At 47.6% G+C, this 60,948-nt stretch overlaps 1 protein-coding gene across 2 annotated transcripts; it reads right to left on the reverse strand.

The window, feature by feature from the left end:
- Positions 1-19,096: 19,096 nt before the first annotated feature.
- LOC144105699 (uncharacterized) lies at positions 19,097-60,666 on the reverse strand. 2 transcript variants are annotated; one of them, XM_077638804.1, is made up of 6 exons: positions 59,978-60,666; positions 39,527-39,542; positions 37,505-37,825; positions 33,191-33,502; positions 28,407-28,697; positions 19,097-20,972 (listed from the first exon to the last, which is right to left on the reverse strand). In XM_077638804.1, exons 1-6 carry the CDS (start codon positions 60,206-60,208, stop codon positions 20,812-20,814), a joined length of 1,332 nt encoding a protein of 443 aa, XP_077494930.1. In that variant the 5' UTR covers positions 60,209-60,666; the 3' UTR covers positions 19,097-20,811. The 2 variants fall into 2 exon arrangements, with proteins under 2 accessions (XP_077494930.1, XP_077494929.1); XM_077638803.1 differs by lacking the exon at positions 59,978-60,666 and adding an exon at positions 47,684-48,614.
- Between the last annotated feature and the right edge of the window lie 282 nt (positions 60,667-60,948).

Genomic DNA, 60,948 nt, shown 5'->3' on the forward strand with positions numbered 1-60,948 from the left:
TCTGCTTTTGCTAGTTTAACTCTCTGTATATGTATGTTGTAAAATTATGCTCTGCTGTCATCATCTACAAGCTCGCCTCCTGTTCATCTTCCAAGCCGAACGACACTAGAGGAAGGGTTTGGGAACCATCCTCGAAGAAACGGACGACTATTGAAATTCTACTGCATACACGCTCAGGACGACATCATTCGCCAAGAGGGCCTTCAGCGCCGAAGCCCGACGGCGTGCAGCTTCTGCCAGCAACCGCTCGAGCCCAACTCCGGAGCCACTCCATCGCCCCCATGAAGTCGTCGGCACGTAAGCTCGGACGCCCCAGCCTCTGATGTATAATCTTCATCATGTGTAATTATTGAATATACCTGTTTGTTTAAACTGAGCCATACGGTGTCTCTTTGCCTCTCCGTCCCGTGTGGACCTGCGCATTATGGGGGTCATCACACTGGTGTCAAAAGTGGGGTCTCAAAAGCAAATGTCCTCTGAATGCGGTGACATTCATGACTTCAAAATTGTAATCAAAAGGGAATCACGGGACTGATTGTGGGACTTTTACCCCCATTTGAGAGGCTTGAGGCACTGGAGGGCTTGAAAAAAAAAATGACTGTATCTGAGGGAGCTCCCACTTCACAGCCGTCGCTCGGAGCAAGCATGCTGGCATTAGGAAGCGTCATTCCGACGTTTACGGGAGATAAGACAGGGGTTCCAATCTGCGATTTCTTTTCCATGCTAGAAGAGATTGGGAAAATGGGGGGATGGTCCGATGCTCAAATGCTGGGAATGGCGAGGTGTAAGATGGCAGGAGCTGCTCATGATTTTGCATGGCGAGACGAAAAAGTAAAATCCACAAAATCATTTGCGGAATTTAAGAAGCTCGCGTTTGAGCATTTTGACACTGAACCACGTCACGTGCGAGTACAGAGGTTCCGTGACGCCGGACAGATGGTAGGGGAGGACGTGCGAACGTTTGCGTCGCGGCTTCAGCGCTTAGCGCGCGATACGTTAAGCAGGGAGGAGGAAGGAGACCAGCTTAAGAAGAAATACGCGGAGGATATACTTAAAGAGGAAATGGCCGCTTTGTTCGTGGCTGGTCTGCAAGACCCCGTGCGCCGGTTCGTGCTCTCGCGCAAGCCGAGCAATTTCGACCAAGCCGTGGAGGCCGCATTGGATGAGGAACAAAATGAGGCGTTAACGACAGCCGCAGCGAGAGTACGCGTCATAGAGAGAGCGGTGCTCAACCCTGAGGTTGCTCTCTTGACAGAGCGGTTAGATCGCTTAGAACAGCTGCTATCTCAGCAGGTAGAACGCCAGGTTGAAGCGCGCGCTCAACAGCGCCCATTCGCTGGAAACCGGAGACCGCCACAAAGCTACAGGCGCGGTATGTCAGATTTTGAAGAAATCGTATGCTTCGCTTGCCAGGGTCGCGGACACATCGCCAGGTTCTGCCAAAACGTGCGCCGTGGGGAGCCACAAAGAGAAGCAGGCGAGACACGCCCTAAGCAAGCCTACAGCGGGGCTCCAGATACCGAGACAAAAAACTAGTTAGTCCTCCCCAGCCTGAGGAGCGTGGGGAGGGAGCAGTAGATGATGAGGTGGTGGTAGTTTGTGCGGCCGACGAGGCATGCCCTGTTGTGCGTTGCAAGTTAAATGGTTGTTGTATGGAATTGTTGATAGATACGGGGTCAAAGGTGACATTGCTTAAGGAGAGCAGTTTTAACACGCTTCGAAGGAAGGGGGACCGCGAGGTGTTGGAAGCGTCTGGTTGTATGGCAACCAAATTTGTAGGCATAACGGGGGATCCTCTTGGCATAAGTGGACTCTACCGGTTACACTTCTCTCTCGGCGGAATTGCATTGGAGCACCCCTGCTACGTATGCTCGGACACGGTGTCTCTGCCAAACGGAGTGTCAGGTATATTAGGGCAGGATTTTTTGAGAAAAGGGAAGGTAGTAGTTTCATTCTCTGAGGAAGAGGTTAATGCGGGCGGATCAAAAGTTCCGTTTTTGAACAGGAGAGGGGCTGAGATTCGCATTACCGATATTGACACCCGTCAAACAGTGGGATCATTGGAGAAGGTATATTCGCGGGTTGCCGTCCGGCTGGTCGAGGAGGCGGTCGTCCTTCCTTGGTCGGAGCACATTTTGTACGCGTTTGTGCCTTCAGATGTAGAGAGCGGCGCCGTGGGAGTGCTTGAGCCGGTCGACTCTGTCAGCAATGGCCTGAAGGCAGCCGCGTGCCTCGTGACAGTTAATGACGCCCACAGAGTGCCCCTACGGGTGGTTAACTGTAGCCAGCAGCCACTGAGCCTTCCCAAGAACAAAACATTGGCTTTCTTCACCTCTGCGATAGAGCAACGTGAGCCCACCGATACGGTACTCGCAACTGTAGAGCATGCTAGTCCTTCGGCTGCTCCAAAGGTGTCGTTCGATCTTTCTCACGTAAAATCCAGGGAGAGGGAGGCTCTGGCTGGTTTGCTGAACGACTACTCGGAAGTATTCGCCGCGTCCAACCTGGATTTGGGCTGCTGTGGCGTTATAAAGCACAGGATAGAAACCGGCACTTCATCGCCCGTTTACCAGCGTGCGTACAGGATTCCTTACTCCCAACGTGAGGAGATGGAGCGGCAGGTGCAGGACCTGATTGATCGCGGCATTGTCGAACAGTCAAAGTCACCCTGGGGAGCACCAGCACTATTGGTGGAAAAGCCAGATGGCTCATATCGATTGGTAGTGGACTACCGCAAACTAAATGCCGTAACTCGCATCGATCCATACCCCATCCCCAATATACAGGAGACGCTTTCTCAGCTGGGCTCTGCCAGGTACTTCACGGTAGTGGACATGGCGGCGGGATTCTGGCAGATAGCAATGGATCCGGCAGATGCCGAGAAAACGGCATTCAACACGCCCTCAGGGCACTTTGAATGGAAAAGAATGCCGATGGGTCTGGCCAACAGCCCTGCTGTCTGGCAGAGAACCGCTGATGTTATCCTGGCAGGTCTTCTGGGGAGGCTGTGCTTCGTGTATATGGATGACATTATCATATACAGTGACAGTTTTGATAACCATTTGCGCGATATTGAGCAGGTTTTGGTGCGACTAAGAGCAGCGGGTCTCAAGCTGAAGCCCTCTAAGTGCCAATTCCTCAAAAACGAGGTGAAATACCTCGGGCACGTTGTTTCAGCTGACGGCGTGCGACCGGACCCTGAGAAACTAAGGTGTGTCTCGGATTTTCCATCCCCGACTAGCGTCCGCCAGGTCCGGCAGTTTCTCGGCCTGATCGGTTACTACCGAAGGCACATAGAGGAGTTCGCCAAGCTCGCTAAGCCGCTCACCGCCTTAACAGCCAAAAATGTCGCCTTTCGCTGGGACGAAAACGCGGAGAATGCTTTTGGGGCCCTGAAAGGGAAGCTAATGAGTGCACCGCTGTTGCGCCACCCGGATTTTAATTTGCCCTTCGTTATGGCCACAGATGCGTCAAAGTTCGCAGTTGGTGCCGTGCTATCTCAGATTATCGAGGGCAAAGAACATCCCGTTGCTTTTGCTAGCCGACAGCTGAGCCCCACAGAGCAAAAGTACGGAGCTACGGAAAGGGAGTGCCTCGCCGTTGTCTGGGCAGTAAAGCACTTTAGATGCTACCTTTACGGCCGCAAATTCAAGCTAGTCACAGACTGCCATCCTCTGAAATGGGTGATGAGTGTCAGGGACCCTAGCTCGCGACTCGCTAGATGGAATCTACACCTGCAGGAATACTGCTTTGAAGTTGAGCACAAGTCAGGAAAGACACATCTGAATGCTGATGCACTCAGCCGCACAGCTGCCGTGGCAGCTATAGAAGAGTTTGTCCCCGTAGTCGACCCCGCCGAATTACGCACAGAGCAGTGCAAAGATCCTGACCTGAAGCGAATAATCGAAAGCTTAGAGGGCGCACCGTCTCACCCCGAACAGCTAGGTTATTTCATTGACAAAGACGGCACCCTGTGTCGGCGCACGAGGCCAACCAGGAAAGGGAGACCAGAGAAAACCGCTTGGGAGAGAGTCGTCATACCTCGGTCGTGGACAGAAAGGGTTCTTCGCGCGTTTCACGATGCGCCATGCGCCGGTCATTTTGGCGTAGCGAAGACACGCAGGCGTGTGGAGCGTTTGTACTTTTGGAGTGGCATGCGACAGGATGTTAGAGACTACTGTGCGAAGTGTCATTCCTGTCTCGAAAGAAAAACACCCAAGGGACGAAGACCAGCTCCAATTCAGCCGTTCCCTGAGGTTTCGGCTCCCTTCGAGCGGACAGGTATGGACATAATGGGCCCATTGCCCACGACCACTTCCGGAAACAAGTACATTTTAGTATTTGTCGATCACCTTTCAAAATACGCGGAAGCGGTAGCACTCCCAGATCAGAAGGCAGACACGGTTGCAAGAGCATTTGTCGAACAGATCGTGCTCCGACATGGACCCCCGAGGCAACTCTTGACAGATCGGGGAACGAACTTCGTGTCGCAGCTAATGAGGAGAGTTTGCGAGCTGCTTAAGATCGCTAAGAAGCAGACAACACCGTACCATCCGGCTTGCAACGGCGCGGTGGAGCGACTGAACCAAACCGTGGCCGGGTTCCTGTCGCATTTTGTTTCGCGCGACCAGCGGGACTGGGACTTGTGGCTCCCGTATGCAATGTTTGCCTACAATTCCGCAGCACACGAGAGCACGGGCGAATCGCCATTCTTTCTTCTCTACGGCCGAGACCCGGACCAGCCTAGTGAAGTGCCAGAGGGCCCCCGTCGTGTCCCATACGCTTCACTGGACGACTATAAGGTTGAGCTAGAATCGCGCTTGCAAGTGGCGAGGGACATCGCAAAGGAGTCCTTAAAGAAAGCGGCGAAGCGCAGGAAGGAGGTGCACGATCGCAGTGCTAGAGACGCGCCGTTTGATGTGGGGGACAGCGTGTACATTGAAAACTGCCAAAGGCAGATTGGGCTAGCTCGTAAGTTCCAGACGAAGTGGAGAGGACCGTGCGAGGTTGTCGAGAAGCTTTCTCCGGTAAACTTCAGAGTCCGAGACGTGAACCGGCGTTTGATAAGGATACACGCAAATCGCCTCAAGTCGGCACCGGTTCAGTATTCACGAAATGAGGAAAGGGAAAGCGCGAATTTTGATGGGGACAGAAGTGAAGCGGAGCGCGCAGATAGTTCGCAAGAAACGCCCTCTCCTGCATTTGTTCGGCAGGCGCCAGAGGTGACGGCCGGAATGCCACCGGATTTACTTCATGCATTGCTAGAAGAAGAAGCGCGCGAGGTTGCCGCGCAGATAACGCCAGGAGAGGCTCCTGCCACGAGCCCTCGCGAGTCCCAAAGCAGACAAAGGGGCACAGACTTACTTAGTATGACTCATGAAGGCCGATATCCGCTGCGAAATCGGAAAGCTAAGTCGGACTAATGGCGTAAACAGAGCGGAGTTGTGAACTGGTTAGAATTGTGTAATGCCGCAGCTCATAACATTGCTATATGCGTATGTGTTAAGTTATCGGAGTTGGTAGTTAAACCTTTCTGTCTTTAAGTAACACCTTCACAGGAGAGCATGCGGAGCGCATGCAGAACCTGCCCTACTTCCTTTCGTTATCTATATTTTTGTCTGTGCCGTGATCGTGCTAGAAGTGGGAGCTCCTTTGTAACTGTGGTAAATTTATTTCGTCCAGTTTGGACTAGAAAGGAGAGGCTTGGGTGCTGAGTTTCATGTTTATCTGTAAAAGAAGATCAGTGCTGCCCCTGGAGACGCCAGTATTGACAGCGGAGGCATATGGTGTTGTGCAGTGGTGTTGAGTGCAGCGAAAAGTGTTTTGTCGGACGCACTGTGCGAGGCGATTCAGAAAGACAAGGGGAGCTGCGTGGACTCAAATGTTCGGAGAACATTCTTCTGGAGGGTGAGCGAATGTGACATTCCGTGTGTGCTACGAGGATCCACGTTCGACGGCGCGGCGTAGACGGAGACCCGTGACAGCGGCATCATCAATTACCCAGCCATGCTCTTTGAGTGACGACCAGAACAACCGGACCCGCCGCCGCCCCGGGGAAACAGGCTTTATCCTCCCCAATTTCCGGGCACATTCCAGGACAAGGGAGCTGTCAGCGGGCCAGAGCGCGCCGTACCACAGCCGACGCTATGCGCTACCGCGAAGACAACATTCTTTCCCTCCTTCCCCTTTCGACGTGGGCTATCGCCGGGAAGGCACCCACAGCTTCCCGCCGTGCCTCGTGAACAAAAGCGCATTCCCAGAAGGGCCGTGACGGACACCTGTCATGGCGGACAGGCAGTACTCGCCAAGAATGTGGAAAGACAGGCGCTAGTGAATTAGCTCCGAAGAGAGAGCCTGTGTATACTCTCACTTGAGAGAGAGTGGTGGCGTTTTTGTTGTTTATTTAGTTTGTATTGTTAACAGACTCTGGGTTCGAGGCTAAGCCCAACCCAAGGGGTGGTCCCCATCTCGCATGTTATTTTGGATTGGAGAATTGATGCTTTGGGCGGGCCACTGGAAATGACCGCCCTTAGTCCTTTGTTAATCAAGTGCTTAAAAGCACATGTAAACGGATGCAGTCCAGTCTGAGCTGGGGCTCCATGCTTAGCATGTAATGTGATGCTACTTAGGCACTAACCTGCCCGGTCGATGAGTAAAGTAGTGCAAAGTTTGTTCTTTTGTAAATTCAGTTCTGCTTTTTCTAGTTTAACTCTCTGTATATGTATGTTGTAAAATTATGCTCTGCTGTCATCATCTACAAGCTCGCCTCCTGTTCATCTTCCAAGCCGAACGACACTAGAGGAAGGGTTTGGGAACCATCCTCGAAGAAACGGACGACTATTGAAATTCTACTGCATACACGCTCAGGACGACATCATTCGCCAAGAGGGCCTTCAGCGCCGAAGCCCGACGGCGTGCAGCTTCTGCCAGCAACCGCTCGAGCCCAACTCCGGAGCCACTCCATCGCCCCCATGAAGTCGTCGGCACGTAAGCTCTGACGCCCCAGCCTCTGATGTATAATCTTCATCATGTGTAATTATTGAATATACCTGTTTGTTTAAACTGAGCCATACGGTGTCTCTTTGCCTCTCCGTCCCGTGTTGACCTGCGCATTATGGGGGTCATCACACTGTTCCTACTTATCCCGCCACAGCGCCTTTATTACAGTCAGCAGGTACTCGACACGTGCGCACATAAGTAAATGGAGCACGCTAATGTGTTTGCAGTGCAACCAGGATTTCATGAGAAAGCTCACATGTGTCCTGTTGCAGCATGCTAATAACTTCATTATCATTAACATCATCATCATCATCATCAACCTGACTACGCCCACTTCAGGGCAAATGCCTCACCCACGTATCTTCAATTAACACTGTCCTTTGCCACCTGCGGCCACCGTAACCACACAAATTCTTAATCTCATCCGCCAACCTAACCTTCTGCCGCCCCCTGCTACGTTTGCCTCCTCTTGGAATCCATTTAGTTACCCTTAAGGACCAGCGGTTATCTTGCCTTCGCATTACATGCCCTGTCCAAGCCCTATTCTTCCTCTTGATTTCGAATAGGATGTCATTAACCCGCGTTTGTCCCCTCACCCACTCTGCCCCCTTCCGGTCTCTTCAAGTTATACTTATCATTTTTATTGGTGTCCTTAACTTGAGCTGAACCCTTTTCGTTAGAAGCCAAGTTTCTGCCCCCATAGGTGAGTACCGATAGGATACAGCTGTTGTACACTGTTCTCTTGAGGGATATTGGTAAACTACCATTCATGATCTAAAAGAACCTGGCATGTGCGCTCCCCCACATTCTTATCCTTCTAGTTATTTCCCTCTCATGATCCGGATCAGTGGCCACTACCTGCCCGGAGTAGACGTATTCCCTTACTACTTTAAGCACCTCGCAACCAATTGTTAACTAACTGCTGTTGCCTTGCGAGACTGTTGAACATTACTTTGGCTTTCTGCGTGTTAATTTTAAGACCTACTCTTCTGGTCTGCCTGTCTAACTGATTGATCATGCTTTGCCGCTCACCTCTTAAGTGACGTAGCAAGGATATGTCATCAGCGACTCGCAAATTACTTAAATATTCTCCATTAACTCTTATCACCAACTGTTCGCTATCCAGGCCTCAGGACACCTGCAAACAGGCGGTGAATAGCATTGGCGAGATCTTGTCTCCTTGCCTGACACCCTTCCTTAATGAAATTTTAATGCTGACATTATGAAGGACTGTGGTGGCTGTGCAGTCGTGATGTATATCTTAGAGTACTTTCACATAACACTGTTCTACACCTTGATTCCGCAATGCCTGCACTACTGCTGAGGTTTCCACTGAGTCAAAAGCTTAATCATAATCAATGAGCGGCATAATATATATATATATATATATATATATATATATATAAGCGCGAACAGACGAGAGACGAGAAGTGAAAGACACAGACAAGCGATGACTGGCAACTAATTTTTTATTAGAACACACATTTTATGCCCATAAAACACGTAACATATCAGTAACATAGCAATTGCGCTGGCACTTTCAATGGTTACATCGCTACGCACACTTATCAGCCGGAAGGTACACTCGCATCAACAATGAGCCTCCCGCGCCCGCTTATTTTCAGTTCATGAATTATCTAAAAACGAAACCTCCTTCATGAACTGAGTTTAAGGGGGGGGGGGGGGGGGGAGGGAGGCTCGTTGTTGATGAGAGTGTACCTTCCGGCTGATAAGTGTGTGTAGCGATGTAATCATTGAAAGTGCCAGCGCAATTGCTTCTTCTTCTGTTGTTGCCAGGAAAAATGAAAAGGAAAGTGCACAGGCCTGCCCACTGGCTCAAGCTGAGCCACAATCGCTACCACGTGCAGAAGGTAGGAGAGTTTATTATGTTACTATGCTATCTTACTCATATGTCACGTGTTTTTGTTTATAAAATGTATGTTATTCTCAATAAAAAAATTGTTGCGAGTCAGCGCTTGTCTGTGTCTTTCTCTTCTCGTCTCTCGTCTGTTCGCGTGGTCTTCAACACCTGGCAGGGACATATATATCGACAATAAACTTATTTCTCCTCCTCATCTGTAGTTGCTGTTCATGTAAAATCACTTATGCAACGCCGCCCAGTAAGACAGTCTATTTCTCTTTGACGTTCTAATTCTGCAACAAAGCCGCCACCAACTCACAAAAGCACCGTGACTCTAGGCCAGATGAAATGGGTCGCGAATGCAATGCTCGAATAACGTAAAGAGCGAACTGACAGTTGCATTAAATGGCAGCATGGAACTAATGCGCCATTATGGACTAAGTAAAGAAACGTAAATGATATTATTTGAGCCTATATCTTTTGTTCGTCGCTCTACAAAAAGCTATACTAGTTACTGATAATAAACACCTTTATTCGCCTACACTTGCATTGAATGTACAGCCGCTTTCTTATCACAAAAATAATTGTCGTTTTGTTAGCGCCCCCCCCCCCACCCACACACACACACACATGCGGCACTTAGGCCGCTAGCTGCCAGCCTTGGCTAGCTAGCCGACATATCGTGACAACTGTGTCTGGCCACTCACCCTGTATCAGCATAAATTTTAAATTCTTGCCCCGTTTTTGCCTTTGGGCAGCGATTTCGTACGCTACGCACGCGCGCTTGCTTTCTGCCGTACCTGCAGAGTTTCAGTCGTAGATTTGGCACTGCTGCCCTGGAAAGACTTGGCTTGGCTCCAGACGAAAAGCGCACAGCGCGCGAAGAACTGGTGCGATGTTATAGAATAAGGCAAAGTGAGAACTCCCTCAGGGCACCTCACCGCTACTATACGGTGTTAAATTCCCTTAGGGCCGTTCAGTATTGGTAGTGGCATGTCGCTGTCTCAGGGTGTCTACCGCAGCCGAATTGACGTATTAAAACGCTTGTGTGAGAGGTATAGTCACTTCGCAGTTTTTTACGAAAGCGCGTGTTTCATAGTGATCTGTGTTCGTTAGCAGGAGCCCGCGATAGGGCTTAATTATTATAGGTTGTGTTTACTGCAGTGAGTGACATAATGCATGAGAATTATTGGTGTCCTAAGCGAAGAACGCCACGAGCAACGTGCAGGCGGCATTGCTTTCACGCTACAGCGTTCAAGAGCTCGTTGTCCAGAAAATCCGGTGTCGGCTTTGTAAGCGAATACTCACGGCCATAGCTCTAGCAGCTGGTGGACCCCAGAGAGCAACCTAGGTGGCAGGTGGGCCACTTTGGTCGCGTTACCTTGCGGCGTCATCACAACCTGCAAACGGGATGGTGAAGGAAATGCCCACCGTGGCAGGTGGTAATTAATTTAATGACTTGTAGCTCGGGAAGAGCAACCTGGGACGACAAGGCCCTTCGCTTGGAGCACCTGCCATCGAAGGGTAGCGGCGCATCGCTTAACCGGTGCGCCACAGCACCAGGAGCACTATGAGGACTCCCAGGGATCTATATATGTAGAGAATGACCTTCTGCATATACGGGAATTAACCCCGTTACGCTATCGCGTCCTACCCTTAAAGCGAAGCTTCAGTGTCCTCTCAAATGTTTGCCCTAAATATGATTCACGCGTCTTCCGTAGCGTATCATTTAGGAGATCTGAAGTACACACATGCTTTATATCTCACTATATATTGAGCAACGCTTTTGGTATGTGCAGAAATCCATAACCCTATCTCTCGCCAATCGTAAGTGAACGCTGCCTTGAACGCCTCCGCCACAAACATATTACGGCTGGAAATAGCGCAAGGAAAGATTATGGTACACAACATTGAGTTATCTAAATATTTTGTTTTCATGATACGGCTCTGTTATCGTAGATCACAGAAAGGTTTGTCAACATTCCTGTCAAGGTGTGCTTCTTTTCCAGAATTTCTATGCTCAGATCGAAGCTATTTCCGTTTTTACGTTACACACTTAGCAGTAATAAATGATGTGAGTCGTTGAATTCAAACTTTCCTGGGTATTATTTAGGAGCAAGTGGTTGCTTAAACCGTTGCCGTGACTGCAAGCTCATTACTCCTGTTTGCTCATTATTCCGCACCTTATTGGCTACCTCATTATTTCTACCTTAACTGTGTGTTTGGTTTGGTGTGCGCAGCTTAAGATCGTATTAGAGGAGATGTCTGCCTTCCATATGTTCTGGGAGGGAGCCCCATTTGCCCTGGGAACATTAAACACTTTACCAAAGCTTTCCGCCGTTTATATATGCGCAGCCTACAATTCTCTGCGCGCGCAGATTCCTATACATGCTTAGCGGGCTTGCTCAGAAAGCCCTTTTTGCGCCACTGTTCTCAGTCTGAGTTGTGTGCCATGTTGGATTCAAATTATAAATCATCACTAAACAAAGTTCGCACCACTGCCTGTTGTTTAGTAACGAAAACTGGATAGACACACTTCTGACACAGACCCCGCTAGAAAACTCAGGTGCTCTAAAATAGCTCCCCATAATGTGGATCAGTCTCCTAGAACTTTACCTCTCTAGTGTTAAGAGAAACAGCTGGGCTTAATCGTATGCTAGCACGTTGAAATTCGGTGAGACACATTAGTCGCGTATGAAGGAAGACATGACGAGCGTTGAATACCGAAAATTGTGTGGGTATGAGCCCTCATTTCGCATTCCTTCTTTGCACTCGTCTCTTGCGCACTAACGAGTATGCCATTTCACGCTCACATGCGTTCGCTCACATTCACGTGCACTTACACTAATGTGAACTGAAAGCAGTCAGGAGTAAGTGTGCAGACTTAAGCTCCTGTGTCGCTCTGATCCTAGAGACGCTACAGCATTTCTTTATCCCGCGAAAGAATACGTAGGCAGTGACGTCCATTTTTTGTATTCAATTATGACGTTACTGATTAGCTGTTTGCCCGCTTTTGAGATGGCTCTGTCTGCGCCCCGCAAGCCGGCGTGTCTTCAACATACCTGGACTACGCTACCGCTGTTCACCTACCTCGAGTCATGCGGCGCCCATCATTCAATTCTGCCTGTCTGCTCCTTTCCTTGTTACTGCGCGCTTCTTATCTGCCATGAAGCGGTCGTTTTCCGGCGCTCATCGTAGACAAATGTGCTTTGCAAGTGAATGTGTCTCCCGCATATGAGCGCAGATATATCGCGGCGATAGCCTATGTGGCTTCTTACTAGGCAGTTGAATCTCCTTTCAAGCCTAGGCCGCGAGCTCCGAGCTCCTGGTAGTGATACCACGTGCGGCCATTCTTACGGCGACACCACGGCTATGCGAATAAGGACGCAACACAGAAGAGGCCACTTTGCCCGGGGCAGGTTGTTTATTTGGGGCCATCCCAAAAAATGGCTCGGCTGCAGCGATAGTCTAAGAACATAGCCGTTTGGCTTAGTCTGGCGGCTCACGGGACAAGATGGTGAATACAAATGAGCGACGCAGAGGTATTTACCTGGCATCTTCTCGCTGCCGTAGCCCGCTGTCGTCTCCTCCGGCGACGATCATTCTTTTCCGGTTTTCTGTGCGATATCCCGTTTTCCGGCGCCCGGTTTAGAGAAGAGAGAGGGGAGGATGGCAGCGCTTTCGAGCTTACCGTTTGCTTACTCGCCCGTGCAGGGGGACACAAGTGTCTGCTCTCTTCGTCTCGTCTCCACGACGCGATTCCCCGGTGAGGGAAAAACAGCACATTGCGCAGCTCCTACAACCGAACTGTTTAGAACGCTATGTACGTTTCTGGTTGCTCACACATAAGGGCATTCAACCCAGACGAGAGCAAAAAGTTTTTGGGATATATTTTAAGCCGAAAGAATTATATGTCTCACTGGCTAAGAAACCCGGCGTCGGCGTTAGCCAGCGGCAGTGGTGCGAAAGAAGCAAAAATGCTAGGTGAAGTAACTGCAGCATCAGAGAAATTAAAATCTCTTCCTAAGGTGCGGGCAATTGAGGCCGCTACTTTCAGATTGCTAGGCGTGCACGCAACCCATAGGCTACAAAATCGCGTTGCTTTTTGGCGGACAAAGCTGAGCCTAGTCTACGGGTAGCCTTACGACAGTGTGGTAATGAGTGTGTCCTTAAAAAAGGCGACAAAAATAAATGAAAATAAGAAGGAAAATAAATAACAACTATACTTTCGCATTCAAAGCGCTTAAGTAGTCGTAAGATCCCTCCGTTATTCTTTCAGGGCTTGTCTATGGAGTGGCTGGACGGATGGCCAAAATACAGTGTTCATGGTGAGGCAGAAATGTAGATGTTTATAGCAAGCGTGATTAATTATCATTCCTTCCGAATTGTCAATGACTTGCGCAATTTTCATTAAGTGAAAGCCCTAGAAGTTTGTCTCACTGCACGTTTCTAACCTCTTTCTAGGCAATGGCGCCCCGGAAATTTCACTCTTGTGTCCGGTTGCTAAAACCTGAAAATTTATGAATTCCCTAGGAGGTATATTTGTATCTGTTCGGAGGTGAACAATTATGCAAAATCTGCACTCTCCTTAGCTGATACTAGTTGGCGGCAGGTGAATATTCACTAATGGCCAACCTCATTTTAGATGATTGTTCGCGAACTGCTCGTAAAAGAGTAACTGCTACCGCTATGTGTTCCTGATTTGCCCTCAACTATGCCACTTCTATTCCGTTTCGACAAATCTCCAGGCTGCGAGTCTTTGCCAGGCGTAGGAAACTTCCATGGACACCATCGTTTACCTAATCCAGATGTCAGCGCCAATTCTTCGCATAGTGGCCGGAGTAAAGCCAACTGAAGCGTCGTATCGTTGTCATGGCAACGGTATCCAGCAGAAAAAATTCTTCATGCCCGAGTGGGATTCTAACCATTGCCGCCGAAGACAATGCAACTTCGTTTTCCGTTGCCTGAGAAAATTCGGCCACCTCTGCAGTAGGTAAAGCTGCAAATGTGCCTAGTTCGTTCATATTTAACTGCTTCATATTTGTCATCGATTTGCGCCATGTATGTGTGTGTGTGGTTCTTGCGTCCAGTGTTGTTCGAACCTACGAGTAGCGGATTAATGAAGTTGAACCTCTGCAGTCTCAGAAGTTGCTTGCGTGCCCCGGAACTATTCATATTTTAGCTGTCAGTCCCCTTCAGTCATCAGGGTGCGCTGAAGTATTTCAAACCGAAACTAGCTGGAGTTCCGTACCCTTGCCGTTGCTTCGTAAGCCTAGCAGCGGCATTCTCGTTTTGCGTCGAACCCAAGAACAAACATATTAGATGCAGATAACTACGATTAAACAATGTCGCGAAAGGTTGGATTAGTTTTCTTAAACAGCAGCCTGAAATTATTAAGCGTCGCAGTTTTCGGAGGCAACGCTGTGAAAATCTTGCCGTGAAGGACTTACGAGTCGAGCGTGAGGTAGCATTTTTCGACCTTCTGGCCAACGTCAATCCAGCGTTTCCGGGTCTGTCTCCTCTTTTCCGAATCACCGTTGACAAGGAAGCGACCTAGTTACGAGCTGACTTTTCAATGCCCGTGTTTGCGCGAACGAGGACATGCGAGAAAATAACAGCTGCTCCTGTTAAACATTGCAAAACACACAACTAAGGAACTTTTCGCAAAAGGAAGGAAGCACACAGACTCAGGCGAACTCTGCTGCTTTCACGTATGTTTATCGCCATGCTGATCAGAAGCGCATCGCTTTAACCTAGGCCCCTCAAGAACAAACCACGCTCGGACTGAAAAGTGATACGGAAACGAAATGTTAGGGGACCATGCTCGAGAAAGGTGTTGAAGCTTTGCAAGCACCAGCCTTCTGGTTTCTTGAGAACCCTAGCAGAGTGTAAATCATGAAACCATTCATTCAACAGTCAGTGGCCACCATTGTGAGTTTCTAAACGCTCTCCCTAGAGTAAAACCAAAAGTTCGTTGACCACGTGGCATTGCGAAGGTTCAAGGGAGGTTGGAATTTTGGTTGTTAATAACACATATCATTTTGGTGCCTTATGACTAAGTTAGTGATGCTTCGCAAGCGAAATACCTCTTGCTGAGAAGATTGGATATAGCGTGGTACATTTTATTCCCGACACTAAACTTATGCTAGCGAACGCAAAACCAAAAGAGTCTCCGTGATCACTGTTCAAAATTAATGGCGGTGCAGCCTGGCCTCGCAGATTCATGGCTTTGAAATATAAAGAAAGGTGTTGATATCATCGCAATTTGCTTTTGGCAGCGGCCAATGGCCGCGATACATGTGTTTTATGGTATGACCTTTTCACGCCCATAAAAACTCTATTTCCAATTAATGCAGCATTTTTGTCTTAGATTAAGGTGGTCTCTTGGTACGAAACGGTATAAATTTCGCCCGGGTGTCGCTTTATCGTACACTCTGCCCAAAACTTTCAGCGTATAGCGGAGCTATTTTTGTTTCGGGAGCATTAAGGCCAACTTGTTTGAGCATAAGTTCTTTTGATAAATAGGCGCACACATCCAGCGCCTATGCCTTGCATGTCTACGCTGGTGTACTGCCCTTTCAGTGACCGGGGCTACAAGGCCGACTGGCTTCCATCGCGGAAGCAGCAACGGGGCCAAGCAGGGAGCGCGCAGCCATAGTCGGCCACTCGGAACCGACTGTCGTGCTTCGCGACGAACAAAGGGACACTAAGAAGACGACCCCCTTGCTGGCGGCTTGGCATGAGAAGGCCGGTAACGCAGCCTCATCACAATGCTGTGATGGCCCAATGGGCTTCCGGGGACTACCATGGATTGTGAACGGATCCATTTCAGTTGACACTTCGCGTACTCCACAGCGGCCGAAAGTGTTATAGTGAGTGGGAGAAGGAGAGTACATAAATCCTGGCAACGTTACGAGAGGTTGTTGAAGTTGTTTGTACCAGAAAATGTTGCGGCGTAAATAAGAGCAGTGAAGACCACGCCAGATGCAGCAGTGAGATGGAGTATTAGCAGCAGCTTCAAGGGAAAAGTCGGTGCTGCACATTGTGGGCGACACAGGAGATACTCACAGAATTCAGCGAAGCTGTTGAGCTTGCTACGTCCGAGAAGTCACGAAAGTCAGCAGCTCAATCCGAAGCTCAAGAGAACGCGGACTTACTACTGCTGACAAAATTTTCCGGGACGTGAGTTCTAGGACGAACGTTTATTGCAGCTCCAGCTCGCGCCAGATATTGTGAAGAGCGGAAGGAGCATTTAGGCCTATAATGCCTTCATGCAATATCAGGCGACTGGGTAGCGAGGTGGAGCTACAAGAAACGTTTGTCCTAAAACCCGTGTCCTGCAACCTTTTATCCCCAGTATACATAATACGCACAGTCCAAAAACCAACGCCAAGAGGTGCGGCCGTATTTTATAACGCTCCATTTTATATTCGCCTCATTCGTTCCGCAGCCATTGGCGGCGCTGCTTCCACTGACTGAGGTGGTGGGAGATGACGTCACTGGTAGTGGCTGCGCGAACGTGGCTGCTCTTGCTTGCATCAACGCACCGCATTTCTATTGCACATTCGCCTACTGACGGATCACAGAACACGACGAAGAGTTAGGCATGCATGACGAGCTTTACGAAAGCTGATCCTATAGTCAATTTGACATGACACAATCACATAAGCGCTGGTTGGCAAGATAGCAGCAGCGCCGCGTCCAGACCGGCTGCGCTCGTAAATGCTCGTTTGCTACCCAGCCTACTAATGGTTTCATGACAACTGACGTCACGACCAGTTCAAACGCAAATGAACTGTTGCAGAGTAAAGCCCAGGTCATGTTTTCCACTGAGAGCACTGAAACCTTACAGAACCTAATATGAAACATGTCATTTGCTTACGCTCTGCTGTGCAACGCGCCGAATTCAGCGGAAGCTATTGTCGTTCTGCTGACTCTTTTGATACTCCCTTAGAATTGGTGTAACACATAAGAACTGCAGATATTATGGTAACCTGACTTATCAAAACGATCGCAGCAAACGCACGATCACGCAACTGGATTTTGTCGTGTGACCGAATGTTGTCAGCCTACGTTGGTTTGGTTTGAGTTATGGGGCTTAACGTCCCAAAGCGACTCCGGTTATGAGAGACGCCGCAGTGGAAGGCTGCAGATAAATTCGACCATGCTGGCGTTCTTTAACGTGCACCGACATTGCACAGTACACGGGCCTCTAGCATTTCCCTCCATCGAAGTGCAAGCGCCGTGGCTGGGATCGAACCCGCGTCTTTCGGGTCAGCAGCCGAGCAACATAACCACTCCGCCACAGCGGCGGCTCCGTACGACGGATAGTGTGCGCTCTCAGACCGCCGAGGACAGCTCCTTGCAATACTTTTCGGTGTAAATAATTTTTATATGAAGTTTTTTCTGCTCCGATTCCAAGTTTCAACAGCTGGAGTCGGCGGACAGATTTATTAGCAAAAGAAAAAGAGAACAATTTAGAAAAGATGCCGCCATGTACTTAGCGTCTTCTTTTTACAGGGAGCACGCTTGGATCCGCAACTATGTTACCTGTAATAACGTTCGCAGAAGTCAAGACTTGCACCACGTATCACAGATAGGAAGATGAGGCTTAGAGACGGCCTCCCCGAACCACTACTGTGTCCAAAGAAAAAGATGAAGTAATTTAATATAGTTAAAATGAAACCGGTAGAGTACTGGAAATTTGGTAGGGAATGAATTGAAAGGTAGAAAGGAAATTGTAACGTGGGAATAAATAAAAGGAGGAAAAAAAGAAAATTGGCACAAGTACCACTTGTAGCACGATTCGAGATTTTAAACAGAGCATTAGTACCAGAAATGACACTACGCCATCTGCAACAGAAATAGATAGCGCCATTAAAAAGGCGTGATGAGCGTTGGTCTTTCTTTTCTTTTGTACTGTAATTGAACACAGCCAGAGGTAGCATTGTCCCTCAGCCGAGAAGTGCAGCCTGGTGGAACAAGCAGTGCGAAAAGAAGCAAAGGAAACAGCTTAATTAACCACAACAGAAGTTGCCCTAACGTATCCGCGGCTTATACAGCGGGCTTCACTCTCCGGACAACTACCACGGATGCAGTGAAGCTTGATGCGCACTGGCGTGCAATATGATACGCGCTTGCACGCCTTTGCTGCAAGCTATTGTTATGTCGCGGTGTCAGCGCGTGACTGCATGCATGCTGCGCGACACAATAGGCCGGAGAAATTGAAGCAACGCATTCCGAGCATAGCCTGCAGTTATATGTGGCGGGATCCATGCTGAGCTCTTTCGCTGCGGCTACGCTCTACGCATCAGCACATAGTAGCTTTCCAGTACATTAATGGCACGACAGGTAAGCTGTACAACATGAACTGGTCGGCGAGTTGGTCAGACATGGCTCTTGTAAACCAAATCAGCGCTGTGTTTTGTGTTTTGTCCCTTGCTTGTTTGGCTTCGAGCCGTTGCGCTGGCTTACAAGGACCACAGAGAAGGCCCTAGTATACCTCACGTCGTTTGTGTGTGCGTGTTTGTGTACGGGCGTGTGTGTGTAATTTGGCCATATGTTCTTTTTAGTTTCTTTGAAGGGTAATTCAACGAACGCCTTTATTTTCAGCGAATTAACCAACACGGAGGTGTCTTATTTACTTTATCCTAGGAGGCGTGACTAAATTTTTCTCGCCGGCTTGGTACTGAGGAATTCGCGCTCATTTAGGACAAATACCGAAAAAATCCTGGGAAGCCCTGAATCTTTCGACAAAACATGACTACTCTCAATGCAGACAATATGGAGCATTCGGTCAATATTCTGAGGTCGATATGCACCGAGAATCACCACATTTCTTGAATTATGACAATGTTCCCATTATACTGCTGGCGTTGTCAAGACATGGACCTAAACAGTAGAAGACAACAATTCGGCGCCTGCTGTAGCCGCGAACAATACGCTTATCCAGTTGTTGCTGGCCCCTTGTTTAAGCGTCTCAAGGAGTGAGCTGTTTAGTTACAAGCAGACATGCATGTCAGCCTGCTTGTGAAATCTACAGAACAAAAAACGCAGCTATAGAAGATGTAGCTGATGCTAGCAAATGTGTTAACCAATTATTTCTTTTTGCAAAAAATTTACACAATTCTCAGCTAGCGCCTCTTATAAGCACCAGACATAGTAAACTGATAAGTCCGTATTTTCTTTTTGTGAGGAAAGACTATGCGATATGAAAAAAAATGACGCAAAAGCAAAAAGATATGAGATGGTATTTATTACAAAAATCATACTTCACGATCTTCAGCACTCATATACAGCGGAGATACAAGCCAAACCGCAGTCTACTGCCAAATCCTGCCTTGAGTAAGATTGATGTGCACGGCCCTTGTCACACATTACACGGCCCCTTTGTCAAACGGCCTTTGTCACACGGCCCTTGTCCTTGTCATGTGTTGTGGCTCGCATATACGCTCACTAACGTTCCTTACGTTTCGACAGTAGAAAGGAGTATCGGCGTCACATGTTCAAGTTTAAAGAGCTCAAGGGCAGCTCGAATTTCCTATGTAATATGCCCGGTACTAGCCCCATTGGGGTTCTTTATGTTTGACTCAAGATCCAAAATAATGGCTGTTACATGAGCGCGGAACACTAGTAACAATTTCAACCTGAAAGGAAAAGTGTTCCCATTTTCACTTCCTGTCCTGTCCTTGCATTGATCTTCCTGTCCACATCTTTACATGACAGAAAGACTCTAAGTATCACTCCAATCTCTTCGCATAGGCACGCATCTCTCGGTCAATATAGAGCACATTTTAGAGCAAAATTCCAAGCCCATATAATTCGTATAATATACTCATGTCTACAAAAAGAAATTAAAAATGCATGACCATGAAAGCTGTAAGTGATTTATCATAGCAAGTTAAAAGCTATAGTAAAATTCAGTACAGCTGCAGAGTTTTAGTACTCGTGAGTGCTGTCCATAAAATCACGAATCAGCAAAGTCTTTTCACAGCACCTGAAGAAATCAATTTAAAGTTACATCGTTTTAAGTAAAATACTGCAATATAACAGCAACGATTGCATCAACGCGACATCGACGTATGTCGCGTGACGCATGTCATACATACGCGCTCGCGAATAGACAACATAAAGATTCGCGCGCCACAAAAGGACTCATACAAGGCTCACATGTTCGACATGCAATGATATCTGCAAGACACATTATATAATGCGGACCTTTGCCGGCAGACAGAAAGCGAGGAAGCGATCAAGATCTTGTCGGTACCGTAAGACCACCGTCGCCTTTACCGCCGCAGTGGCTAGCACCCTGTTACCAAAGATGATTAAAAAAAATTAACCTTAAGCTTTCTTGCATGTTTAATATAGACAGGAGTCTCACATCAACCAGTGGACGGTGTTTCAGCGAGCGAGACAGGCGAGGGGAGAACTAGGCTTTGTGACTGACCCGCAGTCTAGAAAAGTTGTCAGTGTCGCTTCTGTTCCACTGCCTCACTTTCTGTAAGCGACTTGTGAGAGCAGTCATCAGCCCTACAAGTAAAAAAAAAACAGCAGTGGCTGCCCTGGTTGCTCCCAAACTAGAACTTGTTCATGACTGGAATGCTATCATAATCCACACAGACGAACACCAATGACAGACACCGGGGACAGCAGTGAATTCAGCTGCCTGCCTGTGGTTTAGTAGAGAAGTACGCTTTGTTGTCTTCGGCAGCCTAAGATCTCTTTACAGTTTTTTTCAGAACCACACTTGCGGGATGAGCTGTGTGCCCAATGTAACACAAGCGCCACAGCAATGAACACCACTTCATCTTGTAGCCTGATCGCTGTATGTCACACAAGGCAAATTATACACGACTAGTGGATTATCAGTCTCAGATTCATACAAAAGTCTTCACTACTGATCATAGATCGTCCTGCTTATTGCATGCCTTCTTTCTTCTACACACACAAATTCACTTTTCCACCCAATGCAGCCGCCAAAGAGCTAAGACCGTCGCCGCCCAAAGAATAAGCACCGCTGGAGCCGGGAGGGTAGCCACGCCAGCAGCGGAGTACGGGCGGTCATGCGAGAGTGGCTGCCACTTGTCACGGCTCCAATCTTGTTCCACAGGTTCTACGAAAAAGTAGACAGAGGCTTATTAATGCGAAGCAAAAGGTAGGTTAATTCATGGCGTTTAATGCACGAAGCGCAGGAATTGACCAGTTCAGTCGGCGTAAGAGTGAAAAGTGACTGAACAGCAAACTCGCACAGCACAGGTGGTTAGCGACGAAAATGCAGAGCGCACTGCAAAATTTTAAAGGACCATATACACCAAAATTTTACTTTCGTGTTCTCTTCTTCCAAACGAATTAGACATTAATATTGTTACCAGTCGACAAAAAAGTGACTATCGGTGCTCTTGAAGACGACGACGGTGAGAGTGGGTGTGCGTGAGCTTTCTCCAAGCCCCAGGTCGTGAGTGCGTTATGCATTTCCATTTTTATTTTGCTGTTTCTTCTTTTTGTTCACTTCTTTCTTCCCAAGCATTCATTTTATTTTCGTCCATAAAAAATTCATCTGAAAAGCTCTCCGTGCATCCCAATTCCTCGTTGACTCCCTGTGTGGGCTAGTGCCATTGTACCAAGACCACAACACCAAGTACCTTTCAGTGCGGCACAGTTATTTGTGGAGACCTCCCAGCAACATTTGATGTCAGCTCGGGGTATCATCATCACCCGCCGCGCGCCCACAAGCTGGATCTACGCATTGGCCGTTACCTTGGTACCGTCGCGATGACTACGAAGCGGCCATGTGCGATAACAGCACCGGCTGTCGTCGTGCCCCCCCCCCCCCCCCCCCGCCTTCTGCGGTAGTGGCGACGAGGATATGAAGGAGTGGCTCTCGCTACATGAGCGTGTCAGGAAGCATAAATGGAGGGACGCTACGCTCATGCTTGCGAACGTGATAGTTTACCTTGCCAAAACCGCACGCGCATGCTTCGAATCCCACGGAGATCTAAATCCTAAGACGCACGCAAACAGAAGTTCTGAGACTTGTTCGGAAAGCCTGTTGGCCGGCAGCTTGCCGCTAAGAAGGAACTTGCTGCTCGCGTCCAAGCGTCTCCGGAATTCTATATTGCCTAATTCCGGACGTCTTGGCACTGCAGAAAAGTTGATAAGTAAATGTCCGAGGCATAAAATATTGGGAACATACTAAAAGGCACCGGTGACGACACCTTCAACCTTCTACTCTGTAAAGAGTGCTCCACAGCTGATTCCTTTCTACCGGTGTGCCGGCACTTCGAACAGGCCAAACAGCGTAGAATTGCGCGCAGTTTTGACCGTCTACCAACTACAGCTGCCAGCTCCTCGTGCGAAGATCTGGCTACCCTGCGGCAGCCTTCGAACTCTGAAATCTTGACTCGGATCATGCGCTCGGAACTAGAGGCCCTGACAACCACTGCTTCTACTCCGGCTTTGCCGGATAACTGGCTGGCCACTACAATTAAGGTGTTCCTGGTAAGACTTTAAATATTAAAAAAAGGCATTTTTGGGTAAAAATATGTCTTTTCCGGCATAGTATTACCAGTGTTGGTCGGCATCGGAAAGCCGGCGATTTGTCATAACTAGTAAGCTGGTTAACTAATTTTTTAACTATCACAGGTAGGCAACTGGTGGAATTAGAGATTTGCAGCCGGTAGTTATTAAGAGGTATACCAGTTCTTAGAATTTAGAAAACGCGATTATCCTCGGCGCTATAGCTCGACAAAATCAACCTACATCGTGCCAGAATACATGCGCTTTCGAAAAGCATGCAGGCAAGGCGACCTTTCCAGTGCTCGTAACTTATAAAAAAAAAAAAAACTTTTGTCCAGCCACAACGTGAAAAGTAATCACGTTTTCAAAGTTCTAAAAATTGATATCGCTATTATTAACGACTGGCTACAACTCTCTAATTGCAAGTAGACACCTATCTCTACCAGTTAAAAAGCTATTTCATAAAGATTAGTTAACCAGCTTACTACTTGAGACGGTTCGCCGGTTTTCTGGTATCCGCCAATACCGGCAGTACTATGCCGAAAATCCCGGATTTTACCTTAAAAAACCTATTTTTGAGAAACACTTAGTCTTGCCCGAAACTCCTGGTATATTCTATTCAGGCCGTTGTTCGACAGGAGGTTGCAAAGATGGGCATGCCCTGTCCTGCCGCACACTGCAAAATCTGAGTTCGAGCCCGTTCCCTCCAGTGGTCGCTACCGCTACTTACACTACTATCTTCACGACACGTTACCTGTACCGCAATCCTGCAGAGCGGCGTAGCCCTGACGATCGGCCCAAATGTTTCGCATACTCGCGTGCCGGTCACATTTGTCGGCACGGCCGCATGCAGCCGCTGGTCTTCTCCTCCCTGCCCCTTTTCCTGCGTTGATCATCGCGCCGACAACGGACTACGCAGTTTCTCGCCTAGCTATGAGCCACATCGTTCAAATACTTCTCCGCCTGCTACCGTGTCCGCCGCTCAATTTACCCACAAACTCGCTGTTTTCGTTTCCCTCTCTTCCTCGCCGCAGGTCCAACCAACCTTCTCCTGTCTGCTTCTCGGTAAACTAGCCGATATAGCTCCCAGAGGTGAAGCTGCATTGATGTCCCGGACTGCAAATCCTTTGCTGACAACTGTTCGTCCCTGTAATCTCTTCGACGTCCCCGTGGATCGCGCTCGTGTCCTTGCCCTCATCAACACTGACTCCCAAGTATAGTTACTCAGCTCATCTTTTCACCGCCGCCTCAAGAAAGTGATGACCCCTGCCGCTTCGTCCACAGTTCGCGTCGCCGATGGCAGTAATGCTGCGCGTTACTAGAATGTGCACTGCTCCAATCACTGTTGCCGGTCATGACATCACTTTTCCACAGTTCGCGTCGCCGATGGCAGTAATGCTGCGCGTTACTAGAATGTGCACTGCTCCAATCACTGTTGCCGGTCATGACATCACTTTTCTGTTCACCTTCCATGACCAGTGCCCTCAGGACGTGATCCTGGTATGGACTTTTTAACAGCCCACTCAGCCCTAATCCACTGCTCCAACGGCCTTCTTCGACTGCACTTGTCCCTATTCTCTGATGCCACCCCGTCCCCGCCCCCCTTCGCTCCAAGGAGTTCGCACGCCTCTCTCTGCCACATTTTTCGCCTTTCTTGACGGTGACTATGCCGCGTGCCCCATTACTGATGTTACTGTTGTTCTCCTACACTTAGTCGTGCGCGTCTTCCAGAATAGCACCTCCCTTCATCTCCTGAACTTCAGCCTGTTGTCCCAAGTTCTTCGCGAAGGCATTTCGTTCGCTGATTTGTCACCTCTGACCGACTGTTCCACTTCTGCCCTAACACCTTTTCCTCCTGCTCACGTACTACCTCGATGGAAAGAAACGCGAACAACCCGGCGCCAACACGCTCCGCTGTTTCAATTTCTTTTCGCCGCGCTTTCACTTCGGTGATAGCAAAAAGACCCTAGACTCGTCCGTGAGACATTTTAGGGCGACTCTAAGGTCTTTTTCTTGCCACCCAGGTAAAAGTGCGATGAAAATAAATTCCATGAGCGCGGCGTGTTGGCGCCGGGTTGTTCGCGTTTCGTTCCATCGAGGAAGTATCTCAAGTACCTCCGTCAACCATCTCCGACCCAAATCATATCTCCGGGATTATTGCGCATGGTCTGAGCCCTGAGTATGTACAGGGTCTTCGCCACCTTTCGGCGTACTACAGCGACATTTCTGGCTACTCACCGACCTTGTCCTCACACTGTCATTGCTTTCTTCTCCGATCTTTCTGTCTTGAGCCACTTCGACGCCTCCGCCCCAACGTAACTTCGCACAGAAGCCAGTGGCCACGTGAATGGCGCCACCCTGCCTCAGCGGCAGCGTGGTCACCACAGCGTGATTGCCTATGCAAGCCGCGTTTTTTCTTAAGCGGAGAAGAATGATTCCATCATAGAGCGGGAGTGCCTGCCCCTCTGGTCTGGGCCATTGTGCGATTCCGCCCTTATTTTTCTGGTCCACCGTTCACTGGTGTTGCCGACTGCAAAGCTTTACACTGGCCCTCTTCCCTCAAGGACCATAGTGGCCGCCTTCGGCGCTGGACGTTGCGCTTTTCCGTCGTACACAAATCCGGCCGGCTCCATCAATATGCAAACTGCATGTCCCGTCATCCCGTCGATCGTCCTTCATCTACAGACTGTGATTCTGACGCGTGTGTCTCGCCTATCTAGGACTTAAAGAACATTGCCGACGAGCAGCGCATGAATCCAAACTCCCCCCCCCCCCCCCCTCCCACCTCGACCGTCTCATTTCCAGCTGCCTTGAGTTTTCCGTTGCATTGTTCGTAATCAACGGGAGCACAATATATCGCCGCAATATGCGACCTGATGACGCTGAGCTCTTGCTTGCCGTTACCCAACACCTGCGCTGTACCATACTTGAAATAATTCCATGATGCTCCGACGGCTGGTCATCTTGGTGTCGCTCGCACGTACGCCCGCGCTGGCTGGAGTTTCTTCCGGCCTGGCATCTATCGCTCTTTAAAACGCTATGTGGCCGCTTGCGAGCGCTGTCAATGCCTTCGGTTCTACAACCCGGACACTTGCATCCGATTGCTATCCCAGCCGAGTCGCTCTCTTGTGTTGGCTTGATTTGCTTGGGCCCTTTCCGGTGACCACCTCGGGGAAGAATGGACCTCCGGCGCCACGCGGTACGCAATCACGCGCGGCCTCCCGACCAGCTGTGCTATTGACGTGGCTGACATCCTCCTGCACAGCGTCCTACTCCACCATGGCGCCCCCCCCCCCCCCCTTAAGTTTCTCGCCGATCGTGGCCGCTGCTTCTTATCGCGAGTGGCTGACGAAATTCTTCGTTCGTGCTCCGTTCGGCACAAATTCACCTCTGCTTATCACCCTTAGCCGAACGCCCTTAAGGAACGTCTAGACCGCACGCGCACTGACATGCTCTCTACATATGACTCTGATGATCACCGGGGTTGCGTTGTTAGCATACCCCTTGTGACTTTCCTTATAACATTTCTAGCCATGACACCCGCTGGGTACCCGCCCTTCTATATTCTCTTTGGTCGGGACCCATTACTACCGTTACATACATTATTGGTCACCTCCGACATCGTCACTGCTTATGATCGTGATGTCATCGCCCAGGCCGACGCCACCCGCCAGGGTGCTCGCCACCGACTGTGTGCCTCCTAAGGTGCTCAAAAACGTCGCTACAACAGACACCGCCGAGATGTGCACCATTCACCAGGCTCCCTCGCCCTATACTGGCTATTATCCTGTCGTGTGGACTTGTGCGAAAAACAGCTGCCTCGTTACACGTGCCCTTACCGTGTTTTACGCAGTGACCGACGTGACCTACGAGATCGCACCACTACATCCCGGGACCCCGTCCGCTACACCGCTTTTCAAATAGTGCATGTTATCCTCCTCGAGCCCTACCATTCCCACTCCATCTCGGCGACCTAGTACTCACCGGTGCGGTGACTTCGCCGCGGTGGCTACTGTAACCAGTCGACAACGAAGTGACTATAGGTGATCTTGAAAACGACAGCGCTGAGATTGGGCGTGCGTGAGCGTTCTTCAAGTCTCAGGTCGTAGAGTACCTCTCAGTGCTGCACAGTTTGAAAGTACAGACTAGCTAGCCGTAACATTATACATGGATCACTGAGTGATATTCGTCACCGACTGCAAAAGAGTTCCCAACTTAATTTTTTTCTATTTCTGTTTCGGTTTCATCAGCTGAACGATGGCTGTGACGTGTGGTTGCCCTTTAGGTCACGTGAGGCGCCAAAAAACGGCTATATCACTGCTGATATGTCCTTTGTTGCCATTCCAGCTCTTGAAGCAGGCTGGTTTAAGTTTTTTAGTGAATTCAAACAACGCATCAGCGTTTATATTGCTGGCTTTTTGTGGCGGACGTGACGTAAATGTATACTATACGTCGCAGTCATAGTTCCCTTGATGAAATCGAAACCAAAACAATATAATAAAAGAAGTGCAACTATATATTATTTAGCGGTTGTAGGCGAATGTCACACGGTGATCCATATGCTGTAGTGCCTAACGCGTAGTTTTAAAAGAAAGGACGCAAGTAAAATTGCCAGCTTATAGTCCTTTAAATGTGTGCATTTCCGTGCCATCGTTATGTTCAGTGATATTTTCAAAAGAGAGCCTAAATGCTGCCGCCAAACGCGGATGCAAATCTAGTTGAATAGTCAGATGTCGGAATTTTATATTACTAAATATTTTTCATGGCACCGGATATCGTGAAGTGTATACAGTACGCTTTCTGTTCAAAGTAGCTTGGTCGGAGCGTTCTGTTATTTGAAATGCCGCCCTTGCCAGCCCCTGCCTGCAATAATACCACTGTGGTGCTGCTGGTACTCGTAACAACAGCAACAAAAGAAACTCACACGCCAGTTGCGACTATGTAACGCGAGGTTCAGCGACAGCTGTTTAGGCGTTTAGTTTTCGGGATATTTTTAGGTAGCGAAAATACAGTGACCTCATATAGCACTCGTGTAGTGATCAAGTGATGCAGCCCTGCACTGGCAGGCGGCTGTTTCAAACATAGCGACCCGTAGGCTTATGCGACCTAGGCTGACCGTGATATAATATGTGTGCGTTAATGACCGGTCGATGCGTTAATAACATCCACCCGGTGGATGGATGTAATTAACAAACCCATCAGTTACGACGAGGGCGACGACGCCGGACGACTACGACGCGAAATCCAGGGACGGGCGCCTAACCGCTATCGCTGTAAAATGAGTAAATAAATTAATATGGGAGGACAGTACTACACCTCATTAATGTATTTTTATTACATAGCCCATTCTCAGCACCTAATAATACAAGTAGCGAGGACGGAAACGTGCAATATTTTTGATATCGGGCGCACTCTTTATAACTACGGCATTCGATCTGGGAATTCAATGCTGAATCAACATTTTTAAGGGGCAAAAAAGACTGTAACCGGCAGATATTTTTCAGCCAAGTATTAGGAACTGCAAACCTTTGTAAGCGCACTATTACTCTAGAAGTTAGATATTAAAGAGCCCCTTAATGCATGGCAAAACAATGAGAACCTGCAAACATGCGACCAATTTTATTGTTTCAGCTCAATATAGCAAAGGCCATGGAAGGAGAAACGTCTTAATGCTCTACCTGGAGGATTCTAAGGAGAAATCATTTACAAAGGCTCTAGCTCACGAAAAACTTAAAAGGAGCTATATAGAGCCACCTGCAGAACGCTTATTATAAAAAGAGGCTAAAATAGCTGTCTTTCCCGTATCCACACTGTGTTACATCTATTCATATACATCAGGAATTATCTGTCATTTTAATAAAGCCGCAATGTGAAAAACCAGCTAATCTCTGGTGCGGAACTTCTCATGCCTTTCGTATGCTTCAATCAAGTACTGCTGATATTTAGCACTCATCCTAACCAGACATTTTCCAACGTCGTCGTCATTCTGTGCTATTACTGTTACAAATAGGAAACCTGAAGGCACACTCACCATTCGGTGTTTTGACGGAGATCGATTTCGAAGTGGCCATTTCTCGACCGTCGAACACATTGGCGAAAGTGACGGTGCACTCGTACTTTGTTCCCGGAAGCAGTCGTGCAATCGTGATTATCGACGACTTCCCGCCATGGTCGTCGCATGTGAACTTTCGCTCTATTCCGGCACCACGAAGTGTTCCGTAGCAGCGGTCCAGAGCGCCGTTCTTGATTTCCGGCACAGAGGCCACTATTTCCACCGACCTGGGCCCAGTTGCTGTGCCCCATAGTTCAAAGTCTCCTGGAGCTATGTGACAGAGCAAAAAAAAAAAGAGGGAATGAGCGCTGGCTAAATATCATTCAGCAAAACAGTATAAACGCTCGCTTCCTAGCAAAAACATGGCCTCTGCCAAATTATAAAGCTGAAGGGGTTCGCTTCTAAGACGTGTTGTCGTGCTCCTGAGGCGCGGAACTACTAAGTTCCACAGAGGTGAAGACGTGTGCTCCACTCATTTAAGAGATTTGGGGCACAGATGATACAAAACAGGCCTCAGTCGACAGTCGGGGAGAAAACACGTAGGACATAACATTTTTGACAAAGCCTGCCGTTGCTTATTATGCAGCAGAGTTGTAGTAACTCTATAGTACACTTCACAGCCCTTGGCTTAAAGTACATCATGTTTATGAGTATGACCACCCATCAAGCACGAGCATATTAGGTTTTGTAATACTTTGAGTTGGGCGAGTTGGTAAGAATTCAAGAAGTTAAAACACCGCAAAAAACGATGGACAAGAAGCTCAAGATCAACCAGATATATTTATCAAGTTCAACCTATCAAGCTCCTAACCTATATCAACCTATAAACCTTTCAAGCTCAACCGGATATGCCCACGGGTCCTAAGGAAGATAGGTTCAAAGGAAAAAAAAAGTGTGGTGTTGCGCATAGCAACAAGTTCGTTGCCTACTGCACAGGTGTCGTTAACAGGTTTCCCCTCTCCTGTGGAGCCCAATACACAGGGCAGACTGGGTGTTGCATAAACAAGCATTTGCAAGAGTGCAGAAACAATTTAGCAGATGTCAACGACCTACCTTATTTGATAACTCACTGTAAAGATTGGGTGGTAATGAAGAATAAAAAGTACACTGCACTGTTGTATCACACACAGGTAAATTACACCCACAAGGAAAATACCACTACGGAAACTGCAGAAGCCTTTCATATCGCCAAGGAGCAACACAACTGCATCAAAAAATCATTCATTAGTCTCTTCATTAGCCTGCTCGCGTTTTTTTTGCGGTTTTTGAGCGTCGCGCGCATCTTTTTCTAATTTCATCTTTGTGTGCCTTTTACCGCGATCATAAGTCATGCCTTCGATTCTTCCTTCATAAAATCTAGGCTGTGTGAATAAGACCTCAGTTGTGACTCAGCGCTTGTCCTCTGTCCATCTTTCTTCTTGTCCGTCGTTTTTCTTTCGCTGTTTTAGCATCACAAATATGATTCATACTACGCAACAAACGCAATGTTCGTAATTACCAAGCGCAATCATTTAATGCATACTGTAAGTTTTAAATCAGTGAAAATGGAGTCGTTTTCACCGCTATGGGCAATATTTGCTCGGTAGGAAGGATGTACCTTTTGACCCCGATCCTGGAAGGCACTGCTACGGAGTACGCAACCCTGAACAATTTTCGAACTGATGATTACTCCGTTCTGTACTCTAACAATGGAGGTGGTAGTACAGAAAGCCTCTTGTACATATGCTTTTTGGCTAGCCTAGTATATTAAATATTTGGAAGAGGTGACACCACCTGTAAGATGGCAATGATAGTTGTCATCACTCTGTATTCATGATAACATGCAAGAATAGCACTAACTGTGGCTTCAACATGGTCACTGTAATAGAGATGCAGAGGCCTCTGAGTTCAGTACTGGTCAGAGATAAGAGTGGCAAGGAATGGAAGCAGCGTGAAATGTAAAAAATGATGACTGAAGATGGACAAAGACGCTCGCAAAGAAATTTTGCAAACTTGCCTCCAGTAATGTTGACTGCAAAGGCAGGCTGTAAGCAAAGTTTTCTTTTTGGCATGCTTTCATTGCATGGGTTGGTATCTCTGTTTCTTGCAGATACCAAACCAAGAAAAAGAAAAAAAGCACAACTAGAAACCATTTTTAACCTTATAACAAAGGCAAAATGAGTTCATGCTGTGTGTGGTGAGATATTAACAGACCTTTCAAAAGCAGTGCGCTTTACGGGCGACACCGCTACGACCCCCTCAGCAAAGTATTCAAGGTTAGTTAGCAGATGTAAATTAATACTCTCCTCAGCAACCAATATAGATGGTGACGCAGACAGTTACAATATACATAATGTCTACAGCTGCGAACTGTTTAGATTAGAGCCAACTGCAGCAAAGAAGTTTTGTTGCGGCTCTAAACTGCCATTTGGAATTCATACATGCATCCAGAAAGTCAGGGAAGACTGCATTTCACGACCAAAATGTCTGAGATACATGTGCCTTTTACCCGGAAATTCATACGCACTGCAGTCATGCGTGAAAACGTGTGACCACCTGTGTGACTTCCATTTTGGCATTTTGCTAAATGATGCACAGTGAAAACTCCTTGCGTGAAAATCAAAATCTATTCTTAGCACCAGCATAGGAAAGGGTAATGGAAAGTAACATCACCACTAACTTCCACTGCCAGCTGTGAGCCTCTACGATGAGAGATTGACCAAGTGTGTTGTACTACATCTTGCCTCCATTTTTTTTTTGTGGCCAACTGTCATCTCCCTGAACTGTGTCTTCAAGCTTTACCATTATAAATAAACAAATATATAAACAGTTTATTCGTAGAGTCATTCATTCATTCCGTTCTGCTTCACAGAAGTAACCAGCACAGACTATGAGTTGAGAGAAATATGGTCAAGTAGGCAATAGCATCCTTATCCCTTAGACCTTCTCAGGTACCATGTATTGCAGCTATTCCTCTGTTTGAATGGTTACCCCGAAGCAAGATGTTTTAGTCAGCAGGATCATTTGACGCAGCTCCAAACTAGCACTTGCAGCTGTAATAGCTGTGCCTGTAAGGGTGTACTTAAACATATTCTAATTTTACTTCCGCACCAACTGGGGTGGAACAGATTCTCATTGACCACTAGATCGGCTAGCTGTTTTGTACAAGAGAATATCTACATGGCAATAAATCAAACGAAACAAAGTGGATGCCTCATTCATATTATCCTCATGGAATATCGTGCACCAATGTTTGTGTATTTATGTTTCCTTCGCACGCCTTTATAAGGAAGAAATTCCGAAGTGGCACGAGCTGGTTGAATTTAAGGTGAAATTTTTAGGCGGTCTCACTGGGCTCCACTTGGTCCTGTTGCATTGATTCGATTGGGCTTGAAGGGGTTCAATGCCCCAAAATGACTCAGGCTATGAGGGATGCCGTAATGATAATTCAGCCAATATGGGGTTCTTTTACGTGCGCTGACATCCCACAGCACATGGGCCTCTAGCATGTCGCCTCGATCGAAACGCGACCGCCGCAGCCGGAAACGAATCCGCGTCTTCCGGGTCAGTAGCCGAGCACCATAACCACTGAGGCACCGCAGGGGCTTCTTGCAAATGGACCTGCGGGTGTGGGCCCCCAAGGGCAAGTGACTGACCAAATGAGACATCAAGCCTCAGGGACTCTGATGTCAGGAGGTGGTAGCCGTGGAGACGAGCCACAAAAGAAAAACTTAACGATTTATTGGCACTCTAGGCATCAAATTTGGGGTTCACAATACAAAAGTGCACACACACATGAACACACTGGACACTGATCGGGGAATGACCACGTTGCCAAGGAAGAAACGAATGGGATAACGTTCAATCAATATGACTCCATCAGATCTATCTCGTTGGCACAGGTAGCCCCAGTTGTTCACACACTGACACATCAGATCTTTCATCGTTGAGGGGAAGCGGTAAGTGCCGCCAGATTTGCAGATCACGAGGCTTTCACGTGTCCTTGCTCGGTGCACACGTACTTTCTTCGGGCATTTGAGGATGTCTGTATCCTGCAGCTGGGAAGGGCACCCTTCTGGCTAACGCCTGATAACCGTCTTTTATAAGTGGAGCCAAATATCCTGGTTAGCAAGAACGATTCATACACGATCATGCTCGATATTGCCTTTGAGGCGTCAGCTGAAAAGGCGCTTCAGTACTGTTGATGTATCAGGTAACTGGCTCCAGGCACCCTGTCGTCCGTGATGCAGTGGGCGCGTGCAACAGGCTTCCTTCCTCGTATTGCTGAGTGGGCCGTTCTAACCGGAACTGCCCAAGGCATTGGACTGTTGCTTGGTGCCAGGCAGGTGGCGTCAATTTTGTGAACGTATATCTTGCGGCGACACGGGAGAATATCTCTAACTCAGGCTGCTAAAGATGAGCGCCTTTTTTTCCTCGCAGGTGCGCACTCAGGTAGCTTCAATCTTTATTTGCAAGCAGGCTGGTCGTCATTTGCAAGAATACTTAGAAGAGCTTCTAGCGTCGAAATGACTCACATTATTGAGAACAAGTGAAAATTTCTTGAGGATACATACAACTACTCTGACCTCGAGTAAGCGCAAATGGCCTTCGTTCAAGCATCTAAAAAAAAAAAAAAAGTTCCGTCCGCCGACTGTGCCATTTCTATGTTTGAAACAAACCATATATGCAGAGAATAATAAACATAGACATCGGAAGCAAGTACCGTGCTTGCACACTCAGCACATGACTCAAGGAAACCTGGCTGCTTCTCACAGGCCACTCACCGAAAGATGGCGTTCTGACTTCAGCAGAAGCCGGGCGACTGGAGAGAACATCGGCGCCGCAGTTGGCGTTGGCTGCAACTAGGACACAGTACGGCGTGTCGACGGTGGTTTCAAACTCAAGCGATGGCACTGGTGTGTTGAACTCTCTACAGCCGCTCACGTCTGCTTCAGCAGCACAGGAGCCAAATGCATCGCAGACCTTTACCGTGTATCCGCCCAGGAATCCAGACACGGCTGTCGGTGGGTCCCAAACAAGTTTGGACTGCGAAGGTGTTCCCTCCAACACTGTGATGTTTGTCGGTGAATCCGGATCTGGAGAACAAAAGAAAAACATGTCCCAATTAGCACGTCACTCGATTGAATCTTAAGGCATTTTCCCTTTAGTCAATGGGGGCATGGTTCACTGCTCACGACAGCCAGTGTGTCTGCTTTTTAATTTAAAAGGTTTACAAAAACGGAAGAAACATGCTCGAATGGAATTAAGAAATCTATTATTAAAGCAGAATGCAAAGGAGATAACAACGAGTTAGCACTCACCCATGCTCAACCAGTACTTTTGAGCACGGGGCGCGAAGTCTCTACATGAACTATCGTCATTCATTGCAGAAAAATATAAAAAGAACACAAGAGCATGTTGTCCGCGTAGCAAGTGAAGTAAGCAGGCGGCACTCGCAATAACGCAGCCAGCGGGTGCAGTGCGTATGGTGTAAACGGATCATGTGGGCCAGTTTTTGACACTAATTCTCCTTTGACTGTTTCCTGGCCTGATTGCCCGCGGCGCTAGCTGGCGGATTCCAGTAATAAGCTGTGAGGCAGCCTGAGCCTATGGCTAAGGCTACAAAAATATCGAGCAGCAAAGAAAAGTCTTATAGTATTGTTATCTCAGCCTTGATAAATCACACGAGATGCTTCACGAATGCTGGATGTAAGCGACCTTCCTCGAAGCAGATGCATTACGTTCGCTTGCTACCGTTTCGGATCCCTTCGTAACCTACGTAGGCAATTAAGGATTTCCAAGCTATGAACGATTTTTCATTCGTAATTAGTGCGCGGCGTTTTTTTTTTGTTTTAGAGTGCCAGCCCCTAAGTACACACTCAGCGATTTCGCCGTTCTTTGTATGAAGCCCGTTTGACTTTGAAAAACATACGTCGAACAAGAACCGAAGCGAAAACCGAAGTTCTATGGTCTAACTGCGCTAAATCATGTGTCATTTCTTCTCTTTTTTGTACAATGGTGTCATTGCTGAACCATAGTAAATGTCAAAAACAGCACTCAAAAACTGGGTGCACATGATATAATAAAGAGAACAGTTCTTAGAAAGACGAAGTCATGAAAATAACAAAAACTGAGAGGCTTATTCTGCAACGGCACATTCCGTTTCCGTTTCATTAAGCCGTGACGTCACTAGTGACATAATCAACTTTAAGCTGTCTAAACAAACGGCCAATCACAGGCACGGAAGCTAGTCAACCTGCTGCCGCTGCATCAAGAAGAGCCCTATTACATGGACCGTCCTCCGGCAGTGTTTCACACTAAACCAGTTTCGATGCAGGTTTAGCGGCGATTAGGCTGGGCAGGTAAGTCGAAGTTGGCGTCGTGCTGCGTGATTCGTCGGCGTCGGCATGGGTGTGCCAGTGCGCCATAAATGTGGAGTGGATTTATGCCAGTAAATCGCATCACAGGCGTGTTCCCACGACAACAAGTGAGACCTCAACATCCTGGGCCCACGTCGCAGGGAGCAGCGACTTATGGCAGAGTACCGAATTAAATTACCACAAAATGATTCGCTCCAAACAACAGCCCTTGGCTTTGTTGCATTACGACATTTTTTATACCGCTCCTAATTCCTACGTCGCCATAGCCGACGGGATATCAGCAAACCAGCGAGAACACACCGATAATAAGTCTTAGCACCTCCGGACAAGCCACAGAAGTTGTTTTTCAAGCAGTCACCCTGAGAAGACTTTTCAGCAAATTCTGCTGTTCACTATACTCTTTTGGTCATTCGCAAAGCAAAAACCCACTGGCAATTAGCCCAATGTGCTAGAAAAAGAGAGCATTTAAACGACTTAAAGAAGAAGCACCACATCGTGCCTTCTCAGCTCCTTAATCGAACCCGTTGAGTCAGTGCCGACGGCATTTAACCTACTCTGTGACCATGAGGTCGCTCTGAAGAATCCAGGTCGCAGAGGCCGCATTTCGATGTAGGTAAGATGCGCAAAATGCATGTGTGCTGTGCGATGCCTGTGCAAGTTAATAGCCCCAGCCGCGCGACATTTCACCGCTGCTCTGCATGATGCTGGCGCCTACTCTACTACTTCCTCAGCCTTTCCCCTCACGACGAAGGAAAAGTTGAGGTGGCCATAAAGTGTGCTACAATTACTGCGTCTGTCCTTTCCATAAAAACGAGAATTCCGTCTTTTTTTTTTCTTTTACTCCCGCTGGAGTGGCTCAGTGGTTGGAGCAGTCGGCTACTGAGCCGGAGTTCCCGGTTTCGAACCCGGCCGCGGCGGCCACCGTTTCGATGGAGGCGAAACACAAAACACAGCCGTGTGCTGCGCGATGTCAGTGCACGTTAAATATCCCCAGGTGGTCGCAATTATTTAGCAGCCCTCCACTACAGCACCTCTTTCTCTCTTTTTTTCTCCCACTCCCTCCTTAAACCCTTCCCTTACGGTGCGGTTCAGGTGTCCACTTAGATGTGAGACAATTACTGTGTCATTTCCTTTCCCCTAAAAATTTTTTTCGCCTTTTTTTTACTCTTAAACACAGCCTAAATGTCCGTTGAAATTTCAAGTTTATACGAAATGTTTTCACAGAATCAAACATGACATCAATCAGCAATGTAGTTCGGACATTATGAATCCACGTTGAAGGCAATAAATCACGGCACTCATCCCGCGACTGGTAGCCAGTATATCACCGATATTTCTCGCTTTTAATGCGAGATCATTACTTGACTCACTTCGAAAACCCCGCCGTCATCAGAAACCCGTGGATGAAACGCGGCACGCAAACGACGTCATCACACCTTATGGAGCAATAGGCCGGCGTCTCCAACGCCACGCACCTCAAAGCGCGACTGAAGGGTCCACCGACCCAGGGAAACAGCTATGCGCCTTTCCTTTCCTCAAAATAAACGGAGTCTAAATATTCCGCCAGTTATCGAAAAAGGAAATGCACATAACTGCCCTCATTTGTAGCAGCACACCACCGCCTACTCACAGCGCGATTGAGTTGTCCACTGACAAAGCGAGTCAGTTACAGTTGCTGACACATTTACACATCACAAGAATTGGCCTCCGCGGTGGCTCAGTGGTTATGGCGCTCGGCTGCTGACCCGTAAGGCGCGGGTTCTATTCCGGCCGCGGCGGTCGAATTTCGATGGAGGCGAAACACAAAAGGCACCCGTGTACTGCGCGATGTCAGTGCATGATAAAGATCCCCAGGGGGTCGCAATTATTCCGGAGCCTTTCCCCATGGCGTCCCTAATAACCTGAGTCGCTTTGGGACGTTAAAGCTCGCAAACACAAACAAACATCACAAGAATTCCTTAAGTTCCCCAAGAATATTTTAATAATATTTTCCTGGTCGCGCTGCCGGATAGCAGGAAAATCTGCCCGATATCTGCAGATGTTATCGCTCACGTAGACTACACAACAAGACATCAATGGGACGAACCTGTTCTGTATCCCATCAGCGTTGGGCTTCTGAAAGTACCACTACTTAAAGCAAGATTACTAAAACCATTACATGCACATAAAAGTGAGATTTACCGACAAGATCGGAGCGGAGCATTAGCCTCATATGCGGGAGATACGGAGCGCGATCAGGACTGCCGCCGGGTTCCGATCACATAACCAATGAGTACATGCTTTCCCAGCCCCAGATGGCAAGCTTCTCTGAAGTCAAGTTCTTGGAAAAATAGGTTTTCGGCTTAGGTATACGTTTATCGGGTTTAACGTCTCAAAGCGACTCAGGCTATGAGGAACGCCGTAGTGAAGGGCTCCGGAAATTTCGACCACCTGGGGTTCTTTAACGTGCACTAACATCGCACAGTACACGAGCCTCTAGAATTTCGCCTCCATCGAAATTCGACCGCCGCGGCCAGGATCGAACCCGCGTCTTTCGGTCCAGCAGCCGAGCGCCATAACCACTGAGCCACCGCGGCGGGTAAGAGGTTTTTGACTCCACCTCTAACGAGCATACCGAAACATGGTATTAATGGCTGTCTATATCCAAGCCGTTTATGAGCTATTAAAACAAAATCCCCATCGTGATCACAAAGAATTTTGATCAAAACGCGATTTCACCTTTTCCGGAGATAAAGATGCCTGGGAGCACTACTGCCGTCGATGTGCGCTCTGGTGGTCCAGTGATGTGCGTCCGCACACTGATGCTGACGTTGGTGCAGGCCTTAAGGTGTCCACAGGTCACTCGCGTCTGGTCCGGATGAATGATGGTGCCGTTCGCGCACGAGCCCACGCGGTGCGGCTCGTCACCACCGCTTCCGCCATCCGTGTCGGTGACCTCGATCCAGTAGTAGTCGAAGCGGCCCTCCGGTCGTTCCCAAGTCACAGTCATCGAGTCGCCCGCGACTGCTACCAGGGTCAGATTGGCCACTTCCGGAGGAGCTGCCACGAAAGATATCACGGTTAGGTAATGCATAATTTTGAACCTTAGTAGTTTTTCTGATGCCCACCATTTTCCTAGAACCTTCTTATCTTCCTGGCGTGCCTCGTTGACCGAACCAGACTACATCTAGAAACCTGCTCAGCGCCTAATATTGTGCCGCTAATAAAACCATTTTTCTCTCTTTACTTATTGGTTCACGACACACGAAAAGTGCATTTAGAGCTCATGTTGAGCTGTCCTTGCAATGTAGAGACTGCGGTGGATTACTTAATTCATTTCTATCCTGAACTGAATCATGTCCTTTGCTTACATTTCGGTTAAATTCTTTTATTTATCGACTAACCAAGAAGCGCATTGCCTGACCACCTGAGTGCGTCCAGGTCAGCGAGTCCATATAAAACCAGTGGGGCAGCAACAGGTACTATGTACGTTAAACCTCAGAAGTACAACAGCACCTACAGTGACACGCTGAATTTATGGCGCATCCTCCTAATCTCGCAGGCACTACCAGCTGCTCTCGGGATTCACAACAGTAGACGTTTGATGGCGCAGTCGCACGGAGTTTTCAGTAGATTCAAGGTCTTTTCATGTATTAGTTTAGTCTATCAGTGCATCATGGCTAGACAGAAAGTCGTTAGCATTCTCCACTGTGTCTCTCATTTAGTACACAATTGTTATGATTGGCCTGGCCGCATTAAACAAAGGAGGTCTTGTAGCACATATTTACTCATCCGCTGATAGAAAGTGATTGATAATATTCGCGCTAAAATTTAATGAGCATCATCAAGACAATATTTAAGTACACCATATATGCCTATGAACTGGGCCAATAGAGGCCGAAATATTGGAACAACCACAAGCTCCGAGGAAACGTAAGCGTTTAATCACTTCTTATATTCTGCTGACACATTAAATGCATGAGTGTACAAGGTGAACACGCGCGTGCGTGGCAGAGGCATTAAGTGCTCCAGTGTGTTTGTGACCGCCATGCATCAAAGTCAGCTACTCCCGGGTCCTTCAAAACCTACGCCACTTTCTTGCATGCGCGGCCATATCGGACGCACTGCCGCTCCGAAGCCCGCGCCCACGCACTCACGTGTTCACTCTAAATGTGTGCGCCTCTTCACACAAATAACACTGCTCCACGGAACATACTGCTCACGGCTAGTTCCAAAAAAAAACAAATTTATAATACCTTTAACCCGCGAGTCATTGACTGGCCATGGAGCATTATTTATCTTATTGGCATGAAGGCTGTGCGAATAGGCAACTTGCTGGTGCAACGTATGCAGCCGAAATACGCAGTGAGTTGCAAGTTAAAACTTATGAAAAATATGCACATGCTTACAACGCATGTATTTTAAAGCTAGCGCACGACCTGTTGTACAGCGCCGCTTCACTAAAATTGACTGACAAAGGCTACACATTCATGGTCCAGTTTGAAAGCGAGCTGCCATTAAACTCTAGACCATCAGTCATCATGTAGTCGAAGTCATGTAGTGTGCTGATGACCTCCACGATACTACTTGCAGTTAAGCGTGATCGCTTGTCCAAATTGTTTAAGTGACCCCTGAAATTATTCTGGTTGAAAACCATAAAGGCGGAAGAAACACCCATAGAATCTTCTATGCTTTGAAGTCGCTACACACTACAAACGCTTATTAAAGTATTAAATGAAAGAAACGAAGATAAAAACTCACCAGGGTACTCTTTCTCCTGCAACGAGAAAGAACAAACGAGAACATTCGTTACTGCAAGGTTTCACAGTCTACTAAAATTGCGCAGAGCCGAATTTTTATTTGAAACCTAAAACATGCCTATAGCGCGGCCAACTGAATGTACTGCCAATTGGAAAACATTTTGCATTTTTCATAAGGAACGCTGTTCAAATCACCTTCATTATGTCGCAATTTGTAAGAAGACAAACAAACCTCCGAATATTGTTGCCTACAAGAGCGAAAAACTGGCCGTGGCTTCGTACCGCAACAAATCCACTACCCCCGCTATCGCATCCGCCCTTGGCCACAGATGGAAACGTTCTTAACGTTTAGAGGTGTGCGAAACATGATGGCATCGCTCAGTTTTGAAGTTGGTATTTACCTCTGAATTCAACTTCGCAAAATAGCATGAGGTTAATTCAGCCAGACGCAAGTACTGTTTTTGCCAAAAGTAATCAGTCGCCACGGTTTATTAATCATTCGTATAGTGGAGAGTTCGTGCTACCTATTTAGCTCTAAATTTCTACCATGCAGGCAAGCGGAAACTTTGCCCTCAATTGTCAGTACTCATCAATATTTAGGGAAGCGGCTCTATTATACGAGGGAGATGCAAACCATGCGACCTGGTTACTTTTGGCAAAGACAGTACTCCTGTCACTGAAACAAGTGAAGTAATGGTCAGTTTCTTGCTAATAAGCTGTTCCGTTTCATCTTTCTTGCCCCTGTACCTAATGGCACACGTGGAAGAAAATGCCGCTGGCCGTGGTGCACTGCACACCGCCCGTTACATAAATTCAGAAAGTTGGAATTTCTGCCGCATCAAATCCAAAGAAAATTACGATTTTTCTTATATCTAACTGTTGATATCTGATGCACCAGCGGCCAGCTACAATTTGCTGATTACAGCCTTACGCTTATCTGCTAATATCGAGAGGCTAATTTTCAGAGCTTGCCTTATTTACGTTCCAATTAAGACATCACATTCCATTCACGACATACGGCGCTTTGCCACCATTATCACAAAGAAACAATCATTTTATCCCAAAAACACTTCCTTGAAATTTTCATTCAGCCTTAACGTAGACAGTAGGACTCTGTGTGGGTGTTTAATTATTTACCAGGCAGCGAGAATTATAGCGCATAACGAACAGCATGTATCGACTGTCGACCTACGGCAAAATATAAAAATAGTAAGCACTTAGCCGCGCCCAGGATGAAAAGGGGATAGGAGAAATACGGCACGAAGCTGCTTTTTCAGATATAGGTATCTCTGTTTATTTGCAGACGCACGTTAGTAATTTCCCGGTGAATGAAGGTGTGCAAAAATGTGTGCTAAAATGAAGGTGTGCAAAAAACAACCAGTAAATGTTCTCCGGAAACACCAGAGACGCGCCGGAAAATATTCAAATGATACCCCGTAATTTAATCACTGAACGAATATAACCTTTAACGACGCCGCAACTATGCTGTCATCACTATGTGGGAAACAGAGCTAGGCACGATATTATTGGCTCTTCATATCTTCAATTCTATTACTTACATTTATTCGAATTGAGATTTACGAACTACGGAGCCAATCAGGCGGAGTCATGAAAATAATTTAATGCTGAATTAATTATTGCAGGTAAAATATATTTAAATATTTAGCATTCCTTGATATTACAGTATTTCTGCATTGGTTGTATGTCAGCCCGAGAGGCTGGGGATATGATCTCTAGCTGTAATGAGGTTATGGCCCTAAACGACTGTATATTTGATAACTACGTTCTTAATGTTGAGGTTGCCTTTTACGAAACTTACTTTTGCATGTAAAATTCATTCTGTGTGCCGACCTATTCTTTGCCTTGCTCGCAAAAAAATATATATATAGATCGATGCTTGAAAAAGACGGTAATGAAGAGAGCAGCATTTCGCTTTCCGCAGATCGCACACTTTACGAGACCAAAGCAGCGCGCTACAATTATTCCTCTCGTCAAGGTTGCCCAAGACCTTATCTCTTCTCAAGGTTTCACACGGACTTAGAAAAGGCAGGGACATGTTGAGTCGCAATTTGACCGCTTCCTTAGCTCTAGGTAGGGGCTAAACTAGACAGCGTTGAACACATGACCCGCACAAGCAGTCCAACACAAGTCCAGCAAACTCAGTTCGTATCAGATACCTCATGAGTAGCCTGTGCTAATGCTGAACCACCGTTTTGAATTTCTCAATGTTTTAACACTTTAGGCCAGCGATACCACTGCAACCACGTCGATGCTAAGGTACAGTCCAGGACTCAAGATATGCTGGAAGCGACGCCCTGCCTACTCTTGATTCCCACAAGGGTACGTGCCCACTACCAACAAACTGGAATGCCTCGCGTCCCGTGGTTGCACCTAAAAAAAAACAGAAAACCAACGCCCGCTTCAACGTCAGGAAGATATGCAAGGCGATAAAGAGGGCTACAGCCGCCGTCGTACTGACGGAACCGTACGGACATCGCTGCTCAGCGTCGGTGTCGATTGTTATCGCGCTCCGCCGCCGACGTCCATTTTCTTATCAGATCTGGCACGGTTCACGTCGAACACGACCTCGAAGTCACGGAAGAAAAAAAAAGGCCGAAGAGAGCGAAGCCACACTGCGTGCTCTCTGGCGACCACAGTGTCGAGTCAACGGGGACGCCACGGAAACTCTTCCGTGAAAGTCAGTGGTCGACTGTGGTGCGCGAACCAGATTCACAATGTAATAGGCGAACACTGCCGCTTGCAGTAAAGCGGTGCGTGGGGAAGGGAAACAGACGGGTTGAAAGCCACTGACACCAATGTCAAGCACGTGATCTTCATGATAGCTAGTCGCTATTGCTGCGTACTTATCGCTGCTCATTCTCACATCTCTCTTGCTACTGAAGCAAACCGCCTGCGATTTGCTACGAGACGGCAAAAAGCTGACACTCAAACGCACATCCACGCCATAATAGCATTTGCGGGGCACAGTCACGCCAAAAGGCTCGAGCTCAATGCGAACACAGTTCAATGATCACAAGAACAGGAGGTGTAAGGATATACATCGGAGTGGCTACCTCACAGCCAGCTCTGCAACACAGCCGGTCATTCATACCTACGAACAAGAATCCCTCTAACCCAACTGCTGTCAGGAAAGGAAGCGCAATATTTTGCGCGAGAAATTCTTCGGGTGCTTTACCAACGACGCCCGGAAATTGAGCAGAGCTGGCTGCAGCAAAGGTTACTCGTTTTCCCAGCGTTCACTCCTTGGCATGACTTCAATGCCGCTGGGGAATTATATGCATCCCGGTCACCCATAATAAGCGACGCGCTGTCGTTGATCCCCTGGGACAGATAGCATCTCGGTGGCCATGGACGGCCCACGACTGCCTGCCGGCACGGCTGGATTACTTATCAGCCTTCACGGACAGAGTCCAGTTTGCTTTTTTAAGTCATCATAGCGAAACCACAAATTTCACCGAAGTACTCAACAAAATAAAAGCAGCGGAGGATATATTCCCCTCGCCCGTTGTGCTTGCTGCCGCGGCGTTCAAACGAGAAAACTGACTGCTCATGAATTTAGAACACCACTTCTAAATCTGCGCCACTGAGGCCTTGAAACTTGTCCATGTTGGAGTGTAAGCCACAAGCACGAGACGATGGCTTCCTGTGCTTGGTTCGTGAGCGCGTAAATAAAAACACACATAGAACAACTGCCACCTCAAAGTCGGAGCTTCCGACCAAGTACGAACAAGTAAGCGTAGACGGAGAAAGACTAAGAAGCGCATTAATTTTCGCGCTGCGAAGCGCACTTTGGCTCTAACCTGAGTTGCTACTGAGCACGCAGGTCGCGTAACGTTCTCCATTATAAGCGACAGAGATTGCATCTGCCTCCAGAAAAAAAATTATTGAGAACGGCGCTGTTTACAGATCAATGTAGAAACAGAAAACACTGTCGCGTATATTTGGGAAAAAGAGCGCACTGTGGACCTTGAACAAACGAGAAAAGGTTAACCCAACGCGTGCAGCATCCTGGGAATTATACAGGAGTAGTAGTAGTATAGATTTATATATTATTACATTGTATTATTATATTACATTACAGTATCATTGTAGAATTATAGTAGTACTGTAGTAATAGTTGTATTGCCGCCTTGGTATTGTAAATATGGCTTCGTACTAACGAGCTCGACTATATTATCTGAAACTGGTAAACAAAAAAGAATGTGTTTTGTTGGGTTTTATGCCACATAAGCAGCTAGGGCAATCATGTGCCAAATACAAAAATAAATAAGATAAATCACATTCTCCGGCTCTTTTCAAGAGCGGCTTTCGCTCATTGGGAAAAAAAAAATAACACCCCAATTATGGAATCTTCCTGGATTAAGAAGTTATTTTGCGGGTTGAACGAACAGCGAGCTACGCGAAGTCATGAAGCCTTTTCTGTTTGGTTTCACCGCTGTGATGATCAGTGCTGCCAGGGCCATGTCAGTGACACTGCCTTTACTATAGTAAACACCTATGAAGTGCTCGAGCCGCAAAAATACAAGGCTGCCAGGCCTCCCGTACATTTCTATAATAACCATGTTAGTAAACATCCCACGCCCGAGCAAAGCGCGTCACGTCCGGCCGGCTGCGGAAGTGCACGCGTCGATCGAGTTCGCCCACAGTTGCCGCATTCAGTTAACCTCGATTAGGCCATACGGTTTGTTTTCATCAGCGCGTTTTGTTTTCTTTATTACGTTTTTTTACGGTTTTTCTCAATTTGAAACAGTTGACGTGGCCACGAATAGACCCGTCACAACCGAGTCGGCAGCAAAACAACTGCGGCACGCGGGGCATAGGAGAGCGTAGTCTTGTGATATGGAGATAAAATTCCGCCCACGTAAGACGGTTATTCTTATCTTGCTTCAGCGCCAGCGTGCTTTTGCGATAGTGGCGCTACAGAAGACCGGCGCTGCCGATGGTAGGACTGTGCAACGGGCAAACGTCGCACGATTCCGCCGACGCATTTACGCGCGGCTATACGAAAGACGTGAACTCGTGCAGCCGCTGTAAGTCATAATGGCGACGATATTCAAAGCCACCAAAAACTTTGCCGTATATAAAGAAATAAAGCTTCGCTCTAAATTATGAATCCCATTGTGGTGCAACACTTGGAATTATTGTGGACCACCTGAGGCTCTCTAACGGGCTCCCAGACGTCAGTAAGCCTGCCTTTATTCAGACTGCGTCGAACCGCGGCCACCACGTCCGGGTTTGAACCCGCGATATCCCGCCTGGTAAAATAACACCAGAGTCTCTGGTACAATGAGATGGTCCAACCATTGTGCATATCACAGTTGTTACTGTCTGTGGTTTGTTTGTTTGTTTGTTTTGAATCTCCTCGATCGCCCACAATGGAACCATTCGCTCACGCGGCCTCGCAGGTTGACAGGGCTGACCTTATTTTCGTTTGATTAAAGCATCGCTTAGGTACCTGCGTCTGTGACCTCGCTAAACAGCAGCGCTTTCCGCCGCAGTGTTCTGGGGCTATGACGCTCGGCAGCTAAGCCTGAGGGCACGCGGCTGCATTTCGACGGAGGCAAAACGCAAGAAACGATCGTGTGCCGACAATTCACTCGACCTCACAGGGTCCATGTTGATTCAGAGCCCTCAAGCATGGCGTTCTACAGATGCCATAGCTTTACGCCGGCTAACCTATCAATCGTTCTTGAAAATAAGTTTTCATTTCCTGCTTCACAGGACAGAATGGAACGTTTAGAAAAAAGCACCACACATATAGAATGTTCATACCGTACCTCAAATGCATGGGAGACAGAAATTGCAAGTGGTATAGGCGTAAACCAGCTGCGCTTCAAAAACATACGCTACCGGCAGGAACACCTGCGACCTCAGTCAACGTGAGCGCCCGTATTTGATCCGTTTGCACGCAAAGGCTCATGGCGGAAAAGCAGCAGGAGCACGCGCGCTTCTACACACTGCCGCTATGTTTCACATTGCAAAGCACGGTGAATTATGAGCTGCATTTGCTTCTTACATTAAATATTCTATTTCCACGGTACAACTACTCTTGCAAGTTTGTAAAGTCGGCCGTCTCTTCTAGCTGCCGCCTCTTAGCATAAGTGAGAAAGCCCCCCCCCCATGACATGAATTTATTCTCCTGCCCTGTCCTTACTATCAATGACACTTACAATACTGCGTTAGGCCAGAGCCAGCCAAGCCAGCTCATGCCGACCTACACCAGCTAATGGTGAAGAAGTTTGCACGTAGCGAAGAGAAGACATAATCACGGTGACATCAGCCAGCTCCGCCGTATAAGATGGTTATGCAGACACTGCTTCTTGAAAATAATGCCCATTGGGAAAGGTTACATGCTAGACATTAATGTTAATGCAACGACAACGACTTTGATTTTCGTCGCATGATAAAAACCTGGACCAGTAGGCTACGCGCAAACGATGGACATAAACAATGAGAACAAGCAACTGTGTCAGAGCTCCTTGTACTTATGCGTCGTCTGTCAGCCTTGCACACCACAAAATAGCTGATACAAAAATTAGCTAGCTCAGCAACGAAGTTTACTTATCTCTGAGCTGTGGTAGTGGCAAAAAATCTCTTCTTTCCTCAAAATTTGTGGCACGCAGACATCCCATGAGTCGGATTCTTCTTTATTAAACGTTCAAACACCACCATCTGTGCGTAAGTCCTCTCTGCATCCAGAGATACCATCAAAACATTCGCTGCTCCAATACAAGGACGGCAGGCTCCTTCTGTAAATGAAGTTTAACAGCCCACGAGGAGCAACGAAGTCAGGTCAAAATCACTCGCCGAGAAGATGGCGACAGCCTAGGAAGCATGAGTACCGCTGTGGATGTAGTGAGTTTCTCAGAGTGTCGCGCATGCTTTACGGTTTTCTCCTCATCCATCGCATGAGACCAACACAGAATCTTGAGCGCATGTATGAATGTATTCTGCGCTGCGCAAAAGCTTCTTAAGTTCACCCGTGGCTCCACCGTTGCCTATTAAAGAATCTCTCGGTGAAAAAAAGCAATCGTTGATAAACTAAATGATTCCACAAGCTTCCTTTGCCACAACTGTTCAGAAAGAAAGCCGAACTCTTACAGTTTGCTTCGAAGACACATCCGGAAAGGTGAAGCTGTGGAGGCGATACGGCGCGATTAGACATTTGAGATTTGGGACTTCAGGCAAGCGATTACTCATATTACAATTTACCACGTTCTAGAAATGGCGGACACCGCATTTTCTCTTCCAAGTAAATTTTATTTTCACCGATTTGTTTTTCAACCAGTCGCCCGCGCGTTTTTTTTTGTTAGTTACAGGACGTTGCTTTTCATCACAACCAAACGCACCTGTTACAAACCGTCTGTGAGTGTTTTTCGGTTGGTGGCCTGACATGTGCGAATAACATTTCCTCCGGCTAGTTTCTATGTCTACAAAAGGTGCAAACTCTCATGCGTCTACATTATTTGCTGAAAAGGACGTCTTGCTGGGCAAGTTGGTAAGTGTACATCTTTGTTACAGGCGCGAAAACAGACTCAACACAAGGTCCCGCCCTGTATTTCTACCTTGTGCTGTGTCTGTTTTCGCGCCTGTAACCAAATGTGTACATTCTTTGCTCTGCTTTGAAACTGCGAACTCTGCGGCAACTGACAAACCCTCTTGATAACCTCACCTCGACCAAACATTCGGATAGGAATAAATAAAAGTGCGAATAAATTAAGAATAACAGAAACCAACTAGCACTTTTTTACAGTAATGTTTCAAAACAGCGCAGGAGCAAGGTGCTGGGCTAGTTGGTACTGCATTCCGAAAGAAAACAGCGCGTAGAATGAAGACACAGGAAGAATAAGGCGTTTTACACGGCCGCTTCACAGCTCCTCATCTAGACTTGAGAGCGTAAAATGTGATTCGAGGCCATATTCTCAACGATTCGAATTCTTTTCGCTCACTCAGTTACATAAATTAAAAGGCAGGAGTGGAATACACTGGTTCCTGAAAATATTATCCAGGACAATAAGTAGCGTGCTTTTCTTTACATTAGGGCATTAATCGACGCCAAAAGAGATATCTAAGTAGGGTGGTAGTCGAAGAGATTAAGAACAACAACAAGCCTGCACAGATACTGCAATCTACTCACCTTCACAACACGCAGAAGGAAGAGCACAGCCACGATAATGCCAGCGATAACCAAACAAGCGGGCAAAAGAACCTTCACAACTCTGAACAGAGTCCACCGACGGTCGTCAGGTTTGCCAGCCCCCTGCTGCTGCGTCGTTGAAGCGGAATGGGAGACGCCAGCGAACCTGCTGTTGGTAGATGCTGTGGGGACGTACTGGGCGTACGGCGGGGGTATCTCCTTCAGGTCGGGGTACGGCGGGGGCATTTCCCTCGGCTCATGGTACGGAGGCGGCGGCATTTCCTTGTCAGTGGTAAAGATGGCATCCTTTGCGGCAGCCATGATCTGTCACTAAGACCGCGTCTAGGGCACAACAATCGGCGCGACTGATGAGGACCCGACACGACTCAAGGCCCGCTCTTTTCAGAAGCGAAGAGCGTTTTGAGGTGCACACTCACAAGCAGTCACGTCCAGGGGAGGTCCGCGCTGCTTTTTAAAGCGCTCGTGACGGAATGCGAAACTATATGGAACGGCGACCGGGGCCGCAGTGAGTAGCCCGTGCGGACGACGCTGAAACAGGCTTGGCAAAATGATGGCCAAGTTCGGAAAGGTTGTGTCCACAGTGCTGTCGGCTTCTACGAGGAATCTTAGTCGAGGAAAAGTGAGCCGCAGTACGTCGTTGTAGAGATCCAACAGCAGGGAAAGCGGATAACGAGGAGAAGTTCACAAAACCAGTCTTCCGGTACTGCCCAGGCGTCTTCAAGATCCAGTGAAGAAGACACTGCGGCCAAGTACCGAGTCGTGTGCACTGAACTTGAACGACACACTGCGCGCTCACACAACTGTTCCAGTCTCGGCACCCTCCGCAACAGAACGAGACCGGACGAGCGGCCCTCAAAACAAGGCGCTTGTTGCGTCTGCGTGCGTGCGGGTCGCCAGCGTCTGCGCCTCGCCGGGCGAGCGAATTCCGGAGTGGGAGGGGGAGAGGCGCAACTTGTGGGAAGGAGGGAAAGGGCGTTAGCGTTAGATAGGGCATGGCTGCGGCGCGCGCGAAACACCGTTGACGGCGCCCTGTGCGGCGAAAGCAGGGGTGATTGCGTCACGGCTTCGGCGGCAACATCGGCGGCGGCAGTGCTTTGGCCGGCAAACGAGGCGCGCGCTGCGTCGCGGCTAACCTGCTTTCTGATCATCCCGTTATTTGCGTGCAGTGACGTGCAAAGCACTGCTGAGGTCGGAATGATGACGCCGACAGTAGGGGGTCGGGAGCTGCGCGTATCGCAGCACGCTGCATTCGGTTAACGTCAGCTTTGCGAGTTGTTCGGACGTTTCTCGACTAACGCACGCAAAGCAGGGCGCACTACTTTTCTAAATATTCACGCTTGACTGGACGGCCGCGAAACAGCCCGCTTCTCTCCAGCCGTCACGCTAGTGTGAGCAAAACACCCTTGACACGATGTCGGTTTTGGTAGCACTGCACGGTACTAATTAAACCTGGAGGGCGTCGAATGCGGGCTGAACGAATGATTATGCCGCAGCTAATGCAGTCTTGTACTGAATGCTCCGAAGTGGCGCTCCTGCGCAATCGTTTCCGTTGGTGTCGGGAACCGTTGCACATGTGTATCGTGGTACAAATCATGCATGATTAGTTGGCGATCGACAGCAGCGGTAAAGTTCACTTACAATAAAGAAACGAATCAGCAAACTGCGGGAATTATTGCGTTTGTGCATTAGATAAATGCGCTCACTGTTCACAACTAAACGACTGCAGTGTGCCGCCTGGACTAGCTACAGTGGCTCTAGCCTGGGCGGAACTGAGGGGCCTTTTGCTGTAAAAAAAATGATGAAGAAATTGTAGCATGTTGCGTGCAAGAAACAGTTCAGCGAACAGTTAACAGCGAACTCTTAGAACGAAATTACCCGCATGTCGTGTGTTCGGATGCCGCCGGCGGCGTGTAGTTGTTTTTGATCTATTTATTATTCAGTTATCTTTTATCCAGAAAACTATTTGCACTCTCAATTTTCTACTGATTAACACGAAGAAAACAAAACGATCATCCCCCTATGATATCCATAGTTTCAGTGAATGTCGGCATCCTTCATGTGTATGTCACAGCGACCCCTTCCTTACCCTGTCCTTTGTATGCTCAAAGAATTAGGCAAATATAAGTACTTTGCCGAGCATGTTTCAGCCACCAAACAGACTGCGCCTCTGCTTCACAATTATGGTCCTGGTGGTTAGAATATCTTCCCCTATTCCAAGCCAGGCGTTACTTTGCACTTTTGAAAGAAATAACTTCATTTTAATGAAAGGCCTAACCAACCACAGGAAACTGACCGCCAGATCTGCTGGCTAATACTTACTGGGCCGTATAGTACTTATTCTTCTGTTCACATTTTCAACTATGTTTTGAACTATACAAAACCAAATACACATTTCAGTTCTTGGGTCCGTATTCAGTACTTTCAGCACTAGAACCTCCAGGGAAGTTGTAGGAGAATATCACATTTTGTTCCTAGTAAAAATCAATTATTTGCCTTTTCTGTATCCTTTGGTGTTCGGCGGAAAAAATGCATATTTATTGTTGAAAACGTTAGATTTGTAAACAGAGCGTTTTTTTTTTCTCTGCCTCGCGTTTAGAACTAGTGACGACAACAACGATAACGGATCCATTAGGGCCATTGCTACTAAAATTTTAGAGCATCCAAGGATCGGCGCATCGAATGTAAACGAAGTGCTGACGTCACTGCAGTTCACCTGTGAAAACGCCCGCTGACGGCGGTACCGATAACTACTATTTTACCTCTCTGGCACTTATGGTGACCATTCCCCGCACTTAGCCCTTGCTTTGTTTGTCTGCATGTATGTATGTGTAAAGCCAGCTTTGTGGCAGGCTGCCTACCTGCCCAGTTGTGTGTAAAAGTATGTACACCTGGCAGGCTGGCCAATAGCTACCGCCCACCCCGGCAGGTGGCAGTACGATTCATGATTGGTCTAGAGATGTTGCTCGGGACGTGCAACCTTGGTCTCACGAGCCCCATCGAAAGCAGGCCCTGCCATTGCAGGGCAGTAGCGTACCGCTTAACTACTGCACCACTGTGCCAGTAGTCTCAGGAGGGCTCCCAGGGTTCTAGGTCTGTGAAGTAGAGAATTCCCAAGCCCGCATACTTAAGCACTCACTTATTACCGCGATCCGAACAACTTTCATTCGTGAACAACGCATCCGAACAATGACAGCGGAGTGAAACCGAAATGCTAGCGCTTCTAATTCGCATTTCGCTGAACAACGCAAATCGACCGCCATATTTCTTTAGTTTCTAACGATACGTTTTCATTTGAAACTGTACTCTTTGTAATTACCAAGGAGTAACCTATCGGCACACATCAGCTTGTAGTATGTTGTCTACACCACTTAAAGTTTAAAGATGCACGCAATTTTCGCGCGCGAATGTAGTAACTTCCTGGCAGAAGAGGCATGTTTCTTTTTGTTGACGCTAATGCCTGATGGATGCGGCACGTAAATTGAGGTAACTTTTTTTTTTCTGTTACATAATCACGCATAAAGTCCACAAGCTTGTCACGTTCTTAAGTAGTGCATTGTACTATCTGGAAACCGTCATGGAATCTACTCAAAGCTGGAAAACGTTAACTAATAATAATAATTGGTTTTTTTGGGGAAAGGAAGTGGCGCAGTATCTGTCTCATATATCTTTGGACACCTGAACCGCGCCGTAAGGGAAGGGATAAAGGAGGGAGTGAAAGAAGAAAGGAAGAATAGGTACCGTAGTGGAGGGCTCCGGAATAATTTCGACCACCTGGGGATCTTTAACGTGCACTGACATCGCACAGCACACGGGCGCCTTAGCGTTTTTCCTCCATAAAAGCGCAGCCGCCGCGGTCGGGTTCGAACCCGGGAACTCCGGATCAGTAGTCGAGCGCCCTAACCACTGAACCACCGCGGCGGGGCGAAAAACGTTAACTTGGAAACACGTTTCAATACATTGCACATGCAGCAGCATTTGTTTGAGGGCTAGTCGTTACATGTTTCTAAGGCGGAATACACGTTTCAGTGCAACACTTAGCGCTGTCTATCTCCCTTTGTGTGTTACGGTAAAATGTATTCCGCACTGAAAACCACTGCATTTGCGCAAGGAAGGTAATCGACTGCAGACTTTTAGTTTGCAATCGACGTCTCCGGGGCCTTTACTGGCACACTGGCAATCCGCCACTTATTACCATACTGCCGGCCTTTTAAAGATAGCTGCCGGAAGCCGAGACCGCAACAGCATCCCGACAGCTTCGTTCCCATTGTTTCTGAGGCCGACTCGTTCGAGCGTGACTCAAAAAGGGAAAGGAGACTGCTGTTTGTTTGTGACTGGGATAGAAAGAGGGAGGGCGAGAGATAGAGAGAGAGGGTGCGTGCGTGTCGACGAAGGTAGAGGGGCCGACTGTTCTAACAGGATTACCCTTCCGGCTAATCCTGTTGGCTCTATTTTACTCCATTGATATTATTCTTTCATCTGTTTTCAGATCACATTTTCCCTTTAGCCGATCACGCACGTGTTGTTTACTTCCTTGTAAACACTGCTTATTTTTAGATTGTGAAGAAGCAATGTCATTTACTTCAGCGGCAGACTACTCATAACTGAATTAATTTGAATCACAATCGAGCCTAATGGTAATTTAAAATTTCGAAATTGAATTCACGAATGTGACTTTATGACTTCCTGTTTCAACTCTGCATTGGTTTGTTTTTCGCTATAGCCAGCTTTCCACAAAGGTTTCTTATTGTTTTGTATTTTCTACTGTTTTTCGTTTTTGTATTCTTGCGCGCAGTATTTTTCTTTCGCGGTTCACAATTTAGAGGAAATTTTTCGCGCACTTTGAATCCCACCATAGTACATTTTATCTCCTCCTCCCGCCCCTCCGTCCTGTGTAATGTACAGCGGTGTTCTGTGGATATTCAAATCAATTAATAAAGAAATTGGACGGAGCACATAAGCTTCCCCTTAAGATTATGAAGCGATAGCATTAATGGGTTAATGTGCTTATATGCAGAATTGCTCACTCTCAGGATTCATAGATCCCTACAAGCCGTCATTCCCCGCTTTGCGCTGTGGAGAAGCGGTTAAACGGCGCGACACTGCCCTGCGATGACAGGTGCTGCCACCGGCGGGACTTGTGCGACCCAGTTTGCTCTTCTCGAGCAGCCTCTCGCGACCAATCATTGATTTCTAATCTTTTGCCAGCGCTGCGACAGAGAACAAGAAGGCACGGAAGGACAAGCGCTATACTAACAACTGAAAGTTTATTGAAATATACATTGGCAACATACTCTCATATGACAACTAGAAGCGCATGAGCTACCCCTTCCCGCAAAAAAAAAAAAATACACAAAGGATGCAGCTATGAACCCAACTATGAAACTTCACAATAATGAATGGGTACTTACGATGTGCTTACGCATGTGTCGCTACTTTTCTAAATACAATATGCTTCACTCAATTCCCTAGTCAATTTAGCTTAATGCCTGAACATAATCTCAGCCTTATTAAGAAGCGGACTGCCCGCTTTTTTATCCGACACTTTCGACCCACTGGGATCATTAAGATTACAGTCTCTGTAATGTAGGGCCAAATTGGATGACGGTGCACCTTTCAAAGAGGTTTTATGTTGGCGCAAGCGCGTGCTTATGCCTTTCCCCGTTTGCCCTATATAATTATTGCCGCACGTGAAAGGAATATCATAGAACCCTCCCTCTGCACAAGGCACAAAACGCCACTTGCAGCGCATCACCATCATCATCATGCAGCAGCACAAGCAGCAGCATCTAACTGGAGGACAAAGACCTTTCCCATATCTCTAAAATTAACAACATCGATTTATCAACGGCATATCCGGATCCACGGAGCCTCTCCCAGGACTGCTTCAATTGGCACCCTTTCTTAGTTTTTTTTTTTCTGTCCTCTGGCTCATCTATTAACTACGGCACAAATTCTTCCTAGCTTATTGGGAGCCAAAAACAACACTTTAAAACCATATCTATTGCCAACTTCTTTGAGCCTGTGGGATAATTGATGGTTGTACGCTATTACCGCGTACTTCTTTTTATCCCTGCCGGAAGGTCCCTGTGGATTATGCTTACGGAATGAATTCATTGCAGGATTTTATTGCAAGCAGGTATTATCACGTCATTCGGGAAGCGCACTAATCTCAGCCTCTGGGCCTTTCACTTGAAACTGCTACCAATAGCGTGAACACATGATTTAGTCGTCGCCGAACCCAAACACGACACTGCGATGCCGCACTTGACTGTCTTCGTATGGCCGGAATATTAACTTAGCAAGATGCCGCACTTGACTGTCTTCGTATGGCCGGAATATTAACTTAGCAAAGGCTTTTCCGACATCTATAGAAAGTATCAACACACGTGAGCCCCTTTCCCTTCTCGTCCTATATCCAAGAACTGAAGCAGATTTGTTTCCGGTGTTTCAAAGGTAAATTTCATACCAAGCCCGCTGCGGACAAAATACTTTAAAACGGCATCCAGCTAACTCTTTAAGTCACAGCCTTCAACAAAAACCAGATATTCGTCTGCATATCGGAAGACTTATTTTACATCTTTTCCTAAATTATCTTTTATAGCCCTCTCCGCATCAGAGAGAAAGATAATACTTTTGCACTGGCGACACTTTTGAACCAATGCACACCCCCGTTTTTTTTTAATATACAGCCTGCCATCTCTTTGAACCAAAGTGGATTTTGGATAAAAAGACACCAGCTCGAAATAATCCCACAGAGACAGCGCACTTTGAAAGGAATGCTCGCTCATGATTGTCATCTTCTATACATTTTCTAACGCACTGAATATCACGCGGTAATGAATGGAATAAATCTTGAATATAAATACTAAACATCCCACAAACACATGGGTTACTGTGTTTTAAATATTCCACAACTGCCACAAAATTTGGCACAAGAAACGAGTCTTTTACTTAAAGTGAACATCAACTGCTTTGTAAAAAAAGTTGGGCTGAGGCTTAGCTAAAGTGTGAAGCCTGGATATCTCGAAGCGAAAAGCTTCGTGGCGGTGCTCGTGGTTTAGTTTAAGGTTTCATACATGGGGTTACAATTTGGGTATACCTTTCAACCTTTCAAGCTTTTCCAAAACGTGTTGTCTTAGGTATACAAACCTTGTACAATTGTCTAAGATTCCGCAAATGCCATAGTCTTTCACAAACGTCACACACGTGGCCGAACGGGTTGTCCACAAAGTCTGTCGCAAAGACCTTGGTCGCGCTGGCACTTTCACCGAGTTTCAACATGTAGCCTGTGTAGCGGCGAGTCTTTACCTCTCCTTCCATAGCGTCGTTGTCGTCGTCGTCTTCACTCTGTTGGCTGCTAACACTGGTAGCAGACGCTGCTAAGAGCAGCTTTTGAGCGTCTTGTCGTCGTCGTTGAGCGAGACGCTCCTCTCGTTGCTCGGGTGTTTCGGTTGCTTGTTTAGCTCTGGCCTTTTCATTCTTTCTTCGAAACCGCTCGACATCTCCCGAAGTACAGTCTTCGCTCACCTGGCCACTCTCAATTGACGCAGCCAAACGTCGCAATTCAGCGTCCTTTTGCCGCCGTTTAGCAAAGCGTGCCTCTCGTGATTCTGGCGTTTCGGCCGCTTGTTTAGCCTTGCACTTTCCAAATCTTCGCTGCTTTTGAGCCAACTGCCACGCTACCACTTCTCGGTCTTCTCCTCCTTCCATGGCGAAAGATTGGACGACGGAGGCAGCGCGCGGCGGCGACGACGGCTGCTGCAGAAGCGACCACCCGCGCTCCGCTTGACGTCACTCGGTTTCGCGCATGCGCAGCTGTGGCAAATCTGTAGTGTGGGTCACGCGATGCCCGGTGTTGACGAGCCTAGTGAAGCTTTTCGCTTCAAAAATAGCGACACTTGCGTAAGCACACGGTCTACCGGGTAACCATCCATGATTGTGAAGTTTCATATTTGGATCCACAGCAGTATCTTTTGTTTTGTTTTTTTAGCGGGAAGGAGCAGCGCATGCGCTCCTGCTTGTCATTTAAGAGTACATTACCGATGTATGTTTGAATAAACTTTCAGTGGTCAGTAGCTCTTGTCCTTCCGTCTATTTCTGTTCCCTGTCCACTTTCGCAGCGCTGGCAAAAGTTTCGAACATGAACCAACTAGCTCAAATTTCCCAGTTACTGCATGCAAGCATTAATTTAACTGCCACCTGCCACGATAAGGAGTTTGCTCACAATCTTGTGGGCAGGTTGTGATGACGTCAGAAGGTCACGTGACCTAGGTGGCGCACTTGTCCAATTTTTTTTTCTGGACATTTCGCTCAAGGTCAACGACGCCGACGAGGCCGCAGGTTGGTCCTCCCAGAAAAACCGCCAAACTCTCCCAAAAAACCGAGTTGTTTCTGGCCAAATTTAAGATCAGAAAACACCCCCCCCCCCCCCCTTCCCCCCAAACTTTTATCCCCGAATTCCGAAAAAAAACCTACAACAAGGTGCCCAATGGGTTGTTATAAAGGCTGATGCAGGCACAAACGCGTACACACAGCGGAAGAACGCAGGACGGTGCCTACTTCTTCAAAATGTAGCATTTATTCCTTCCTGATTTTCCGCTAGCCTGCGCTGACGCGCGACGAGGAATCAAGTTTCGGCGCCGTCGCCGCCCAGGCACCGTAGCGCGCATGTGCGTCGCGAACGCGGTGCTGCTCAAACGTGGATGCACCCGGGTCGCAGGCATTGCTTCCCTTCCCAACACACATATGGTCGCCGACATCGGCGCGTGAATGATGCAAGAGCTGGCTGGCGTGACTCATCGAGCGCCTTCCTGCATCCGAGCGATATCTGGCTAGCGCGGGTGCGAAGTCGACGTCGGGAACGGGAACATAGCCGACGAGGGGTAAAGAACAAAGGACATCACGTGAACAATGAGCGGATGTTTTGAGCTGGCCAGAAACGGCCGCGAATGGTCGGGAAATTGCTTGGAAAGAGCAGCATTTTAACCCGAGGACACAAGTGAAATGATTCTCTTCGGCATGGAGATTTCCTTGCTCATAGTTTTTGCTGAAAAACTCGATTCAGTCAGGGGTACTTCCCCTGGTTGTAAGAACGTACAGTCTTGGTCAAAAGTATTAAGGACAAAGGCTTTTCGCTTCAGGGGCATAACAGAGAAATTACAATACTATTAAAGACCGAAAGACCTCGAAACACCAGCAGAAGGCTTCTTCTTGTGGTACAGAAGCCTCGTGCTTGACTTGTGTCTTGAGCGATCCGCTGCACGAAGCATTCTAGGTACACTCATTTCGCTGCGTCTGAGCGCTGTGGCCTTAAGACTTTTGACCAAGGCTTTACCTACTCTAGGCCTTGGCCTTCCCAGCATACTAACAAAGAGCCGTCATACGGCACCGCGTAATGTATTCTCCTGAAACCTTGAAAAGCCTCTGTTCGTAGTGCGGTACGGCATCTTTTAGAAGCATCTGTGCGGGGCAGGGGAAAGTGTTGGAGTGCACGTTTTGCAGGGCTAGAATGCCTGTGTCAGAAAGACAGGGCTGCATACTAGATTTCGAATCAAACTCGTTTACTAAGACTTTACGATGGTTATATGAGGATGTGCACAGCGACGACCAACGTACTGCCGCACCTTCGTTCGGCCGCGTCTCTCATTCGTCTCATGCTGAATGGCCCCGCTCGAAGCCTGGCATTTTCCCAGCGGTCATGTCCGCGGCTCATGTTCGAGCGAGCTTCTCCCTCGTCGCTCGCGTTCTGCCGAGGCTTCGAGAAAGGTTCAGAGTCCGAATGCGGCGCGCCTACTGATCGCGTTTGTTCATGCACAGGAGCGTCAAATATCCTGAGCCGCAGAGTCAGCGTGTCTGTGAATTATGACGGGATGAACGCGCAGCTGGCACCAGCATGCCCTGGGACTGCAGGTTATTGAATGTTTTGATTCAGCACTGTCAGTCCTCCACCACAGGCATAGCTATTTTTTTTTCAACACGTGGGCTTATAAAGAGGCCTTAAAAACAGTGGGCTAAATATGGTTCCTTTTGCACTTTAGGGGTCGGTTGGAGGTTTTTATTAATATATAAAGGGCATAAAATTAAGCAAGCTCTTCATACCACACAGGCGCTTGCCATTGCCCTCCAAAGCTGCCCCTTTTGCGGACGAGGCTTTGCTGTTAACACAGGAAACAGGAGGGGGGGGGGGGGGTATATGAGTATATGATGCGAAGTAAATGTGGCGCGCACAGCGCATATTGTGGCAGAAATTTGGTCATGAACGAAAACAAATTTAGTGCGCCGTTACACAACAACAACAAAAAAAGCGAGTCGCGCTTGTAAGAAAACGATGCCACACTGGAGTTCCAGCACCCCGGACTCAAATGTGCATGTGCGAACTTTCTGCACTCCGCCAGGTATGGCATCGGTGGTCACAAATCAAGCGTCAGCACCTAGACACTATATTTTGTTCCAAGCAATTAGCCTTCGCTTTCTTTGTAGACTGACCCAAAACTTGCAAACCGGGACATTTTAAAAGAGCAGGTGAGTCTTCCTTTCCGCTCACGTCATATTATACACGGCAGAGATCCTTCACTGATCTCCTGACGAAAATAGCGATGCTGATTTTAGAGTTACTTTAGTGTGAGGAAATATTAACAGAGAATAGCAAAGATATACTTGTTCACAACTTTCGGGGCCATCTCCGGAGATAATTTATTATTTCTTTTGTTAATTTGTCTGCCGCAACGCGCCAACACTAGCCTAAGTTATAAAGCTTTGTTGCTAGTCTCCTTCCGATGAGCGCACGCTTGTAATTATGTCTGTTATTGGAAAGGGAACGTCAGGAAAATAACAGGTACACCATATTGATACCTTGGAGCTAATCTGCTTCGTTTTGGAATATCACGTTCAGTGCATGTGCGCTGAGCATGATATCTTTTTAAGTACCCAATAACACACGGTGACAGTGCGATGTCCAAAGATATCCACACAGGTATCGTGGCTCTTTATCGATCAGCTGCGTGGGTCCGTGAAAAACACTGCGCTCTATCGGCGAGATATTGAGAGAGCTGGTGATAGCTTTGTCAGGAAGTCACATACTTCACTCTTACACGAACTATAATAGCCTTCAAGCCTGAAATGCCTATAACTCACTCGGCTTCCTAAATGAAACATTTCGGCTCGTGTGCACAAAGGGTTCGTTGCGAGTGCCAAAATTTCCCCTCAGCACTACGGCAGGGAACAACCTTGTTCGTGCCTTTACACGGCTTCACCGCAGTAATTCTCACAGTTCATTCTATTTAATATAATTGCAGCGTTTTGGTAATGGCGGAAATATTTATGAATTCCCCATGAAATAATTTCTTTCGTTGCTTTAGATGCAGTAAAAAAGAACCCTCTCAGTGTTATTATTTTTATTGCAATGAGTTGCTACTCTCCTCGCAAGTCACACACTTAAGATCGGCAGTCAAATGTTAGCGAAAAAAAAAATTCCTTCAGGTATTCTTGCTCACTTATGACGACGAACAATTTTTCCCAGCGACTTTCTTGTGACTTAACCTTGAAAAACTATATGCGCTCTCGTTGTAAATTGTTCCGCTGCTACTAATAATTTTTTAGCATTGTTGCTGCGTCTTCACTCGCCTGATTGTTTTTGTTCATTTGCGAAAAGCCAAATTTTGAATGCGGAATATGCTTTCCTTCTCCTTCTCATTCGTTTTTCTTTAACAATCAGTTACCAGTGAAATATAATGAACAAGTTAGTAATTGATCTATGAAGCATTACTTATGCCCCCAGTAACCAAGCTGTTAATTCTGCAACGCATAATTTTCAAAGTCCGTATAATCAAATGTACAAAGTGTTTAAAATGTTGCGTCGCTGTAGGTAGCAAAGAGCGAATCAAGAATAGCTTATTGGGAAAATACCGTAACCGCTTAAGTTGTGAGGGTACAACTGGGGACAAAAATTTTCTGGGACGCGAGTTCTACGAAAAACGTTAATTGCAGCGTCACTTCGCTATCCAGTCCCCTGATATTGTGAAGAGAAGAAGGAGCAGTTAGGCCTTTAATGCCTTCATACAATAACAGGCGACTGCATGGGTAGCGAAGGGGAGGTGCAATAAACGTTTTTCCTAGAACTCGCATCCCGGAAACATTTGTCCCCAGTAGCACATAAACTGTTATCAGGGCACCCCAAGGTAGCGCCAACGCAAGACGCCGCATGCTCACACAAACAAAAAACAAAACAATTCGCATGGACCAATAGAGCTTCTGTATCAGAACAAAAAACTTTACCTTGAGTAAGGGTAGCACCAGCAGCAGCGTCACTACAATCCCCGCAATAAAAACGCAGACTGGGAGAACAATCTTGAGGAGCTTCATTAAAATCCGGCGTCGATTATTCGCTTCCGGTGGCAGCTGCTTCACGTAAGGCGGCGCTTCGTTGAGATCCAAGTCCTCGAACATATGCAGCGATGCGTCAACCGGTGCGTAATGAACGTACGGCGGAGGCCTGTCCTCGTCCATCCCTGTGGGCAAGGTTCTTGCAGCAGTCTTATAGTCAGGGAATGTTCCGAAACGTAAGGTTCACAGGTGCCGGAGAATATTTGGCGCGAGTAAAAATAGCACCTGCTAATAATGAGAGAGACCTGCTGTGCCTAAGCGCCGACCGTCTTCCCACCACCGATATCCGGGGTGGTCTGGCAATACGAAACTATACACGCAACACCACACCTCGTGGTAAAAAAGTCAGAACAGGTCCCTGAGCAATTCAGAGTACGAGTACGGCTACAATACGCACAGGATCCGTCCTGGATAGAGGAAGGAAAACGGGCTTCACTTAGCGATGTCTCCTCTCCCTGCTCGCAGCCGAAGGCGACTTGAAGTGCTTCAGTTTGACCTCCTCGATGACGGCTACGAAAGAAGAACTTCCAAAACAACGTTCTCCGTTCGTCAGTCGACGATCGGCTGAGTGGGCGAACACCGGTTACAGAGAGGGGCGCGTGCGTCGAAGTGGGTGAGAGGGAGCTTACGATAACATGCAGCGAGCGAAGCGCGCCTAAGCGGCAGGCACGTAGGTTCTCCGCACAGCGTCTCTTCGCACAGCGGTGAGGAAAATGTTGCGCCTCGACGCCCTTTGTAATCGGAGCGGCTGGCTTTTGACTTAAAGCACGCGTCTGTGTTTTGGTATGCTGAGGGAGTGATCTGTCACAGTTTTTTACATTCGCTCCGTAAGGGGGAGTCCTTTTGTGAATTTGAAAGAAAGC

Source organism: Amblyomma americanum, chromosome 9, assembly GCF_052857255.1.
Source record: "Amblyomma americanum isolate KBUSLIRL-KWMA chromosome 9, ASM5285725v1, whole genome shotgun sequence".
NCBI lineage: Eukaryota > Metazoa > Arthropoda > Arachnida > Ixodida > Ixodidae > Amblyomma > Amblyomma americanum.

Bases quoted from the DNA above. Each gene is read 5' to 3' on its own strand.
- LOC144105699 (XM_077638803.1), bottom strand. From the start codon at position 48,004: ATGGCTGCCGCAAAGGATGCCATCTTTACCACTGACAAGGAAATGCCG. The intron at 33,503-37,504 runs GTGAAATCGCGT...TTTGTTCTCCAG, and splicing joins CATCTTTATCTCCGGAAAAG to ATCCGGATTCACCGACAAAC. The intron at 20,973-28,406 runs GTGAGTGTGCCT...ACTTTTTCGTAG, and splicing joins CTCCGTCAAAACACCGAATG to AACCTGTGGAACAAGATTGG.